The sequence below is a fragment of the Lathyrus oleraceus genome, chromosome 4 (assembly GCF_024323335.1).
Source record: "Lathyrus oleraceus cultivar Zhongwan6 chromosome 4, CAAS_Psat_ZW6_1.0, whole genome shotgun sequence".
NCBI lineage: Eukaryota > Viridiplantae > Streptophyta > Magnoliopsida > Fabales > Fabaceae > Lathyrus > Lathyrus oleraceus.
This window is the reverse complement of record NC_066582.1, coordinates 483,192,855-483,263,591: the sequence shown is the minus strand read 5'-3', so window position 1 is coordinate 483,263,591 and position 70,737 is coordinate 483,192,855. Positions and strand designations below refer to the sequence as shown.

At 40.3% G+C, this 70,737-nt stretch overlaps 4 protein-coding genes and 1 long non-coding RNA gene across 12 annotated transcripts; 1 reads left to right on the top strand and 4 right to left on the bottom strand.

Moving 5' to 3' along the window:
* Window positions 1–22,468: 22,468 nt before the first annotated feature.
* Window positions 22,469–23,299, bottom strand: LOC127138105 (uncharacterized). Its single transcript, XM_051064504.1, has one exon. It carries the CDS (start codon window positions 23,297–23,299, stop codon window positions 22,469–22,471), a length of 831 nt encoding a protein of 276 aa, XP_050920461.1.
* A 279-nt stretch (window positions 23,300–23,578) lies between these two features.
* LOC127138104 (uncharacterized) lies at window positions 23,579–24,736 on the bottom strand. Its single transcript, XM_051064503.1, has one exon. The coding sequence runs from the start codon at window positions 24,734–24,736 to the stop codon at window positions 23,579–23,581; it is 1,158 nt and encodes a 385-aa protein (XP_050920460.1).
* Window positions 24,737–28,258: 3,522 nt separating this feature from the next.
* Window positions 28,259–31,971, bottom strand: LOC127076395 (uncharacterized). The gene is made up of 2 exons (XM_051018033.1): window positions 28,435–31,971; window positions 28,259–28,386 (listed from the first exon to the last, which is right to left on the bottom strand). The coding sequence occupies exon 1, from the start codon at window positions 31,757–31,759 to the stop codon at window positions 28,553–28,555; it is 3,207 nt and encodes a 1,068-aa protein (XP_050873990.1). The 5' UTR covers window positions 31,760–31,971; the 3' UTR covers window positions 28,259–28,386; window positions 28,435–28,552.
* Window positions 31,972–32,124: 153 nt separating this feature from the next.
* LOC127076396 (uncharacterized) lies at window positions 32,125–54,200 on the bottom strand. 8 transcript variants are annotated; one of them, XM_051018039.1, is made up of 4 exons: window positions 54,052–54,200; window positions 52,619–52,684; window positions 36,320–36,385; window positions 32,125–34,759 (listed from the first exon to the last, which is right to left on the bottom strand). In XM_051018039.1, exon 4 carries the CDS (start codon window positions 34,539–34,541, stop codon window positions 32,265–32,267), a length of 2,277 nt encoding a protein of 758 aa, XP_050873996.1. In that variant the 5' UTR covers window positions 34,542–34,759; window positions 36,320–36,385; window positions 52,619–52,684; window positions 54,052–54,200; the 3' UTR covers window positions 32,125–32,264. The 8 variants fall into 8 exon arrangements, 7 of the variants coding, with proteins under 7 accessions (XP_050873996.1, XP_050873993.1, XP_050873995.1 ...); XR_007786810.1 differs by lacking the exon at window positions 32,125–34,759 and adding an exon at window positions 37,752–51,058 and having other exon boundaries at window positions 35,206–36,385; XM_051018036.1 differs by having other exon boundaries at window positions 32,125–36,385.
* A 17-nt stretch (window positions 54,201–54,217) lies between these two features.
* LOC127076398 (uncharacterized) lies at window positions 54,218–55,175 on the top strand. Its single transcript, XR_007786811.1, has 2 exons — window positions 54,218–54,367; window positions 54,474–55,175. It is a non-coding gene; the product is annotated as an uncharacterized LOC127076398 (long non-coding RNA).
* Window positions 55,176–70,737: the final 15,562 nt, after the last annotated feature.

Here is a 70,737-nt window from a genome sequence, read left to right as displayed (position 1 = left end):
GGGAAGATATTCACGATCATCTGCAGGGGATTTTAAGGGAATGCCCCGAGGGTATCTGTTCTGAATAGACGATCCAAAGCACTTAAAATTTACAGCAATTTTAAATGTTTATTAAGCATGTACCTGTAAAGCCCTTATGTGTCATGATGCAATGTTTATCAAAAATTCGGACGTCATTTTTGCAAACAAAACAGTAAAATGAAAATGAAAACAGAGATATACTAAATAACATGATTTTATTGACTGAATGGCCTATGAATAGGCATTTACATCAGGAAGCAATCCCTGGAAAGAGGTAATCGCACAATAGATAAAAACATAAATTAATCTAATGGCAATATGAAATGGATTTCTATTGGGTTCCAATTCTGCTATGACTTGCCCGTCTTCAAGATCCTCCAGATGATCAACCTTCTGAGAAGGTGATTGGACTGTTTCCTACCCTTCGAAAATTTCCAGTCATCGACATGAGATGAGATTCAGAACTAACTCAGAACGCAGTCATTCGCTTAATCCCTAACTTTTGCCTGGATCGCCCTTTTCGGGTTTTCAATCCACCGGGATACCCATTTTTGCCTAAGTTGCCTTTTCAGGTTTTCAACTTACCGGGTGTACGATCTTTTCATTTTTAATCCCTAATTTTTGCCCGAACCTTTTCATTTTCTTGGTTCGTCGGGATGCCCATTTTTTTGCCTGGACTATTCTTTTTACTGTCCAGCGGGTCTATTTTATGCGAAGTATTTTTTAACTGCGTCTGAGTTCACAGGGGAAGTGAAGTTTTCACCATCCATAGTTGCAAGCATTAAGGCCCCACCATCAAAAACATTGGTGACGATATACGGTCCATCATAGTTAGGAGTCCACTTGCCCCTGTGATCGGTCTGAGGAGGAAGGATCCTTTTCAACACTAAATCTTCGACTTGGAAACAACGAGGATGCACCTTCTGATCAAAAGCTCTCTTCATCCGACTCTGATACAACTGCCCATGATAAATGGCTGCCATTCGCTTCTCTTCGATAAGACTCAACTCATTGAACCTTTTCCGAATCCATTCAGCTTCATCTAGCTTGACATCCAACAAGACTCTTAGGGAAGGAATCTCCACTTCAACAGGTAGGACTGCTTCCATACCATACACAAGGGAGTAAGGGGTTTCCCCGGTCGATGTACGTACTGAAGTGCGGTACCCATGCAAGGTGAAAGGTAGCATCTCATGCCAATCTCTGTACGTGACGACCATCTTCTGCACAATCTTCTTTATGTTCTTATTTGCCGCCTCAACAGCGTCGTTCATCTTAGGGCGGTAAGGGGAAGAATTGTGATGCTGAATGTTGAAGTTCTGACACAATTCCTTCATCATTTTGTTGTTGAGATTAGAACCATTATCAGTAATGATTCTTTCGGGAATCCCGTAGCGACAAATGATTTCTTTCTTGATGAAACGGGCAACCACATGTCTGGTGACATTCACGAACGACGCTGCCTCGACCCACTTGGTGAAATAGTCGATGGCAACAAGGATGAAGCGATGCCCATTGGAAGCAGTCGGCTCAATCTTTCCAATCATGTCAATTGCCCCACATGGCAAACGGCCACGGCGAAGACATCACATTCAGAGGATTCGGCGGTACATGCACCTTATCAGCATAAATCTGGCATTTATGACACTTCCGAGCATACTTGAAACAATCTGATTCCATGGTCATCCAATAATAACCCGCTCTCAACAATTTCTTAGCCATTGCATGTCCGCCGACATGAGTACCGAAGGAACCTTCATGAACTTCCTGTATTAATATGTCCGCCTCGTGTCTGTCCACACATATGAGCAAAACCATGTCGAAGTTCCTCTTATACAACATATCGTCTTTGTTCAAGAAGAAACTGCCTGTCAATCTTCTCAAAGTCTTTCTGTCATTGTTGGATGCCCCTGCAGGGTACTCTTGATTCTTCAGAAAGCACTTGATATCGTGATACCAAGGCTTATCATCGACTACCAGTTCAGCAGCAAACACATACGCGGCCCTGTCGAGGCGCATCACATCGATCCTGGGAGCATGGTTCCAACGAATTACCTTGATCATGGAGGATAGAGTAGCAAGTGCGTCTGCCATCTGGTTCTCATCACGAGGTATATGATACAATTTTACTATTGTGAAGAAAGTCAACAGTCTTCTCGTGTAATCTCTGTAGGGGACCAGAGTGGGCTGGAGAGTATTCCAATCACCATTCACTTGATTAATCACCAGAGCTGAATCTCCGAAGATGTCCAGAGTCTTGATTCTCAGATCAATTGCTTGCTCAATACCCAAGATACAGGCCTCGTACTCAGCTTCGTTATTTGTGCACTCAAAAGTCAAACGAGCGGTGAAAGGTATGTGGGCACCTTTCGGAGTAGTAATAACAGCGCCAATTCCACTTCCTCTAGCATTGACAGCCCCATCAAACAACAAAGTCCACTTTTCGTTTGGATCAGGTCCCTCCTCAACAACTGGCTCTTCACAGTCTTTTATCTTGAGCAACATGATGTCTTCATCAGGGAATTCAAACTTCATCGGTTCATAATCATCAATCGGTTGCTCGGCAAGGTAGTCTGACAGAATACTCCCTTTGATGGCCTTCTGTGACGTATACTGGATATCATACTCTGTTAAAATCATCTGCCAACGGGCAACACGTCCGGTGAGAGTCGGCTTCTCAAAGATGTACTTCACTGGATCCATCTTAGAAATCAACAAGGTAGTATGGTTCAACATATACTGCCTCAGTCGGCGAGCAGCCCAGGCCAAAGCACAGTAAGTTTTCTCAAGCTGCGAATATTTGATTTCACAGTCGGTAAACTTTTTGCTAAGGTAGTATATGGCATACTCTTTTCGACCAGACTCGTCATGCTGTCCCAATACACACCCCATCGAGTTCTCAGTCACTGATAGGTACATTATCAGAGGTCTCCCAGGAACTGGAGGTATAAGGATCGGAGGTTTCTGTAGATACTCTTTTATCTTCTCGAAAGCCCTTTGACAATCTTCATTCCACCTGATAGCCTGATCTTTCCTCAGCAATTTGAAAATTGGCTCACACGTGGTTGTTAGGTGAGAGATGAACCTTGCAATGTAGTTCAACCTCCCTAAGAAACTACGGACTTGCTTCTCCGTTCTTGGCTCTGACATTTCCTGTATTGCTTTCACTTTGTCAGGATCCACCTCAATCCCTTTTCCGCTAGCAATAAAACCCATCAATTTTCCCGATCTCACCCCGAAAGTGCACTTGTTCGGATTAAGTCTCAGTTTGAATTTCCTCAAACGCTCAAACAGTTTCTGCAAATTCACCAAATGTTCTTCTTTTGTCTGAGATTTGGCAATCATATCATCCACATAAACCTCGATTTCATGATGAATCATATCATGGAACAGAGTTACCATAGCTCGTTGATATGTTGCTCCGGCATTTTTCAGACCAAACGGCATCACCTTGTAGCAAAAGGTGCCCCATGGGGTTATGAAAGTTGTCTTTTCCATGTCTTCTGGTGCCATCTTGATTTGGTTATAGCCAGAAAAGCCATCCATGAAGGAGAATACCGAGAACTGAGCTGTATTATCCACCAAAACGTCGATGTGAGGTAATGGGAAATCATCTTTAGGGCTAGCTCTGTTCAGATCCCGGTAGTCGACACACATCCGTACCTTTCCATCCTTCTTAGGTACTGGGACGATGTTTGCAACCCATGGCGGATAATTGGTGACTGCTAGAAACCCTGCATCCAACTGCTTTTGCACTTCTTCCTTTATCTTGACAGCCATCTCTGGTCTTGTTCTTCTGAGCTTCTGCTTGACCGGAGGACAACCTTCTTTGAGAGGCAAGCGGTGTACCACGATGTCTGTGTCCAGCCCAGGCATGTCCTGATAAGACCAGGCGAAGATGTCAACGTATTCTTGCAGCAATTCAATCAGCCCTTTCTTCACATTATCTCCCAAAGCAGCCCCTATTTTGATTTCTCTCTTGGCGTCTTCGGTGCCGAGATTAATCACTTCAGCAGAATCTTGATGCGGTTGAATAACCCTTTCCTCTTGTTTCAATAACCTGGTAAGTTCTTCAGGGAGTTCACAATCTTCATCATCCTCTTCTTCAGCTTGAAAGATTGGATTTTCAAAGTCGAAGCGAGCCATAGCAGAACCATTATCAATAGGATCCGGTGATGTGCATCTGCATGAGTGATGGTATGTGCTTATGAGTGTGAACAAGAAGTGAAAACTAAACAAAACATTGCCATTTTTTTATTTTGAAAAACTGCAAAAATAGAAAGACAGGGAACGAAATATTTGAATGCAAAAATACGTCCTTATTTATGATAAAAAAATGCAAGTGTCACATAGATGGGCCCTACAATGAGTCATTACGCCCTGGGCGGAACGTAAGACTTGGATATGCATGAATAAACAAAGAAAATTACTCTTCAAGAAGAGTGACTTGGATAATCTCCTCAGAAGACCAATTGTTGAGAACTTCACCCGGGATCCTCGGACGCACCCAGTTGTCAATGTCACAATCCATATCCCCATCTTCTTCGTCGACTGCAGAGACTTGACCATACTGAATGATGCCAGCACTGGAGAAAGTGATCGGCCCCTGAAGAGTCTGAGGCATTGAAGTACACACATCCGAAACATCGGAATCAAGTTCAGTTACATCATGGATTACAGAATCAGTAGGAACAACATCTGCGAATTCATCAGTAGCGTCTTCAAACCCTTCTTTCTCAACCCCTTCCACAAAATCTTGGACAGACAAATCTTCAACCTGGAGGATACCTTTGTCGAGCAAGGCCTGGATACCCTGCTGTAGCTTCAAACAACCTCCACTCTGAGTAGCACAATCCAAACAACCCTTCCCACAACCGGGGAAAACATCGGCCTTCAGCAAGCATCCTTTGACATCCGACAATGGAGTCTTCAGCTTCAACACATCCTTAATGGACTTGGCTTCTCCCTCTACCAAATTAACGTTCGCACCACCATGCTGGGGCATGGGATTGTTGACGACATTCGGAGCTGGTGCAAGGTCGATGGCCTTTGAATCTATGAGGTCTTGAACTACGTGCTTAAAAGCTTTGCAGTTCTCAATATTGTGGTCAGGTGCCCCAGAGTGGAAGCTACACCTAGCGTTGGCGTCGTAACCCACCGGAAGTCTACCAACAGGAGGAGCCAGAGTGCGCAGTTGCACAAGTTGTAGCTGTTGAAGACTAGAAAGTAACTGGGCGTACGACATTGGAAGGGTGTCGAAACGCCGGTCCATCATCCTTTGCCTCTGTTGATAAGCGGGTCTGTTACCCGGTTGTTGCTGCTATTGATACTGAGCTGGTTGACGTTGTGATTGTTGTTGTTGTAGTGGTGCTGCAGCTGGAATGGTCACCCCTGCGGCAGTACCTGTTATGCAAGACATGCTAATGAATATGCAAATGCAATGACATGTTTATCAATTCCAAAGGTATTCTACCCCCTTGATTCCAGTCTCACATTTGATAAACAGTGTAAGAAGAAAACCCCGACTAGAATCAAGAAGAAGATTTAAACCCCCTTGAAAAGGATAAACATGTGTTAAGTGATGTGAATGCAAATGATGTGATGATGTGAATGCAATGCAGTGGCATGTCAATCAGGATTGCTGTATCTGCTTGAACATTTGTCAGGTTGTACTGTCTGGAGAGAAATTAAGAGCACACCAAACAAAGGTCATGGGATGGATCATGTTATCCTTAATATCAACCACCCATTTTGGTGGATTATGGTTTACACCTTATCAATACCCGAGTTTCATTGATATTAAGGATACCTGATCGGATCAACCATGAATCAAGGGTTTGTCGCAAGTCACGAGCATGGAGTTTAGGTTAAGAACCACCCAAAAGGAGTGTACTAAGGTTTAAACCTGCCAAACATGTTCTACAAAAGGTTCCCATAGTCATAATCCCATCTTTCGGATATTATCAGAGGAACGACTACTCGTATTCCAACAATATTCTCAAGAGAGACTCTTATGAGTGTAGTATCGCGTAACAATCGTATCAAATCTTACACTTGAACGACTTTCGCACTACGTCCTACGAATAGGCCAAGATGGGTTTGGTAAACTAAGGTCCCTGGCTTCTTAGGTCTATATTGGAACAAGTAATGTCTAACCACAACTTACTTATGTGACATTATTGATCTCAACATGACCTCCACCAAGTGAATGGGCTTGCAAGTCAACTCGCTAAGGAATACTCCACACAAGTTGACAGGACTATGCCATTCTCCTATCTTAAGTGCACTCGAGTTCGGGTATATAACTCATCTCACAAAGATCACCAAGCAGCCATAGCCAGCCAACAGATACAACAATGATATGTACACAATGCAATAAGGTAAAGCAGGTAAATAAATAACTGTACAAAAGCATGAACACCCAATAAACAAACAAACTACAAAAGCTATGAGGGACTCGCTTAGGGAAGATGGACCAGCAAGAGGTCAACTTCTTAAAGATCCCCAGTGGAGTCGCCAGTTGTCGCAACCTGAAAAATACAGTGCGCGAAAAAACAACCGGCGAAAGAAAATGACAGAAGAGTCGCCACTGTGCGTTATTTATCCCAAGGGAGGGAAAGGAAACGCTCGAAGTAAACCTGAAAAAGGAAAGGACAAGACGGGGTCTCGCAACCAAATCTTGGGTTCGGGAGTCGGTTACGCGAAGGGAAGGTATTAGCACCCCTACGCATCCGTAGTACTCTACGGGATCCATTTTTGTAGTTCTTGTCTAAAGGGTGTGGGTTTATCTTGTGCTGTTTGCCAAAAAAAAAAAGGGTTAAATGAAAATGACTCGCGCGGATGTCGCATCCACTGCATACGTATCTCATCTGAATATGAGAATCAGAGTCTTCGTAGCTCGGCTGACCTATGGGTTGGGGGGATGTATGCTCGCTAAGACATCGCGTCGTATGCCTACGTATCTCATCTGGAATGAGAATCAGAGCAAGTCGTAGTTCGGCTAATTACGGGGTTGTGGATTGGGTTTTGGACGAACGACGTTACTACGCAATCTACCGGATGCTCGACCTTTGGAGACTTACTCGCCTGTAGTAGAAGGAGTAAACGTGTTGCTTTGGGTTTTAGGGTTTGGGATGCTCGAGGGCAAAAAGGCAGTCCTTGACGAAGGAACCGCGCTACATGCGGGGATATGAATACAAAACACAAAACATGTATCTCAAAGTAAAATGCCACCAAGGGGCTCAAACATTGCCTCCTATCGAGGTCTTCCAGCTAAGAAAGCGATAAAGTATGAGAAAGGGAAAAAATTACCACACGGATAAAGATCCGAAGCTATAGCAGTTAAAGGGGCAAGAAACCCTGAAATGTCTCCAGCTGGACCGTCAAAGGAAATCAGTCAACACGAATAATCAGAATAAAACTCCAGGGGGTATCCCACAAATAAAGTGGGAAACCACGCGAGTGTCTCTGCGAAAGCCATGTGAGCCCTCACAAAACTCGACAAAGGGTTAGAGCAGCAGGATGAAATCAAGAGAAAACAATGCCATGGAAACACAAGACAGGTTAGAATAAACAAAATAGGGTAACCCAGAGTTGCCCCTAAATCAAAATGTAACCACATGAATAATTCCATTAAAATTCACAAAAGGCTCACAAAAAAAGTATCAAATTCACCCATAATACCTCATACATTTAGAGCATTCAAATAAAAGGCATAAAGATGATGGATATAAGGCAAACCTGATTGGAGAGCTTGATTGAAATTGAGTTGCACCCGTGAGGTTTACAAGTTGAGTTCCCTTCAGGGTTTGGAGGTTGCTCTGAACTCTGTTGGCTTTTCTCTCACTATCTTTTTCCTCAGGGTTTTGTTCCAAGGAAACCTCAGAGTGTTTTGCTTCTCTTCCTTCTTTCTCCAGTGAATCTCCCAGTGTAACTCCCCTACTAAAACTTTAGTATTTATAGACTGATTTTCGTGGGTAGTGGGCTCAAATGAGGGAGACCCAAGTCCAAAATAATTTGTTATATTTTATTTATTTATTTTATTTAATTAATTAATTAATTAATTTTTTTTTGTTTTTTTTTTTTTGTTTTTTTTTTTTTGTTTTTTTTTTTAAGGAAAAATGAAGGGTAAATTTTGGGGTATTACAGTTACCCAAATCAATATAGTATGTGTTTTCACAATTGCTTGATCAACAATACTAATTGTAAAGGGAACCTCCACATGAGTGGTGGATTCTCAAGTCAGCTTGTTCGGGATTAAACTCCCTATAAGCCTTCTTGACTATACCACATCCTATCTTATTTATGTACACTCAAGTCCGGGTTAGGACTTACCTCACCACACAATGGATCACCCAAAATAAAGGTCCAAACAAACAAGGAAAACAACTAATAATAACAACACAAATATAATCAAAATAGGTTTAACCCTCTTTCAATATGTCCCCAGTAAAGTCGCCATTTCTGTCGGGGTGAGAATCGGATATCAAGCTATTTTATTAACTTGAATCATAAAACATTAAATGTTCACCACCGAACTTTAATTTATCCAAGGGAAAGGGAAAAGATCGAATAAAACCCTAATTGTGCAATGTAAAAACAATGCGAAGAGATCTAAAGTTCGGGGGTTGGTTATACTAAGGGAAGGTATTAGCATCCTCAGTATCTATAGTATCCTATAGGAACCTTTTGAAAGTATTTGTGTTATGTTATTATTTGTTTGCTATTATTTGGAAATGTTTTATTGGGAAGGACCTAAAGGTTTTATTAAGTTTGCTCGCCAAAACTTCGCGGTCATGTGCCTACGTATCCTTATAAGGATGGAATCAAAGCAACCGTAGTTCACCTAACTAAGGGTGAAAGAACACTTGGTAGTGATCAAGGTTCCAAAGGGGAAGTAAGTGTTCATAACAAACATACTTACAAGAGTTACCAAGTAACTCTTACTTGAATCTAAGTTGAAAGTGAGAATGACTCTAACAAGGTCAAAGGGAAACTAGGGATTGCTAAACTACCTATGACATTAAGTCAATAAAGAGGTCTTTCCCTTGGATTTAGGTAAATAGATATACAAAATATAAGCAAGATGAAGAAGATGTTCAAGCATGACATCAACAAATATAAGCACATGATAAAGAAAGATGTTCAAGCATGACATCAACAAAGATAAACAAATGGTAAATAAGATGTTCAAGCATGACATCAACAAGAACAAACAAGGATGAAGAAGATGTTCAAACATGGCATCCACAAAGATAATCAAATGAAGAAGATGTTCATACATGACATCAACAAGAACAAACAAGGATGAAAAAGATGTTCAAACATGACACTCACAAAGATAATCAAAAGAAGAAGATGTTCATACATGACATCAACAAATATAAGCACATGATAAAGAAGATGTTCAAGCATGACATCAACAAAGATATGAAAGCATGATCATAATAATATCAAGCATGGCATGTATATACATATGTACAACATGTAAACATGAACAAAGGTACAACAACAGCAATCAAAGATGTATAAAGTTACATGAATATGAATGACATGGATATATCATCATGAAGAAACAAAGATGAATAACATAACAATTCATGAACATGTATATGGATGTCATAATAAGTATGAATGAACATGTGTATGCATGAAGTAAGACATGGTTTAGACATAAAATCAACTTGATCATGAAAACAATTTAAGGTATTAAATACATGCATGTTAAGGTTCAATATGATCACAAACAAAGGTTCAACATTATACAAAAAGTTTGAACATGTAAGCATACAAGTCATACAAAGACATGTTACTACAAGTTTAAAGCATTTGTAAACACATAAACAAACACAAACACAATGGCATAAATGCATACAAAGATTCAAAAAGACATGAAAGGATGACATGTGAATCACGGATCAATGGCAAAATAAACACACAAAAGTGCATGGCATAGTAACAAAGTTCAAAGCAAAAAAACATGTAAACATACATTAAAGTAAGTCAAAATTAGGTCAAAACCAATAGGCATATATTAACAACACCAAACAAAGTTCATATATGATTCAAAACATTCATACAAGTCATGGTGATCAAGAAAAATTAAAGTATCAATTAAAGAAAGTCATTTGAAACCATAAAACAATCCTAAAAAGGTACCAACTTTAGACAAGTATAAGTATGTGAAAAATAAATAAATTCCGGAATTTCTTTTCACCATAATAAAGTAGACAAAATTATGAACACATAGCAAAAAGAGTGGCTCAAAAAGGTTTAGGGATCATCAAGTTATGAGTCTTTGAAGTTATAAAAAATAACAAAAATAAATAGGTAAAAAACAATGAATAAAAATGGGTCTGAGCAAGCAAGATTCAAACCCCAGACCTCTTGCACACATAAAGCCTTAACACACACACTTTAACCGTTGGGGCGGTGATACATCCATTAACTTATTTACAAACATTAATATATATAATAAAACGATTCCAGAAACTGGAAAATGACACCAATTCATCATCTTCTTCCTCGTGTTCTTGCATATTTTTATTAATTTTTTCTCAAAACCTTAAACAATCATAACTCTCTCAATTTTCCATGAAATTAAAAACCGTAAGAACCTAAATTGCTCTATTTTTTGCAAGGAATCTAATAGTGTCATTATCTCATCCTAAAACTCAATGTATAAAGCGTGACAAGGCAAAAACCAGAACTGCACTTTTAATTTCCAAACAATAAAATCTCAATGCATGAGCATGGTATAATGCATACAGTAGCAAACATACAACAAACACACTATGTACTACATTGTAACTTCAATAAATATTTAAGAATGATGCATGAACAAGAGTTTTCAAGTGTAAGTGCACTTACCTATTGGAGAAAGTCCAATGCTTTTTCTTAGCTACTACAGAGATAAAAGAGAGATTCTACCAGCCTTGTTGGTCCTTGAGAATAGTGTTTGAACAATGAGAATGGCCAGAAACAACTTGTATTATCTCACACAAATGTTCTTGCAAAGTGAAGGAGTGAAATGGTGAATGATAAAGTAGATGTTACAGAACTTGTTCAAGTGATTAAACAAGCTCTAAATGATGTCTAGAGATGATTTATGGTGTTTGTTTGGAAGATACATGTGGAGAATAAGTTTGGTTAGAGAACTTGCAAAAATAGTGTGTTTTTGCAAATTCTAATGGAATGGGAGTTTGATGAAGTGTTGAGGGATTGTTTTTGTTTCCTTTGAGGCTTAAGGGATCCCTCTATTTATAGGAAAAGAGTGAGTATTGGAACTGATTAGAAACAAAAGTTGTGAAGTTATGGTTTTGGTTGAGAATGAAAGAGAAGTTTGCATGAATAGTTAAGTTTCAAAGAGTTTGTCATATCTCCCTAGCCTCTACAAGATTGCTTCTGATCTCTTAAGATTATTTGTGATCTTTAGGGATAAGTTTCAAGGGTGAAAGAGTGAGTTGTTGGCATAAAGCTCGCTTTATCAAAGTAGTAATGTGACCTTTTGCAAATTCACCCATAAATGGTATAATGCAATGGACAAAACCTCAACTCCTTGTGCAATGCACTTAGGATTCATATAAACATCTGATTATGGGGAGATTTATACACAAGAGGACCTGCAATCAAGAGATCTTCACATTTGAAATGGTTTTCCTCCAAAAATTCATCATGAACATGACTTAAAATTCAAGTTTGGAACCTCAACTTCCCATTTTCGAAACTCACAGCTCATGCATGGGAAAAAATGTACTTGTACTTTTTAAAAATCCCCAAACATGCTCTATAACTTTCATGTTTTGAGTTTTTTCTGAATCAAAGTGGATCATGATGAAAACTGGCTGTAAAGTTTATCACTTTTTAGGGATCAAAGCTGTCTTGAAAATTTTCTAAGTGTTTCAACTTGAGACACCAACTTTATGTCCTCATAACTCAAAATCCTTGCACTTTTATGGAATCAACCCTCTAGGACAAAGTTGAAGTATGGAACAAGAGCTTTCATTTGAGCTTTGTAGCAAATAAAATGGCTGCTCGGATTGGAAGTTATGGTCTGAGAAAGTAGTGCACTTGAACATGAAATTTGGGTACTTAGTGAAATTTTCAATGTTTTCAAGATTGCCCTTTTTGCAAGTAACCTCATTTATCTTGATTTTTCTTGATCAAATTCATCAATTAAGCATATACTCATGAAATTTAACTTGAGAGGTTCATATTTGATCATAAATCTCAAAAGTCAAAGGTTTGACTTTGTAGTGCATTGATTGTGTATCAGATAAATTTCAATTTCTTGATCTTCAATGAATTCAAACTCTTGAGCCAATTGAACACCATGGATGGGCCCTAAGATGTACTTTAGTGTGTTGATGGATGTCTCAAGGCTTGAGATCATGTCTTGATCAAAATTCTCAGATGAAATTGAATGTTGTTGAGAAACCCTAATTAGTGAACCAGATGAAAGTGATGCTTGATGCACTTCATATTATGACATAATACCCTTATTTATTGATGGAGAGAGATCTATTGAGTGCATGAGAACTTCATTTATTGATGACCAATCCAAAACTTTGAATGATCAATCCTTTGAGCTCTTTGAGGGAAACCCTAATTCACATATGAAACAAACCAGGCATATCTTGATCTTGAGGTTAGCTATGCATGAATGATGTCTATGATGAAAATGATTATGAAATCTAGGGGTAAAATTTGGGGTGTTACAGTTGCCCCTATTTAAATAACTTTTCTAGATGGCATGAGTGATGATAATACTCATGAAATCAAGGTGAAAGGTATTTAAATATAGAAATAACCAGAAATTTTGCCCTTAGATGCAATGACATGCTATGCTATGGACAAACAAACTCTCTTTTTGGTATATATTTTTTTGATCTGCTGGGGATATGATGCAAAAATGCAATGAATTCTAGCATGATGATTTATGATGAATGATGAATATGATATGTAAGAAATGATGGAGATAAAGTATAATGTCAGTGACCATGAGCAACAACTCACTGGGGATAACATGTACTGGGAAAAAACAAATTGGGGAATATTCAAAGCAGTTGATCACCAGATTCAGGCATGACCGGATGACACTGAGAATAACAAGAAATAAACAAACTGGAAAGAAGTGATTGATCACCAGGTTCAGGCATGACCGGGTGACACTAAAAAATAGCAAGCTGTAGGTATTTAAAGTGATTGATCAACAGGTTCAAGCATGACCGATTGACACTAAAAAATAGCAAACTGGAAGTATTAAAAGTGATTGATCAACAGGTTCAAGCATGACCAGTTAACACTTAGAAATATCCTCATTGGAGTTTTCAAACAAGATAAAACATCCAATCTTCTGGAAATTCCCTACAATAAAGAGTTCAAACGTGACCTTCGGGAACCATCAGGAAGAATACAGGGTAATTAAACTCTTCTGTATGTGCCAAATGAGATTCGATTTTATACCGCAAGCAAAGGTATCACGACCATCTTCTAACGGATTTAATGCCAGCAATAACTGGACATTAACAATGATGTCAAAAATAATTGGACTTTCAAAGTAGAATGCCAGTAACAACTGGACTTCAAGGGGAATATTGGGGTTAACCAATTTGACTTTCACATGGGACACCAATAACTTACTGGAAATAAAACATTGGTCATGTTCAAACTTCAAGGTACCAACAACAATTGGATTTTCAACTGGAGTGCCAGTGATAGTTGGACTTTTAGAGTTTGAAGAACGACAACTAAGAACAATGATTTAGATTAAATGTCAAATGCACATGATTGAGCATGATGTGAATGATCATGATATGAAAATGCTGACTCTGGAGAGACAAAGAGTTTTGTGGAGACTTAGTGGGGAATACATCCCCAACACCAGTAACTTAAATAAGTATCACAAGATGGACACTAGGGAGATCCTCAAACTTGAGAGTTTCACACAATCGAAGGATTTATCCAAGAGTGCTTGTCAGTTTAGACTTCAATGGGGATTTCTATATTGACAGTGTAAAAATGCTTCTGCAACCTTGAGACTTATTGGGGAGACAAAACATTTCCCTTTCAATGTTTCCATATGTCAAAGAAAAATTATGTTTTTCAAAGTTTTTTTCAAAACATTTTCTTTTCAAAACCTTTTCATTTTCAAAAATCATTATTAACAAACAAATAACGTTTTGCATAACAAGGAAAGGTAAGAGAAGTACAAATGACAAAATTGAAAGGAAAAGTCTATTTTTTTATTCAAGAATGGTAGCTTGCAAATGGCAAAAGCTCCATGGAGTATTACATTTCGAAGATGGCAATAGGGAAAGGTTTACATTAAATCCAATAACCACTAATATCCCTAATGACTAAGATTTTCCCAAAACTTTGCTTCTGACGAGAGCAACTGGATTGATTTTCGACTTTGATTCTTTAGTAATGGTAAATAATCTGATACAGTCAAATGCCTTTTGTCCCTAATTTTTGCCTGGACCGCCCTTTCGGGTTTTCAGTCCACCGGGACGCTCTTTTTTGCCTAAGCCGCCCTTTCGGGTTTTCAACTTAGCGAGCTTTCATTTTTTTATTTTTACCCCTAACTTTTGCCTGGATCTCCTTCATAGGTTATGATCCACCGGGATACCCATTTTTTTTTACTTAGTCGCCTTTTTAGGTTTTCAACTTAGCGGGTTTTATTTAGGCATAATATTTTTTGACCGCATCAGAGTTCACAAGGTGTGCAAGCTCTTCACCATCCATAGTTGTGAGAATCAAGGAACCTCCGGAGAATGCTTTCTTCACAACATATGGGCCTTCATAGTTGGGACTCCACTTTCCACGCATATCCTTGTGTACTAGCAAGATCTTCTTGAGTACGAGATCTCCTTCTTTGAATTCACGAAGACGGACTTTTTTGTCAAACGCCCTCTTGATCCTCTTCTGGTACAACTGGCCATGGCACATAGCAGACATTCTCTTCTCATCAATGAGGTTCAATTGGTCATATCTATTCTGGATCCATTCAGCTTCCTCTAGCTTGGTCTCCATCAAGACTCTCAAAGATGGTATCTCTACTTCAATTGGGAGAACTGCATCCATCCCATATACTAGAGAGAAAGGGGTTGCCCCTGTTGAAGTACGAACTGAGGTTATGTATCCATGCAAAGCAAAGGGTAACATTTCATGCCAATCTTTGTAAGTTTTCACCATCTTTTACAGGATTTTCTTGATATTCTTATTTACGGCTTCAACAGCTCCATTCATCTTCGGACGATATGGAGAAGAGTTGTGATGTTCAATCTTGAAGGTCCCACACAACTCTTTCATTGTTTTGTTGTTCAAATTTGTCCCACTATCCGTGATAATTCTGCTTGGAACTCCATAGCGACAGATAATCTAGTTCTTAATGAAGCGGGCAACCACTTGTTTCGTCACGTTGGCATATGACGTAGCTTCTACCCATTTAGTGAAGTAGTCAATTGCAACCAAGATGAAATGGTGACCATTGGAAGCTTTAGGCTCAATTGCCCCAATCATGTCAATGCCCCACATTACGAAAGGCCAAGGTGATGATAAAACATTCAACATTGTAGGAGGCACGTGCACCTTGTCAGCATAGATTTGACATTTGTGACATTTTCTAGCATAGTTGAAACAATCAGATTCCATTGTCAACCAATAATAACCAACTCTCAAGATCTTCCTAGACATGGAATGTCCATTGGCGTGAGTTCCAAATGATCCTTCATGAATCTCTTTGATCAACAGGTCTGCTTCGTGTCTGTCCACGCATCTGAGCAGAACCATGTCATAGTTTCTTTTATATAGCACCTCGTTGCTAAGGAAGAATTTGGATGTCAACCTCCTTAAAGTCTTCTTATCTTGGGTTGTTGCATTCATTGGGTATTCTTGATTTTGTAAGTAGTTCTTGATATCATAGAACCAAGGTTTCTCGTCAATTTCTTCTTCAACCAATAGACAATAGGCTGGTGCAATTTTCCTCTCAATTGTGATAAGTGGTGCCTCATTGAGAAATCTGACTTGGAACATAGAGGCTAACATATCCAAAGCATCTGCTATCTGATTTTCTGCTCTCGGAACATGATGGAAGGTGATTTCATCAAAGTACTTTATCAATTCCATAATATGGGCACGATATGGGATTAACTTCTCATCACGAGTTTCCCATTCTCCTTTGACTTGGTAGATCACCAAGGCTGAGTCTCCATATACTTTAAGGATCTTGATTCGGGTGTCAATTGCAGCTTCAATACCCAAGATACATGCCTCATACTCTGCAATGTTGTTGGTACATTCAAAACATAATCTTGCTGTGAAAGGAGTACATCCACCATTGGGATTCATCAACACGGCTCCCACACCATGCCCCATGCAATTGGAGGAACCATCAAAAATCATCTTCCAACAGGAACCTGGCTCGGGACCTTCATCTGGGCTTGGAGTTTCACAATCTTTCACCAACATAATGTCTTCATCTGGGAAATCAAACTTCAAGGGCTCATAGTCTTCGACAGGATGATTAGCGAGGTAGTCAGACAAAACACTTCCTTTGATATATTTCTGGGTTATGTACTGGATGTCGTATTCAGATAACAACATGTGCCAACGGGCAAGTCTTCCAGTCAAAGCAGGCTTCTCAAAGAGATACTTTATTGGATCCATTTTGGAGATCAACAAAGTAGTGTGACAAATCATATACTTCCTAAGACGTCTGGCAGCCCATGCTAAAGCATAACAAGTTTTTTCTAAGAGTGAATATCTGCTTTCACAATCAGTAAACTTCTTGCTCAAGTAGTAAATGGCATGTTCTTTCTTTCCAGTTTCATCATGTTGACCTAGTACGCAACCCATGGATCCTTCGAGCACATTTAAGTACAGGAAGAGAGGCTTCCCTGGAATGGGTGGAATCAAGATAGGAGGTTCTTGCAGATAACCTTTAATCTTCTCAAAAGCTTGCTGACAATCAGAATTCCATTCAATTGCTTGATCCTTTCGGAGCAATTTGAATATAGGCTCACATGTAGCAGTCATGTTGGAAATAAACCTGGAAATGTAGTTCAATCTTCCAAGAAAACCTCTAACTTGCTTTTCAGTTTGTGGAGCCAGCATTTCTTGTATCACTCTGACCTTATCTGGATCTACTTCAATTCCTCGTTGACTAACAATGAAACCAAGTAACTTCCTTGATCGGACCCCAAATGTACACTTAGCTGGATTCAGACGCAATCTAAATTTTCTGAGGCGCTCAAATAGTTTCATCAAATGGTCCAAATGATCCTCCTCACTCTGTGATTTGGCAATCATATCTTCCACATAGACCTCAATCTCCTTATGCATCATGTCATGAAAGAGGGTGACCATCGCCCTTTGATAGGTTGCCCCTGTGTTCTTGAGACCAAAAGGCATAACCTTGTAGCAGTAAGTTCCCCATGGTGTGATGAAGGTGGTCTTTTCCATGTCATCGGGATCCATCTTGATCTGATTATATCCTGAAAACCCATCCATGAAGGAGAAAACTGTTGGTGTAAGCCCTAGAGGCCAATACATTTTGGTACTTGTATCGAATAATAAAAGGCATTCTCTTTATTATGGTTGATTAATAAAGTCCCTGGAATAGATAGTCCGTTTAATGTATTAAGTGTGACTTAATCATGAGAACACATTAAACATAAGGACATTATTCCTAAAGTATCCGTAGTCGAGCTTTAGTGTGAAGTGGGATAACATTAAAGCATTAAGACTATTATGTTTGTAGACTGATGATCACATCTCATGGATCATGGATAAAGAGTTATCAAGTCTTAAACATAGGTATGAATATTAGGAGTAATATTTATACCGGATTGACCCGCTATGAGAATACTATATAGAACGTTATGCAAAGTGTCATAAGTTATTCTCATGGTGATAATAGTGTATTCCACTCTTCGACCTGAAACCACTATGGATCCTAGGTGTGGAGTCGAGTGCTTTATTGCTGATCCAACGTTGTCCGTAACTGGATAACCATAAAGACAGTTGATGGGTACTCCACGAAGCATGCTGAGGGACATGAGTGACCTAGATGGAATTTGCCCATCCTGCATAACAGGATAAATGTCTATGGGCCCAATATTGAACTGGACAAGGATGACACGGTCTATGCCTTGTATTCAATATAGACATAAGGGCAAAAGGGTAATTATACACATAAGTATTATCACAGAAGGAATTGTCAGATCACATGACATTTTCGTGTCTTGGGTAGCAGTGATGTGTTGCTAGATACCGCTCACTGTTTATTATGTTAAATGCGTGATTTAATATAATTGCCAACGTCACGAAAACCTACAGGGTCACACACAAAGGACGGATTGATGAGAGATAGAGTAACTAAGGAATACCGTAAGGTACGGTGCCCTTAAGTGGATTATAGAACATCGTAAGGTACGATGTACTTGAGTAGAATACGAAATATGGTAAGGTACCATGGGCTTAAGTGATTTTGGGCATAATATAAGATATGGGCCAAAATACACTTAAGTGGGCTTTTAGCTTGAAGCCCACACAAGTGGTTCTATAAATAGAACCCTTGTGCAGAAGCACAAATAGCGGTTGCATTCTTTTCGTTTTCTCTCTCTCTCTCTCTCTCTCTCTCTCTCTTACTCAAAGCCTTCATTCGTACCAGCTAGCACTGAGATTGAAGGAAACCGTTCGTGTGGACTGAGTAGAGACGTTGTCATCGTTCAACGTTCGTGATCGTTTAGTGGATCTGCATCAAAGGGTTTGATCGTCACAAGAGATCTGCATCAAAGGGTTTTGATCGTCAGAAGAGATCTTCACCAAAGGTTTCAACCGTCATAAGAGGTAAATATTCTATCACTGATCGTGACCATTCGTAAGGATCTCTAAAGGAGAAATTTTTAATTTCCGCTGCGCTTTGGGTCGCAATTCTCCTTCAAAAACAGTAAACCTAGCAGTGTTATCAACCAAGGTGTCAATATGTGGGAGAGGGAAATCGTCCTTCGGACTAGCTTTATTCAAATCCCTATAGTCCACCCACATTCTGACCTTGCCATCCTTTTTAGGTACTGGCACAATGTTAGCTACCCATTGAGGGTACTTTGCAACTGCAAGGAAGCCAGCATCAAACTGTCTTTTGACCTCTTCTCGAATCTTCAAAGCCATGTCTGGTCTTGTTCTTCGGAGTTTTTGTTTTACTGGTGGACAATCTGGTCGGAGTGATAATTTGTGAACAACAATATTTGTGTCTAAACCGGGCATATCTTGATATGACCATGCAAACACATCCACATATTCTTGTAAAAGCTTGACCAATCTTTCTTTGATGTCTACCCCAAGTGTTGCACCAATCTTGACCTCTTTCTTTGCTTCCTCGGTGCCAAGGTTGATTGTGTCTACCTGCTCTTGATATGGTTGGATATCTGTGTACTCGTACTCAATCAATCTTGCCAGTTCGTCGGGAACATCACAATCTTCCTCACCCTCTTCTTCAGCTTGGTAGATTGGTGAATCAAAGTTAAGAGTGAAAGTAGAGTCATTGGATTCAACATGGTTTTCTTTTATTCTGCATGTTTAAATCATTTGGTTTTTATTAAAAGTAAAAAAAAATAAAGGAATGCAAGAGGAAAATGATTTTCATTTTAATGGTTTTGAAAGATTGCCATTTTTCTTTAAAAGTGAAAGAGAAAAAAGAAGTAAATGAACAAACAGGAATTTAACAAAACGCCTTCATTGATATAATCCTGGAAATGCAAAGGTGGCCCTACAAAATAGTCCAATAGCTTTGGGCATAGCTATGGAATTTTGAAAACACCAAAGAAAAACAATAAATTACTTTGACAAAGGAAACATCTCAGTGATTTCAATTGCCTTCCAATTGTTCAAAGCCACATCAGATTGGTACACCAGGTTGCTCAAATATTCATCTTCAAGATATTCATCAATAGCATTAACTTGATATCCAGTGCTGACGAACACTTCTTGGATAGTCTTCGGACGTCCTTCGATGGAGGTTAATGCTTCCTTCTTGACATTGGTTGGTTTGTAACCCAACCCATAACGGTTTAGCTTTAGTTTGACATCAATAACATCTCCCCAACCTTTGGGACTTCCTTCCTCAATGGTTGATCTTGCTTTCTTCCATGATTCAAAAGATGGAATACCCTTCTCCTTTGGTTCTTCGACTTCCATAAGGACAACGTTGGCTATTTCAAGAGCTTGGAAAGAAGTTTCCAAAACATCCTCATCAGCCTCAATGTAACTGAACGAAGAGAGGTGGCTTACCATAAGATCTTCCTCACCAGACACAATCACCAACTTATCACCAATAACAAATTTCATTTTTTGGTGCAAGGTGGAAGTCACGGCCCCAGCGGCATGAATCCACGGTCTTCCAAGCAAACAACTATAATTTGGGTTGATGTCCATAACCTGAAAAGTAATTTCAAATACATGTGGACCAATTAATATTGGAAGCTTCACCGCCCCTATGACAGTCCTCCTCAATCCATCGAATGCCTTGACAATTAATGCGCTTGGCCTCATCTCAGTCCCTTGATATGCCAACTTAGCGAGCGTCCTCTTAGGTAAAATATTCAGAGAGGAGTCAGTGTCCACAAGGACTCTTGCTAGGGTATCTTCTTGGCATTTCACAGATATGTGCAAAGCACAGTTATGGTCTTGGCCTTCCTTCGTCAAATCTTCTCTACTGAAGCTGAGATGGTTGCATGCTGTAATGTTGGCAATGACCCCATCAAATTGATCAATAGTAATGTCGTGAGTGACATGAGCCTGAGCTAACAATTTCTGTAAGGCACTCCTATGAGCTAGAGAACTCATGAGAAGAGACAAAATGGATATCTTTGAAAGAGTTTGATGCAGCTGATCAATAATCTTGTAATCACTCTTCTTGATAATCCTCAGAAATTCAGCGTCTTCATCTGTTGGGATCACCTCTTTGCCTTCGTCGGTAACAGTAGTGGTGGTTTCTTTTGGTGGAATTGGCGGAGCCAAGTTGAACTGAGGGGTATAAATGCGACCACTGCGAGTCATTCTACTTCCCACTACTATATCAGTGCTTGCAATATTTAGACCTTCTTTCTGACCTACTTTCTCAGACCTTTGGTTAACCACAGTTGTATCATACTTCCAAGGAACTACTTTAGTATTCTCAAAAGGAAAAGAGCTAGGCCTTTGGACAACCACTGGATTAGGCATATTGAAGATTGATTCAACTGATTCTGGGATGTTGAAAATTGGCTGAATAACAATAGAATCTAGAACGTTGAATATTGGCTCTGGAATGTTGAAGATTGGTGTTGTAGTACTTAACTCAGGTATATTGAAGATGGGTTTAATCACTGCTACCTCATTCTTTTTCATACGACCGCTTACTTGCAACACACCTTGGTTAATCAATTCTTGAATATCCTTTCGGACCATTTCACATCTTTAGGACCAATAGTACATTCTTCACAACTCTTATGGCAATTTTTCAATAAACCTGCCTCCACTAACTTTGCATGAAAATCTCTAAGCGGAGTCTTGATTTTGGTTGCATCCAGAATTAGACCTTCATCAGGCTCATCATCAATAGCATTTACAGACCCATGGGCAGGCAAAGGATTGTTTTTGACATTTGGACTGGTATCCCCAAATGAAAGAATCTTTTTCTCAATCAATTCCCTCACAATATGTTTTAAGGCATAACAACCTTCCAAATCATGCCCTGGGGCACCTTCATGGAACAGACAATGTGCATTGGGATTGTAATATGGTGGGAGAGGATCTGGTGGAGGTCCCAAAGGTCTCGAAACAACTAACCCTTTCTTCAACAATGACGGATATAATTCAGTGTAAGACATAGGAATCTGAGGAATAAGAGGTTTTCCACCTTGTCTTCTATTCTGAAATGGAGCATTTTGGCGCGGAGCTGGAGTATTTTGTTGATAAGCTGGAGCGTTGGGCGCTTGTTGATAAGTTGGAACGTTGGGTGTTGTTTGAAAGATCGGAACTTCTTGAGTCGACTGATGCACTGGGACTTGCTGATTGAAAGTTGGTGTAATAGCTGCTACATACGACTGTTGAGAAAATTGTGGTTGTTGAACATAATGTTGTTGAGCAAAATATTGTTGCTTTTTCCAAGGCTGATTCTTTCTTCTACTACCCATCACTGCATTTGTTTCTTCTTCCTTTTTTTATAGAAACTACTAGAGAATTTCTTGGTATTGTTGTTATTGTTGGAATTACTAGCTGCAATAATCATCTTGCCATTTTTTAAGCCAATTTCCACTTTGATACCCACGGCCACCAAGTCAGAAAAACTTGCAGTATCGCTTCCCACCATCCTTTCAAAAAATTCTGGTCGCACTGTGTCGACGAACCAATCTGCCAATTCTTTTTCTGTTAATGGAGGTTCCACTTGAGATGCAGTCTCTCTCTACCTTTGTGCATATTCTTTAAAGGATTCAGAATCCTTTTGGGACATGCTCAACAATTGCCTTCTATCGGGAGCTAGATCCATGTTGTACTTGTATTGTTTGATGAAAGCATCAGACAAATCTTGGAAACAACGGATGCGAGTCTGATCAAGGGTCAAGTACCATTTGGAAGAGGCACCTTTCAAACTGTCTTGGAAAAAGTGGATCATGAGTTTGTCATTGTCCATGTGAGCTGCCATCTTTCTATAATACATGATGAGATGACTTTTGGGACAAGTAGCTCCTTCATATTGATCAAGGTTGGGTGTCTTGAATTTTGCGGGGATCACCAATCCAGATACAAGGCACATTTCTCTGGCAGCAGCACCAAAGATCTGATCACCTTCCATTGCTCTTAGCCTTTTCTCAATGGTTTCAAAATTTTCTCTCAGCTTTTCATGTCTTTCATCACCTTCTTCAGACATATCAGGTATATCATACACTTGATGATGATCATCGAAGTACGGTTGAACTCGAGTGTGCATGGCAGTGGGTGCAAAAGTAGGAATCACTTGATTAACTTCAGTAGTTAATGGAACTGTGTGTTGAGTGGACTGTCCTTGAGGAGGAGGCACAAAACCAAAAGGAAGACCAAAGGGAGGCCAAGTTGCTGGAGTAGTAATTGTTGGCTGAGGAGTAATCACCGGATTGAAGATCTCAGAAACAATTGTGGGTTGAGTATCCATCTTTGCATGTATTATTTGCAACATCTCCATGATTTGACCTATATTCCCATGTAGATCTGTAAGCTCTTCATTGACTCTTTCCATCTCTTGCTCTTGCTCGGCCATTCTACGTCGGGCTTGAGCTCTGGTGTTGTACTGGTGTGAGGGTCTCAGTGTGGAAACTATTGGAGAAGAAATGACGGAGATGAGTTTTCATTTTGATAAAAAATGCAAGTGTGATGACATGTGCATGAATGCAATGAAAATGCAAAATTTTAAAAGTTTCAAGGAACTTAAGAGATAATTGCAAACATCAAAAGGCAAATAAAATTGACCAAAAGAAAATCATTTCATTAATCAAAGGGAGGAGTTCTAAACAAAGCTAAATAAAAGCTAAGTAAAGTCTTAAGGAGATTCCCTTAGTAGCCTTAAGTTGAGTTTCTTAATTTGTTCTTCCATCTCAGCCTTCTCGAGCACAAGCTTGTCCACGATCAACTTCCGAGGAGTATTTGATTGAACGCCATAGGGAAATAAATCCTCTTGCACCTTCCTCGTCTTGTTGGAGAGCTCTTCTTCATTCTTCATCTTCAACTGCCTTTGAAGTTCTTCATCCTCATTTTTGATGATTTGATACTTGTTCTTCCAAGCGTCCCTTTCTCGATGCGCTTTGGTCAAAGAAATCTTCAACTTCTTTGCATCAGTCATGAAGATATAGGTAGGTTCTTTGTCAGCTAAAGGCAAAGGCTCTTGGCGAGGATAAGGCATTTTCAAGTTGATGGCCCTATCTTGCACCCATTTAAGATAAGGTTCTAAGGAGACACAGTTTGTCTTCCCTAAGACTTTCTTTTCTAACTTATGAACATGGCGCCAAGCGTGCACAATCTTCTCTTTGAGCGCTTTGCAATCTTCATATTCCTTAAAGAACAAACCCTCCAAGTGAATATTCTTTGGCTTATCTCTCATTGGATAATCGAGTTGACGCCGAGCTAGGATTGGGTTGTAACTGATGCCTCCTTTTGTACCAAGGAGAGGTACATTAGAAAATCCTCCACAACTATCAATGATACTAACTCCATCATAGTCACGACTATACCAAACAATATCTGAATGTGTGAGCGACATAATCTTCTGTGACCATAAAAGACCATCCTTAAGATCCCAAAAAGCATGAGACCTAGGCAAGTGAGAAATAAACCACTTGTACAACATAGGCACACAACATGTAATCATTCCTCCACTGTAAGAATTCCTCATATGAACAGAATGATAGGCATCAGCAACCAAAGTAGGAACTGGATTTCCTATTAAGAAGTTCTTGATGGCATCCATGGCAGCGAAGTCATCAAAACTAGGAAATAGGAACAATCCATAAATAAGTAGAGCAAAAACAGCCTCAAAAGCATCCACACTCCTCATTCTAGCAAAATACTGAGCTTTGTTCATTAGAAACTTAGCTGTCAAACCAAGCATTTTTCCTTTTGTGGTCATGTGATCCCTGATCTCTGAGATTTTCAAGTGAGTAGCCTTTGCAATGTCTTGATCTTTGGGATCTTCCTCTGTCATACGGTGAACTGACTTTATGTGTTTTGCTTTGGAAAGCAAATGTCGCGGATAGCAAGAGTCGCCACCGACTTTTCTTTTATCCAATAAGGACAGGTGGAAAAGAACAGGAAAGACCTTAATTAGATTTTGGGTTCGGGAGGTACATTATACAAAGGGAAGGTGTTAGCACCCTTTGTATCCATGGTTATCCATGGGCTCTTAATTGCTTGATCACTTATGTTTATCTGGAAAAAAGTGTTTGTGAATTGTTAAAAAAATGTTTTGAAAAAAAGAGTTTAACTTTGTAATGATTCTTGTACGAATGTATACAAAGTACTTATCTCATTTAATTTTGAAAGCGGTTTAGAAAAATATAACTTGGCAATGATTCTAGTACGAATGTATACCAAGTGGCGATTTTCTAGTAATTGCAAAGTGTGAGGTATGAAAAATGTTTTAGGTTGTGAGCCAGCAATTAAGAGTTATACCTACCCAAGGTCTTTATGGGCATTTCCTATCCTTATGAGGGTAAAACTGTCCTTACTATTGAGAAGTAAGTAGTTTCCTCCTTTGGATGTAAAAGGGACATCGTAGGGTCATCGATTGGTCATTGAGGGCAACATTTGTAAGGATACCTTAGCATTCGAAGGGACGATCATCATTTAACCGTAGGCTACACCGAAGGGTCATCGAGGGACAAAATCATATATTCGAAGGCAACATCCGAGGGACTATGATTTATTTTATAGGGACATGATGATTTAATCGAAAGGTATTTGCTAAGTGTATCCCCACGTTCGCGGGACATGACCGTAATACCATAATACCGTAAGGCAACAAAGAGAGGTCCAAGATCACATGTTCAAAGGCAATATTTTATAATCAATTAGGTAATTAGGATGAATCTCCACATTAAAATCAATTAAGTAATTAGGACGAATCTCCACATTAAAATCAATTAAATAATTAGGACGAATCTCCACATTAAAATCAATTAAGTAATTAGGATGAATCTCCACAAGGGTATCCCACAAATAAAGTGGAATACCTAGCAAGCTACCTTTTCCGGGAGTATGTGAACCCTTACAAAATTCAGCAAACAGGTCAGAATACCAAATCAGGGTGCAATCGAGAATTACACCACAAAAGAAATCACAACAGTAATAGGGTCAGATGAACAATGCATGGCTATGATAAAACATGTCAGATGAGCAACAATCAGAACAGAAAAGTCAGCGACTGTCACGTTCGCTCCTGCCTCGCCTAGCGAAGGCTTCGCGAATACTCGCTACATGCTCGCTTAGCGATGTGCTAGCGAGCGGCTGCGGATTCTGGTTTTGATAACAGTACAATTTCAGCAAGCTTCACACCCTATGGCATCCATTACAGAGATTACATGGTTAAACATTCAAGATATTCATGCATACTTAAATTCACATGCAAAACTTAAGATATTTTTATAAATTCAATCATAATGCCATATGCAAATTAAGAACATAAAGCGGTAAGAGTAATGCAAACCTGTTTGCAATTGAATTGCAACCTTGAATTGGCAAGTCGGGTTGAGTTGGGCGGAGGTAACCTTGATGCAGATGAGTTTCCTTCAGGGCTTCTTTTAGGGTTGCTCCGAATTCTCTGGGTTAGCCTCCAGGGTTTGTTGTGCCTTCTCTTTCTCTCTGTTTTTCGTCCCCTTTTCCTGACTGAAGTGCTGGTATTTATAATGCTTTTTTGTGACCTAATGGGCTCAGAATGAAGCCCAGAATTTTCTGGTATTCGCAAGCTTCGCTAGGCGAGTGGTGCAGCGAAGGGTTCACTAGGCGAAGGAATTGCTCGCCTAGCGAGCAAGCCAGTTTAGGCCATTTTCTGGATTTAGCCATCTGTGTGCTGGGTCTTTGTTCTTTTAAGGTCAATGCCTTGAAAAATAAGTTGGGGTGCCTTAAAAATGCCATGTAATATTAACGGGCAAATTTTGGGTTATGACAGCTGCCCCTGTTCAATATTCTTGAACCGAGAGAGTTAGAATGGTATGTACGTCATTCGTGGTCTGGAGGTGGAAGATTATTGAACACTTAAAATGCCCCAAAAATTTGCACTTGTCAATTAGTCTTGATTGAGATGGGCTCAGAGCTTCCATCCAGAAGGTTTGATGATGAGAGCTTCAGAGTGCGTCGTACATTAGACGATATCTGAAGACATGGGTGTCACACCGGGTCGTACGCTAGACCGTATAGTGAGTCATCCATTAGGCTGTCGACTTCGCTGGGGAGTCAGAGTGTGTCATGCGCTGCTGGGGATAAAGGATCAGAATGGATCATACGCCAGATCGTATATGAATAGCAGAATGAGTTGTCCATTAGGCGGGCGACTTCACTAGGGATGAATGATCAGAATGGATCGTACACTAGATCGTATCTGAGTTGCAGAATGAGTCGTCCATCAGGCTATACCTGAGAATGAAAGGGGAGTCGTACGCTAGACCACGTTTCAGAATGTACCGCACGCTAGGTAGTATCTGAGGAATAAAGATCAGAAGGGATCATACGCTAGATCGTATCTGAGGGGATGAACCTCCAAATGGGTTGTACGCTAGACCGTTTTGGAACAGTTGGAGGAACCATACGTTAGGCTGAATCAGAATGAACCGTACGTTAGGCCATGTCTGACAATATTTGTATACATTGTATTTGCAATAAATGTCTGGGATGGGCTTAAAGATGCCACGCCATTAGGAGGATATCAGAGTGCTTGTCGGAATGGATGTTCATGTGGATTATATCTGAAAGACGTAAATGTAATCGATAAAGATGTCCGTCTGAATGGATCTTTATTTTGACCGTATCCAGAGGATAATTAACCTGAAAAATAAAGGTAACTTCATGCCATGTCATGATGCATGAGATGTCTTATGCTTCTAAGATAAATGCGAACAATGTATGCATGTGTATGCTGTGAAATGATGTAATGAATGAATTATGCGTCTGAAAAGTTCTTCCAGGGGAAAATAAATCCCAATATTCTGGTTGGAGATACTTGTATTGCTGACCCTTTCCTAGCTGGGGGTAAAGGATTTCTGTCTGATGGTGGAAATATCTAACAGAGCCTGGCTGGGGATGGAAGAGATGACCAATCTGTCTGGTGATGCCGACCTCTTCTGGGGAATAACTGGTTTTGCTGGGGAAAGGATTTGTAACCGGACTTATTGGAAAGCATGGTTAGACCTTCTCCTCGATCCTGAAGTCTTTTAGTAATCGCTATTGTTATTTTATGCATGTATTTTTGATAAACATCGATCATATTCAAATTGCATATATTAATTCAAACTAAATCAATGGACGTTTACGCAAACAAAACAGAGGAAGTAAAACAACAGCATTTTTTCGAAATAAAATTGTATTGATTTTGAAAGAAGGCCTATAAACAGGCAATTTGAGTACAAGGAGACAGAAATCCTAGTAAGAGGAAATTGTCAAGAAAACAAAGAGAAAGCTATGCAGAAAAAGTCCTATTGATCCTAATTCCACTACTGTCATTATGTCTTCAAGCCTCTCATCTCCTGCGGTCGGATAAAAGTGATTAGCTTGTTCAATCCTTTGAACTTGGGTGAAGCTGGCCGAGAACGGGACATAGTCATACGCTTTAATCCCCAATTTTTGCCTGGACCGCCTTTTCAGGTTTTCAGTCCACCAGGATACCCTTTTTTGCCCAAGCCGCCTTTTCAGGTTTTCGACTTGCCGGGTGTACATTTTTATATGTTTATCCCTAATTTTTGCCCGAACCTTTTTGGTTCGCCGGGATGCCCTTACTTTTGCCTAGATACATCGACCTAGCGGGTCTCTTTTATGCGTAGTATTTTTTAACTATGTCCACGTTCACAGGATGCGGGAAATCTTCGCCATCCATGGTAGCAAGCATCATGGCTCCACCAGAGAATACCTTCTTAACTACAAATGGCCCTTCGTATGTGGGAGTCCATTTGCCTCTGGGATCACCTTGTGGTAGAATGATACGCTTGATCACCAAGTCGCCAATTTGATACACCTGTCTCTTGACTTTTTTGTTAAATGCCTGGGTCATGCGTTTCTGATATATCTGCCCATGACAAACAGCCGCAAGTCTCTTCTCATCAATCAAATTTATCTGATCGAGTCGAGTCTGAATCCACTCATCTTCCTCTAAGCCCGCCTCTTTCATGATTCTTAGAGAGGGAATCTGAACTTCCACTGGTAAAACGGCTTCCATTCCGTAGACTAAAGCGAACGGAGTTGCCCCTGTCGAAGTGCGCACTGACGTGCGATAACCATGGAGAGCAAATGGTAACATCTCATGCCAGTCTTTATACGTTACTGTCATCTTTTGTATGATCTTTTTGATATTCTTATTAGCAGCCTCCACGGCGCCATTCATCTTTGGCCGGTAGGGAGAAGAGTTATGGTGTTTTATTTTGAACTGCGTGCAGAGTTCAGTAATCATCTTGTTGTTCAAATTAGTACCATTGTCAGTGATAATTCTTTCAGGGATGCCATACCGACAAATGAGGTTATTCTTGATGAACCGTGCCACCACATTCTTGGTAACAGAAGCAAATGAGGCCGCCTCTACCCACTTCGTAAAGTAGTCAATAGCAACAAGGATGAAACGATGTCCATTAGAAGCGGTAGGTTTAATCTCTCCAATCATATCAATGCCCCACATTGCAAAGGGCCAAGGGGATGTCAACACGTTTAATGGAGCAGGAGGCACATGTACTTTATCCGCATAGATCTGGCACTTGTGACAGGTTCTGGAGTGACGGTGGCAATCAGCTTCCATGGTAGACCAATAATATCCTGATCTCAGAATCTTCTTGGCCATCGTATGTCCACTAGAATGAGTCCCAAAAATACCGTCATGCATGTCTTCCATAATCTTTTTTGCTTCCTTTTTATCCACACAGCGAAGCAAAGTCGAATCATGGTTACGCTTGTATAATATTCCATTACTCAAAAAGAATTTAGCGGAGAACTTCCTCAGAAATTTTCTGTCATTGATGGATGCCCCTTCAGGGTATTCCTGAGTTTCTAAATATCTTTTTACTTCGTGGAACCAAGGTTTCTCCTCTACTCCCTCAGTATTGAGTTCATAACAATATGCTGGTTCATCTAATCGTTCAATGGTGATCATGGGAGCTTCGTCATCCCATCTGACTCTGAACATAGATGACATGGTAGCTAATGCGTCTGCCAACTGGTTCTCTTCTCGTGGAATATGTTCGAATGTAATCCCTTCGAAGTATGGGATTAACGTTAACACCCGCTCTCGATAAGGGATGGGATTCAGATGTTTAGTGTCCCATTCTCCTTTGATCTGACTGATTACTAATGTTGAGTCTCCGTACACACTCAAAAACTTGATTCTTAGGTCTATAGCAGCTCTGAGTCCCAAAATACATGCTTCATACTCAGCCATATTGTTGGTACAATCGAAACATAGTCTAGCAGTGAAAGGCGTATGGCAACCCTTGGGGGAAATGATAACAACACCAACTCCATTGCCCAATGCATTAGAAGATCCATCAAAAACCATAGTCCATCGGGATCCCAGTTCGGGTCCTTCATCCGGTCCAGGTTCTTCATAATCAGTGACAAGCATGACATCCTCATCTGGGAACTCAAAATTCATAGATTGGTAATCATCCACCGCTTGATGAGCCAAATGATCAGCTAGCACGCTTCCTTTGATTGCTTTCTGAGTAGTGTATTGGATATCATACTCTGTTAAAATCATCTGCCATCTTGTTATTCTTCCGGAGAGAGCAGGTTTCTCAAATATATATTTGATAGGATCCATCTTAGAAATCAATAAAGTGGTATGATTCAACATATACTGTCTTAGTCGGCGAGCAGCCCAGGCCAAAGCATAACAAGTTCTCTCGAGCAGTGAGTATCTTGTTTCACAGTCGGTGAACTTTTTGCTAAGGTAGTATATGGCGTGCTCTTTTCGACCAGACTCGTCATGCTGCCCCAACACGCACCCCATTGAATTTTCTAACACGGTCAAATACATGATTAGAGGTCTTCCTTCAACTGGTGGTATCAGAATTGGAGGTTCCTGGAGATACTTCTTGATTTTATCAAAAGCTTCTTGACATTCGTCATTCCATACCATCTCTTGATTTTTCCTCAGTAGTTTGAAGATGGGTTTGCAGGTAGCAGTCAAATGGGAGATAAATCGGGCAATGTAATTCAAACGTCCCAAGAAACCTCTGACTTCTTTATCTGTACGGGGGACTGGCATTTCTTGAATAGCTCTCACCTTATCCGGGTCAACCTCAATTCCTTTACCACTGACAATAAAGCCCAAGAGTTTACCGGATCTTACTCCAAAGGTGCATTTGTTCGGGTTCAATCTCAACTTGTATTTCTTCAACCTCTCAAACAGTTTGTATAAATGATCGAGATGTTCTTCTTCAGTATGAGATCTGGCTATCATGTCATCCACATATACCTCTATTTCGTGATGGATCATATCATGGAACAAAACCACCATGGCACGTTGGTAAGTTGCCCCGGCATTCTTTAGACCGAATGGCATTACTTTGTAACAGAAAGTGCCCCATTGCGTCACGAACGTAGTTTTCTCCATGTCCTCAGGTGCCATCTTAATCTGGTTATAACCTGAGAATCCATCCATGAATGAGAATACCTTGTGTTGAGCGGTGTTATCTACCAGAACATCAATGTGCGGGAGTGGAAAGTCGTCTTTGGGACTCGCTTTATTCAAATCTCTGTAATCTACACACATTCGCACCTTGCCATCCTTCTTTGGCACTGGTACCACATTAGCAACCCATTGAGGATAAGAAGTAACAGCCAGAAAACCTGCATCAAATTGTTTCATAACCTCGGCTTTGATTTTCTCAGACATTTCAGGACGCATGCGACGAACCTTTTGCTTAACAGGACGACAATCTTCCTTCATTGGCAGACGATGCACTACTATATCAGTATCCAGTCCTGGCATGTCTTCATAAGACCAAGCGAAAATCTCTAAATAGTCATGTAACATCTGAATCAATCTTCCTTTGACACTGTTCTCCAAGCCTGCTCCTATTTTGACTTCTTTCTTGTCTACCTCGGTACCCAGATTTACAATTTCAATTGATTCCTCATGCGGCTGTATAGTCTTTTCTTCTTGCAGTAATAGTCTGGTAAGTTCTCCAGGGACTTCACAATCCTCCTCACTTCCATCCTCGGCTTGGTAGATCGGATTTTCAAAGTCATAATGAATAGTAGTAGAACTATTATCAACAGGATCCAGAGTGGGTATGGATCTGCAATTTATTACGTGAGTGTGCGTAAGAAAACATAGCTTGTTTGGAAGGTGACAGGAAAGATAAAGAGCGCAATATTTGAATGCAAAAAGTCCATTGATTTATTGAATGTAAATATGCTTATGAAATGACAAACCCTTAACAAATTAGCTATTGTGCCCCGGGCATAGACACAATGCTTTAAGAAGTTCAATTGTAAACATTAAAAAAAAATTGCAACACTAAAATAGACAATAACAATTACTCCTGACTAAAGGAAATCGGGATAGTGTCTTCAGCCTTCCAATTATTGAGTCCGTCACCAATTGTTGGGAAGATCCAGCTATCCAGGTCGCAATCGCTGTCAGCATCTTCTATAGCATTAATCTGATCCTTGACTACCTTCTCAGAGCTAAATCCCAGGCCAAATCTATCAGACTTGTACGGTACATTGATCAGTTGACCCCAGCCAGTACGACCACCATCTTCAACCACGGCTTGAGCATCTTTCAGAGAAATCATAGTAGGAGGAGCACGAACAACCTTGGGCACACAGGAAGTTGGCTTAAGGACAGGATTAGTCGGAGGAACTACTTCAAATGACTGAGACGGAGTCTCAAAGAATTCACCATCCATCTCGACATATCTGAAGGTATGCACACTACTGACAATATACTCTTCTTCCCCACACACAGTGACGATCTTACCCTCTATTGGATACCTCAGCTTTTGATGGAGAGACGAAGCTACATCACTTGCCCCATGAATCCAAGGGCGTCCCAGCAAGCAGGAATAGGCAGGACGAATGTTCATTATGTGAAAGATAGTGTTGAAGACTTGAGGTCCTATCTTGATAGGGAGGACCACTTCACCGTGGACAACGCTCTTTGCACCATCGTAAGCACGCACCACAGAGTCACTAGGTTTCAGTTCAATGCCTTTACAGTCCAGTTTATCGAGCACAACTTTCGGTAGCACATTCAAAGAAGAGCCATTATCGATCAGCACATGAGACAAGGTGATTCCTTTACACTCAATGGAGATATGCAGAGCTTTATTGTGATTCTTTCCTGCTGGTTTCAGGTCAGCATCGGAAAAGCCTAGGCCATTGTCGACTGCCAAGTGAGCAACATAATTTTCGAACTGATCGACAGATGTTTCCTGAGGTACATGAGCAGTCTTCAAGAATTTTATCAAGGCATTGGCGTGAGATTCAGAAGATAACAACAAGGATAACATCGAGATCTTAGACGGGGTATGCCCCAACTGTTCTACCACATCAAAATCACTCTTGCGGATGATTTTCAGCACTTCTTCCATTTCTTGTTTGGCAACATCTTTGGTAGTAACTTCGACCGGTGTCTCTGACTGAGAAGGGTTGACTGGTTCCTTTCCTCGCGGTTCCGGGATGGGAGGTGAGATTTCTGGAGAAAAGACCCTTCCACTTCGAGTAATTCTACTAGTCCCAACAATGTCAACGTCATTAGGATTAGCAGGATTATCATCTTGCTTCACGCCATGGATGTAAACATCACCTCCATAATTCCAAGGAATGGCTTTGCTTGAGGAATACGGTACTGGGCCAGGTGCGGTAATGATTAGGGGAGCTACCTTGGGCTCAACAGTAATCTTCACCGGCACTCTAGTAGCGGTAATCTTCACTGGAACTTTGGACCTAGCGATCACAAATATTTCTTCAATAGAGCTTTCCACCTTAGGAATCTTTTCAAAGAGAATTGTACGCTCGTCCATCAGCCGTTGAATACCATTTCTCAACTTCAAACAATCATTTGGTCGGAGTATACAGAGATCACAATTTTCAGCACAACCTGGAAATAAACCAGTTTGCAATAACTTCTTCTTGATGGTCAGGAGTGGAGATGCTAAGTCAGCTACATTAGAAATGTGAGAATTGTCATCCACAGCATTAACAGTCTTGTCATGGTTAGGCATAGGTGCAGTGATGACATTAGGAGTCTCTGGAGGATCAAATTCAATTTCTCCCGCGTCGATCATATCCTGAATCTTATTCTTCAATGACCAACAATCGTTTGTATCATGCCCGGGGCTATCGGAGTGATATGCACACCTGGCATTAGGATTATAACGAGGAGAAGTAGTGTTGGGATTCGTAGGAGGATCTATGAGGGTAATCAACTTCGCTTTCAGCATACCCTGCAGTGCCTGTGCTAAAGTCATATTGATCTTGGTAAACTTCCTTCTTGGCCTGTCTTGTCTGTGCTGAAAGTTTTGAGATGGCGGTGCTGCAATCGTAACTGCTCCAATGGTATGGTCACGATTCTTCTTGCTACGACCCCTTTGACTGTACACAACATTTGATTCGTTCCTAGCCTGATAGGACCTTTTGGTGCTTGCAGAGGTAGCCGTCTGTATCTTTCCACTTTGAATACCACTTTCAACACGTTCACCTGTCAATATAAGTTCAGTGAAACCCGATGAAGAACTTCCCAGTAGATGGCGGTAGAATGGGCCAGTCAGTGTACTTATGAACATGTCCACTAATTCTCGATCAGTCATAGGGGGTTTGACTCTGCCAGCCAAATCTCTCCATTTTTGAGCATATTCTTTGAAGCCTTCTTCCTGGGTTGATGTAACTCACAAGATTCTTGTCTTTCTTCTGCTCGAGCAAGAGAGCCTTCAACTCCTCCTGTCCCTTGGATAAGCTCAGGATCATCTTCTGGAATTGAGCATTTTGAGCCTGGAGATCTTTGACAGTTTGTTCGAGGGCTATTTTTCTGTTTGCAATGGAAGACCATGAGAACATTGATCTTTTAGAATACCTGTTATGCAATGTTATGTTATGCTATGTGTCGCATTACGCGAAAAACCGGCGGGAAAACGAAACAACAGAGCCGCCACCGTGCGTTATTTATCCCAAAAGAGGGAAAGGAAACGCTCGAAGTAAACCTGGAAAAGACATGGTCTCGCGACCAAAGAGAATGGGATCGGGAGTCGGTTATGCGAAGGGAAGGTATTAGCACCCCTACGCATCCGTCGTACTCGACGGGATCCACGCACAAAAGGAAGGAATATGGTTGCTAAAACACTGCTCATAAACAATCATCTACACAGGCTGAAAGAGACACAAGAAAACAAACAAGACTGACTCGGCAGGATATCGCATCCTGGGCCTACTTAGTCTATCAAGCATAGACATCAGAGTCAAAGTAGTTCGAACTGGGGGAAAACATGCTCGCTAGGATGTCGCATCCTATGCATACGTATCTCCTTGGACGAAGGAGAATCAGAGCATTCGTAGCTCGGCTAACACGCACACGAAACCACACAGGCAAGGGCAAACATGGAACCCGAATGCCAATCGCTGGACTTACATCGGCTTCCGAACCAAAACGCACCCACATTGGAAACCAGATGCCACTGGATGGACTTATACCGGATTCCAAGCACACAACAAGAGGATACGGAATGCCAATCGCTGGGCTTACATCCATCTCCTAACACACACAAAGACAAAACAAAAAGGGCGCCCGGAGAGATCAGCTCATCTCCTGCCTACGTACCTCATCTGGTATGAGGATCAGGGCGACGTAGTTCCCCTACGGAGGGACACAGGACTAGCCTAACCAGATAACAGAGGGAGACACAACTAGGGAGACTACGACTCGAGCCTAGATGTTATCATGCAAAATCGTCCCTAAGTTAAGGTTTCTAGCTAACTTGCACAGGGAGCAAGCTATCCTAAACATGACTTGCACAGGAAGCAAGCCAAACTAAACCTAACTTGCACAGGAAGCAAGCTAAAGCAAACACACAAGCACAAATAGCACACACTATATGCAATCAATGGGCTCAATCAAGGTTAGGTTTTAGTCGAGGGGTCATATCAACCTCAACAAACAAACCACTGTAACAGGGTAATGTTAGCTCTTAACCCTAACATTGAGAGTTAGGGTGAAGCTGATGAAAGGTGAGTGAAGATGAGACTTCACAGCTCTTATCCCTGGCCTGGGAGAGCTTAAGACAAGAATGTGTGGGTTCAGAAGGTGGGAACCCTCCTACACATATGACTGACACAATGTACAATGATCTTGGGCTAGTATCTGCAATGCATCAACACAGTAGTGTGAGCAAAGCAGATGACACACAGAATAGCAGAGGATGGATTGCACATCCCTGGTATCTGCCAATGCCTCTTCACTTAGGAGGTCTTTGAATATGTACAAGGACAAAGGTAAACAAACACAAACATTGCCTCTTAAGGAGGACTTCAGACAGGTGCCTGGCCAGGTAACAAGCCAGGTCTTCCAGACTACATGGAGAAGAGATCAATATACCTCAGTGCTCAAGCTAGCAAGCAAAGCACAATCAAGTTCACAAGGGAACTATAGCAACTAAGGTACCTGAAATCAATCCAATATGATCAGTACTCAGCTCAAACAAAAAGCCAACAGACAATTACAAGTCCATAACACAAACAGATAACAATTATCAGTGCACAAAAAATGCAAGCCATAAGGAACAAACTCAAGTTTCAAAACCTACAAAACAAAACCAAAGTTAGTCCTAAACAATCAACAAGCCAACTCCAATTGGATAAGCATCATCAAGCATAAGCACATGTGCTTTTAACCTGAAACAAAACTCAAATGTGAGAGCACAAACCACTAGTACAAGACTAGGGTCAAAGAGGAACAAAAATCCAAAACGGAAGCTCAAACTCCACATGAAATTCATTTACTCAAGTAATAACATGTCCTAAAATTAAGGGAGCATGCAAGATTGAATTATTTCTAAGCCTAGGGGTAGAATCGTCATTTCACCAGTCATGGATTAATATTGAATTAAATTTCTATTCTATGTAAGTTCTAATTAAAGCAATTAAATCTTAAACTAATCTAGTATTTCTAATTATTTAAAAATCTAAACTTAATATTGCTAATTAATTTCTAAAAATCTATTTAGACTAATCCTAGAATTATTTCTAATTATCTAATTATTCTAATTACCTAAACTACTCCTAATATCAATTAATTCTAATAACATTTCCAATTAATTCTAAACTATCTAATTATTCTAACATTTCTAATTATCATAATTCTAAACTAATCATAAAGATATTCAGAACCAATATCCAAAATTAACACACAAATAACATTCTACAAATTATGTAAAAACACCATCTAAAAATTATGAACTAAATTCTAGAGTTACTCCTAAAATATCTAAACTATCTTCTAATCCCTAAACCACACCTTAATTAACTATATCCTAATTAACTAGACCACACCTATCAACTACACTGTAATCTAATTGATATCACTTATACACTACCGCACAAATCCAGCAACAGGCTGAAGGAAACAAACAACCGAAACAAAAAAAAGAAAAAGAAAAGAAAAGTGCTTAATGGATAAGTAGCAACACGTTTTCAACCACCACGACTCCGTTTCACCACGAACCTAGGTTCCATCCCCGTTCTGCCGCGCCGGAGTTCTTCACCGACGGCAGCGGAACTCCTACAAACACGACCTCCACACGGCCAAACTCACTGCGATTCCCTTAATCCAAATCCACTGTTGATCCAACCTAATCTCTATTCGAAAATGCAAACCGAAGCAAAAGTTCTCACGAACCCTAGATTGAATATTCCCAAATCCGGTCCTCATACGGAGGTAATCGAGCTTGCAAGTTTGGGAGAATCATTCACTGGATCCATATTTGCACAATGGTAATCAACGCGAGTCAAATCGGTGGAGTTTCACATACCTTCGTTGTCGACGGTGACGCACGCGGCGGACGGCGTTTGGATACTGATGCGGTACAAAACAATCGCTTATCTACTCTCCTATTCTTCTTCTACTCCAATCTTCCTCGCCGTTCCCTGGTACTTTGAATCGTGGCGCTTACGTATCTTGACTTGTAATCGTGGAAGGCGCGGTTCGATTGTTGGATTCGAGAAGATTCACTGAAGCAAGGGACACCATGGATTGAGGACGGAATCAAGGTCCAGCAAGAAACAACCAATGAATTCGCCGGCAAAGACGACCGGCGCAACGACGATGTTAATGGAAGTTCGTCTCAGGTATTCTCTTGGTGTCTTCCCTCTTTCTTCGCCTTATTTTTCTTCTTCTACTTCTTTTCGATTTTCCTCTTATGCTCTTCTCGTGTTGATGGATTCTGTTGGCCAGGTGTGGGTAGTGAAGTTCGTTAGATGATGTAGAGAGTGAAGAAATTGGGGTGGTGATTAGTGAGATTGTGAAAGGGTGTCGAGAGAGTTGAAGAAAGAGATCGAAGAGACTCTTTTTGCAGGTTTTGTGTGTGATTGTTACAGGGTGATGGCGAGGGAACTGAAACTCAGTAGTGATTCCATTGAAGAGTTGGTTGAAGGTTTGTTAGAGATGCGATGAGGATTGGAGAAGAAAGTGGAGGAAGAGGGAGTTCTGGAAGTTTGGTTAGAGATACGATGAGGTTGAAGAAGAAGAAGCTGGAAGATGAGAAGAAGATTGATTTTATAGGGTGATGATATTGATTTTTCTGTTATGGATTGGTTATTATGCAGGTTGTAGGGCGAAATTGGTTTGTTGCAGAGTACTCATGATGCTCTTCCATTTTGCTGCATTTTTTATTTCGCTTTGCTTCAGTTGGTGTATGCTGCAACTTCAAATTGCGTTGCCGTTTTGGACTGCCGTGACTTGCGTTTCAATTTGGCTTGTTTAAGTTGCAGCTTCCGTGGCTCACACTTGTTTTCACGCTTTTCCCACTGTAGCTTGCCTCTGCTGCACATTCGGTTCTTTTTGTTTTATTAAAAAAAGATAAAAGAGATGGTGAATCGGACACGGTGTGTTAGATAAAGGGGTTAGGATTGTTTAAATGGATAACTATTTAATGTGGATTAATTGGATTTTGTGAGATAAAAAAAATGGATATGGGTTAACCAAATGGATACAAAAGGATTAATGAACTTGGATTAAAATTGGATAAATTGGGGATATTAATCAATGAAATGAAATTGGATTGGAAAAATCAAATTGGATAAGATTTTGGTTTATGTGGTTTATGGATTCAAAAAGTTGGATAATTGGTTAAAACAATCAAATGGTTAAATGGATATAAAAATGGATCATGGTTAAATTGGATTGTGTTAAAATCAAACTAAATGGATTATGGATTATGATTTGGATAATAAAATGGAATTATTTGGAAAATGGTTAATGGGCTAAAATTATGGGCTTAACAAAAAGAAATGAATGGGCTTAATGCGACCACGATTAAATTTCCACAACCAAATCAACTCTTCAGTAATCAACCAGGATCATCCAACCCAACTGGACTTTCCAAGATTAATTCGAGAAAAGAACGAAATGATTTCTTCTTCCAGACAAGTGTTTGTAATGACAAATGACCTTCTTTGGGACATGAAGGAAGCGTCTCAAACCATCTCTCCACTTCCTAGCCCTCAGTTGACTTACAGTTGGCTTTCTAGGGTTTCAGATAAAATTCAGCTTGACTGTTGAGCTTTGATCAACCAATCTTTGGCCAAACCACTCCAAAATGATCACATAATCATATGAACTTGATAAACCAACCCTAGGGCTTTGCTTCAATAGGAAATGCACTTGCTTGCTTGATTGACTGATTCTCCTGATCATCTTGACCTAGTTTTGTCCGATGACTTGCACTTGGGCAAAAGACAATGCAATGCTATGCAGTGGACTATGTTATGTTAATGACCTAATATGAAAATGTATGTACACAAGGTAGGTGCAAATTTGAGGTGCTACAGCTGCCCCTATTCAATCAACTGGGAACCCGAACGGATGAGAGCAACGGCTGTCAGACTTTCAGGGTAAACAGGGATTGAATACCAAGAACCGTAGAATTTGCACACTGCTGGGATTCACCAATGGAAACGTCCACTGGGATCTGATATTTATTACTGGGTATTTTTTTTGGTTTTTTCTTCTCAAAGGATACGGCCACATCCAGACATCACAACGACGATGAATGGGAATAGAAATCACAACTAGATGCCAACAGACAACTAGGAAAAACTCAACGTTTATCGGAACCAACGGAGAGGTAACCGGACATTAATGAATGATTGGAAGAGATACAACCATACGTCAACGGACGAAATGGGAAAAACTCAACGTTTACCGAAACCAACGAAGAGGTAACTCAACTGGGGGACGACCAGGAAAAACTCGACGTTTATCGAAACCAACGGAGAGGTAACCAACTGGGGACGACCAGGAAAAACTCGACGTTTATCGAAACCAACGGAGAGGTAACCAACTGGGGACGACCAGGAAAAACTCGACGTTTATCGAAACCAACGGAGAGGTAACCAACTGGGGACGACCAGGAAAAACTCGACGTTTATCGAAACCAACGGAGAGGTAACCAACTGGGGACGACCAGGAAAAACTCGACGTTTACCAAAACCAACGGAGAGGTAACCAACTGGGGAAGGGTACAACTAGACGTCATAGGACGAATAGGAAAAACTCGATGTTTATCGACACCAACGGAGAAGGAGAATCAACTGGGGACGACCAGAAAAACTCGACCAGACGTCAACGGACGAAAGGGAGACTCAACCGGAAACCAAATAGGACGTTCAACGACGACTCTACGGGGAATTCTGGCTGGGAATCGACCAGACATTAATGAATGACTGGGAATGGGGTATACAATCAGACGTCAACGGACGAATGAGAAAAACTCGACGTTTATCGAAACCAACGGAGAGGTAAATCCGCATGGGGAAGGGTACAACTAGACGTCATAGGACGAATAGGAAAAACTCGACGTTTATCGACACCAACGGAGAGGAGGATTCTTCTGGGGATAATGAACACAACCAAATCATCGACGAATGATCGGGAAAAACTCGACGTTTATCGACACCAACGGAGAGGAGGATACTTCACTCGGGAAGGAGGACGACGTTACGAACATCGAAAGATGATGTTTACAGACATCAAAAGAAGACCAGACACTTACGCATGACTGGGAAAGCACCGAAAGATGGTGTTTACCGACACCAAAGAAAACCAGACACTTACGCATGACTGGGAAATCACCGAAAGATGGTGTTTACCGATACCAAAGAAAAATAACACACACGGGTGTCGACAGGATACTGACATCTGCAAGATGACAGGGCAAGGCTGAACACTTGCAGGGGGTCTCACCGGGGAGAAACAGGCTTTCCTTTCACCAACGGATGAGGAAATAAACCTCTGTGGGGATTGTCACCACCAAATGTTGACTGGAGCAACTGTAGCAAACGTGCCGTACAGGTTGAACAAAGATCCGCTTCTGCCGGGGATACGGTCTGATGGGTTTCGAACACATGAATGCATATGTTTGAATTTTCCTGTGGCGTAATGCTCCATATAAAATGGAAATGCTACGCATTTTGAGGATGCAATGATTACTACATGCAACAATGCAAAACTGGCTGGGGAGCCGAGCGATCAGATACTCCAACTCTGTGGGGAGACTCTGCCTGAAGAAATGCTCTGCGAGGAGACTCTTGTTGGGGAATGATAAAGCGACCTCGCTGGGGAAGACTCAACCAACCCTTAGACAGGATAAACCTTGCTTATGAGGAATAACTGCTACTCCGCTGGGGACGACCCATCCAATCCACATGTAGGATAAACTCAGCTAGGGATGCAAATATCAATCTGCTACGAAAACTTGTCCAACCCACAAGTAGGATGAACTCTGTTGGAGAAATATTTCTTTAAACCCGCTCCACTCGGGGAATTTGCTGAGGAAAAAACAACACCAATCTCTACTCAGGAGATCTGCTAGGGAAATCCACCCTGCTGGGGATAACACACCTCTCTGCTGAGGAAGAGCAAAACTCTGGTGTGGGAAACCACCATACCAGACCCTGTGCTGGGGGAGAAACATCCACAACTCTGTCGAGGATGAGCGCTCACGTCCACGTTGGGGATAACATCTGCCAGGCACTCAGCGGGGAACCTCAACTGGGGAAATATTCGCTGGGGAATACACCCACTGGGGGAATCTGCAACACAAGCCTGCTGGGGATAGGAAATCCTTAGATCTGCTGGGGAAAGAAGGTACTATCCACAGACATCTCTGCAGGGGAACATAGCTCTGACAGCTCTCAAACTGGTTTGGGCTGGGGAAACGTCCTCCACCCTGAGAAACATTCTGCCCCTGACACTCCCACTGGGGGACGTGACAACCTTCAGGCTCGCTGAGGAGACACCGATCTCGGATCTGTCGGGGAGATCACACTCTCAACCCACTGGAGAGATACGGCTCGTTTGACATGGGATGCCGGTCGACTTGTTCGAACACTGGTATTCAACATCCACCCACAGTGTCGACTTTCCACTTTTAATAATCTCCCAGACTCATCTGGACTTTTCTGCTCCATCATCTTGTATTCCCAACTCCTTCGTACTCCACGGAGATCGAACTCCTGGGATTCACACATACTTTCCAATCATCAGACTTTGAAGAGTCTTCTTGATTATCCTTCCAGGATCGTCGTCGTAATCCTTCATCGTCTTTTCACCGTTCATCTATCCCTTGCCCCTGATCAGGTTCTGCAGGGATCTCTTGTCAAAAGGGTTCATATTACCACCGGCAAGTGAATGAAGATATCTAACAGTACCTGCACAAGAGATCGTCAGATAAAAGCGTACCCCAGGCGTTCCAATATTTCAACACTTAGGTCACTCAAACTTTCGAATAAGATTTCCAGATTTCAATCTCATAAGCATGCATCGAAAGGGATCTCTATGTTTCAAAAATGCAAATATTCTTATCAAAATAACGGATGTTTTCGTAATCAAAACGGTAATGACACAAAAACAAAATTTATTTGACTGAACACACACTTTATTGACTGAAACAAAAGGTGGCTCAAAACTGAGCGACGCACAGGAAGCAAACCCTGGAAAGAGGTGATTGCATACAAAAAGGAAAAATCTATCCTAATGGCAATGTGAAACCGTGATCTCATCGGGTTCCAACTCGGTCACACCTCATATGTCCTCAAGACTTTCTGCACTTTCTGTTTGCTGAACAAGACGCTTCCGATCGATCTCTGTCGGAGATTATCCAAATGTATCTTCCAATGTTTCAAACGATCATGCTGGACGCAGTTGTTCGTTCAATCCCTCTTTTGCCTGGACCGCCCTTTCGGGTTTCAGTCCACCGGGATACCCTTTTTTGCCCAAGTCGCCCTTGCGGGGTTTTCAACTTGCCAGGTGTACAAATTCTTTTCATTTTATATCCCTAATTTTTGCCCGAACCTCTCTCTTTTTTCTTTGGTTCGCCGGGATGCCCTTTTTTGCATGGACTCTTTTATTCTTTTTTGTCCAGCGGGTCTCTTTCACGAAGTATTTTTTTAACTGCGTCCGCATTCACAGGGAATGGAAAATCCTCATCATCCGTGGTCGTCAACAACAAGGTCTGGTCTGGGAAAACTGACCGTCAACAACAAGGTCTGGTCTGGGAAAACTGACCACGAATGGATATTCATAACTGTTTATCCACCTGCCCCACGATCGTCTTGAGGAGGAAGGACCCTTTTCAACACCACATCTCTTCCATGCTACCCACGAGGTCACACTTCTCGGTTAACAACACGCTTCATTTACTGGGTACCACTGCCCCATGACAAGTAACTGTCAGTCCTCTGCCTCAGTCAGGCTCAACGCGTTATACCGAGTCCTCATCCACTCGCCCTTTGCTAACTCCTCATCCATCCGGACTCTCCACAATGAGATCTAGCCTCCAGCAGGCAATATCACTTCCATCCCATACTGAATGAGGAAGGCGTTGCCCCAGTAGATGCACGTACCGAAGTACGACACTCAGGATACCAACTTTGTACTCAGCCACCACCATTGGTGCGTTCAAATGTTATCGGGTAAGCACTAGCTCATTCACTTTAAACTCTCCCCATCAGACATCAGAATCCGTTCGGATTCAGGGTCAGACCCCTCCTCCGGGATCGGTCACTCTCAATCTTTCGATTTGAGTACCTCGAGATGTCCTCATTAGGGACCTCAGACTTCCTTGGTTGACAATCATCAGTGGGTTGTTGGGCGAGATAACCATACAATACCCTCCTCTTGATTGCTTTCTAGGAGGTACTTTGAACACCATGTCCCATCAACCTCCTTTGCCCTCTCGCAACCCGTCCGGTCAATACTAGCTTATCAAGCACATACTTGATCAGATCCATTTTGGACATCCACAAAGTGATATGAATCAGCATGCACTGTCTCAGTCGGCGAGCAGCCTATGCCAAAGTACATCAAGTTTTTTCGAACAGTGAGTGTATTGTTTCACAGTCGATAATCTTTTTGCTTAGGTAAATTGCGTGCTCTTTTCGACACGACTAGTCATGCTGACCCAATACACACCTCATAGACCCCTCGAGGGCTGTCAAATACCTGATTAACAATCATCCCCATGGGAAGCATCAAAATCAGAGGTTCCTTTATCTTTTTTTTTTCGCGCCCTTTGGCAATCATCATCCTACCTGACCGTTTGACCTCTTTCTTTTTTTTATTCGTTTTCGGTCCAAGTGTTTTTTTTTTTTTTTTTTGCAGGATCAACCTCGATTCCTCTTATCTGCTCCCAACAAGCCTCGGTAGCTTGATGGACAGCACTCCATAACTGCACTGATTCGGACTCAACAGTATGAGTTATCTCAACCGGTCAAACAACTTGCCCCGGTCTACCGGATGCCCCTGTTCTGCTTGGGACTTTGCCATCATGTCATCAACATGGCATTCGCTTTCACGATGAATCATATCATGAAACAAAGTCGCCCTAGACCTGTGATACTTGGCACCGGCCTTCTCGATACTGAACGACATCACCTTATAACCAGAAGGTGCCCCTTGTGTGATGGACATGGTTTACTTCATATCATCTGGCAGCAATCCAATTTGGTCTTGGCCGAGAAGCCATCCATGAAGATAAACACTGAGACCCGAGCTATATAATCAACCGATACCTCGTTGTAACGTACCAGGAATTCATCTTTCAGATTAGCTCTGCTCGCATCTTGGTGGTCCGTACACATTCTCATCCTTCAGCACCGGTTTCCGCTTCACTGGAGGACAGTCTTCTCTCCATGGTAGCTTGTGCACCCACAACATTGGTATCCTACCTTGGTGTATCTAGATACAACCAGGCACACATATCAACCTGCTCTTTCAACAGGGCTACCATCCTGTTCTTGACTTGCCTCTGAAGCAGCCTCAATATTCACTTTCTGACCTCGACGGTGCTTGGAGCAACAATTCTGAACACTCCTCATGCGGTTGAATCACCTTCTCCTCTTGTTTCAACAACCTAGCTAATTCCAGCAGATCACAATCTTCTTCGCCTTCTTCTTTGGCATGATAGATCGGATTGTCGAAGTCATACAGAGATGTAACCAAATTGTTATCGATGAGATCAGAAGGGTAATCACTTTTGAGGTTGGACCGAGACAAATTCAAAAGGAAATAGAACGAAAAACATTGCCATTTATTTGTTTTTTAAAACTGCAAAATTAAATGAAAAACAGGGAACACCGCTTTTAACTACAAAAACATCCATTTATTACTGATGCAAAATGTTGCAAAATGAAACACATGAGGTGGCTCTTACAATGGACCATTACGTTTCGGGCAAAACGTATGGCTTTCGTGCAAACAAAATTAAAAACCAGAAATACTACACTTCCGGATGAGTGACAGTAATGCTTTTGGAGACCTTCCAGTTTCCTGGTACGCAAGACTTTATCCACAACTCGAGCTCGCGGTCACAGTCGATCTCTTCACTCACTGAACAAGCATGATCAGGATCCAGCATTCCTGCACTGACAAAGGGGTACAGTGGACGACATCCTCTGTTTGGTCTAGACGACTCTTGATCTGGCTGATAACCGACCCCAAACATGTCTGCTTTTACCACTATGTCAATGATCCTTCCCCAGCCTTGGGCCTCTTTGTTCTTCACCACTTCCAGAGCTTGTTTATAAGAAGAAATGGACAGCTTCTTCTCTTTCTCAGCAACAAGAGCATTCTCCACCTGGATGGTTTCAACTGCCAGACTGGGTGCTCTACATCTTACATCGTCCATTTCTACTTTCTTCATCTTCTGGGTCGTGTCTTTCATCAATACACACCCTTCTGTGGTGACGGTCGCACAACAAATATCAACAACAGGGAAAGCTCCATCCTGCATCAGAGATTTTGGGACCACAGACATTGGAACCTTTAACTGATTCTCCTCAGCCACTTCCATTCCTCTCTTGTTCTTTTTCACCATCTTTACCTTTACGGGACCCTGCCTGGGTACGGGGTTGACATCCTCATTCATTATCTGTGCCAAGCTGATAGTCTTGGAGTCCACCATATCTTGGACGATATGCTTAAAAGCTCTACAACCCTCAATGTTGTGTCCGGGTGCCCCAGAGTGAAACTCGCACTTGGCACTCTCATCATAGTTTGCAGGCCTCCGCTGCTGTTCTATAGGAATCAAAATCCTCGGCCGAACTAATCCCAGATCCCTCAACCTCTTGAACAGAAGGGTATAAGTCACGGGTGGCTCCTCAAACTGACGATCCTCCTTCTTCTTCTTCACCTGGCTCTTAGCTCTCGGTGCCTTCTGTTGAGGTGGCAGTTGTTGCTGTTGAGCAGGTGGATTACTGACAGGAGTGGTTACAGTGGCAGCATAAGGGTGATAACAATCTTTACTACGTTCTTTCTTTGCTGGCACACCAACTGGCTCAACCTCCTTCTTGAATGGACCACTGTCGGAGGGTTTCTTTGCTATAGTACCAGAAGGTTTGTTCACTTCGGAGGACGGAGCCTTCCCCTGAACTTTCTCCACTATCAGCCACTTCTCAATCTTTTCCAATCTCTCAGACATGGCTTTCTGCCCCAAGGCAAGCCCTTGCACAACACTGAACAAGTCCCTCATCATCTCTTTTAGTTCAAGGATGTCGGCGTTGGGAAGATCCATCAGCTTGGATTTGCTGACCCCAGCAAATTATCTGAACAGACGAGCTATGCGCCCCGGTTGAACACTGAAACCTACAAAATAGCAAATGGGTTAGTATGACTCGCACATGCGATGTCTGTCCATACTAGGAATATTCTGTCCTTTGATTCCGGTTTCATCGAGACAGATAAAATTTTATCAACAACATTCTGACATCTGGATGTCTCTCACCCTTAGTCTCAATTAAAAAGTAATGGACCCTGAACACGGACAGACATGAGTTGAATGCAGATGAATGTGAAATGATATGATGCAAATGCATGAATGCAGGCCACCGTGCCACCAAGTCATCTGTAGACCCATTAAGTCTCTGAACCAATCACAGTTATCTGAAGGACTAGGTCACCATAAATCCAACTTGGGGAGTTCCGAAATAAACGGAACCGGAGATTACATCAATATCATCACAGGAACATCCACTGAACGGACGACAACCGGATCCTCTGAACAAGTACTCCCAACTCAACCCGGGGCTCCGAAATAAACGGAATCCGCTGATAAACCACGGACAGAACTCTGGCGTCCTAGAAATAAATGTCCACAATTCACAGTCACCATCAGTACTAAGAGTCACCAACAAGTCACCAACAAATCAGCAACTGTACCTGTAATGATCATTCCCTCCCCACTCACGGGTGTCATCTAGGCCAGGGTAAGGTCGAGAGAAACGCAGCATAAATAACCTTTCGCAGAATATCATCATATACACACCCGAAGTATGTAACGATAATATCCCACCAGGGTCTGAACTGCTCGTGATATCAATGTTCCGCTAAGTGGCGCATACCACTCGCTTCCCATGAATCACTCTATTCCTAGGGTACCTAGATTTCACTCATAGTCTGGGTATTGGGCCTTTTACCTTGAGTAACTCCCACCCCAAACAGAGAGACACAGCACAACCAGCAGATGAATATGAATGAATGCAAACATTAATGCAAACAATAAATGCAAACGATAAATGCACATATATACAAATGGATGCAATAAATAATAGCACAAAGCAACCAAAACCCTAACCTAGAGAACGCTAGGAGAGACTCGCTTAGGGAAGATGGACCAGCAAGAGGTCAACTTCTCTAGAATCCCCAGCAGAGTCGCCAGCTGTCGCATTACGCGAAAAACCGGCGGGAAAACGAAACAACAGAGCCGCCACCGTGCGTTATTTATCCCAAAAGAGGGAAAGGAAACGCTCGAAGTAAACCTGGAAAAGACATGGTCTCGCGACCAAAGAGAATGGGATCGGGAGTCGGTTATGCGAAGGGAATGTATTAGCACCCCTACGCATCCGTCGTACTCGACGGGATCCACGCACAAAAGGAAGGAATATGGTTGCTAAAACACTGCTCATAAACAATCATCTACACAGGCTGAAAGAGACACAAGAAAACAAACAAGACTGACTCGGCAGGATATCGCATCCTGGGCCTACTTAGTCTATCAAGCATAGACATCAGAGTCAAAGTAGTTCGGACTGGGGGAAAACATGCTCGCTAGGATGTCGCATCCTATGCATACGTATCTCCTTGGACGAAGGAGAATCAGAGCATTCGTAGCTCGGCTAACACGCACACGAAACCACACAGGCAAGATCCAGCTATCCAGGTCGCAATCGCTGTCAGCATCTTCTATAGCATTAATCTGATCCTTGACTACCTTCTCAGAGCTAAATCCCAGGCCAAATCTATCAGACTTGTACGGTACATTGATCAGTTGACCCCAGCCAGTACGACCACCATCTTCAACCACGGCTTGAGCATCTTTCAGAGAAATCATAGTAGGAGGAGCACGAACAACCTTGGGCACACAGGAAGTTGGCTTAAGGACAGGATTAGTCGGAGGAACTACTTCAAATGACTGAGACGGAGTCTCAAAGAATTCACCATCCATCTCGACATATCTAAAGGTATGCACACTACTGACAATATACTCTTCTTCCCCACACACAGTGACGATCTTACCCTCTATTGGATACCTCAGCTTTTGATGGAGAGACGAAGCTACATCACTTGCCCCATGAATCCAAGGGCGTCCCAGCAAGCAGGAATAGGCAGGACGAATGTTCATTATGTGAAAGATAGTGTTGAAGACTTGAGGTCCTATCTTGATAGGGAGGACCACTTCACCGTGGACAACGCTCTTTGCACCATCGTAAGCACGCACCACAGCGTCACTAGGTTTCAATTCAATGCCTTTACAGTCCAGTTTATCGAGCACAACTTTCGGTAGCACATTCAAAGAAGAGCCATTATCGATCAGCACATGAGACAAGGTGATTCCTTTACACTCAATGGAGATATGCAGAGCTTTATTGTGATTCTTTCCTGCTGGTTTCAGGTCAGCATCGGAAAAGCCTAGGCCATTGTCGACTGCCAAGTGAGCAACATAATTTTCGAACTGATCGACAGATGTTTCCTGAGGTACATGAGCAGTCTTCAAGAATTTTATCAAGGCATTGGCGTGAGATTCAGAAGATAACAACAAGGATAACATCGAGATCTTAGACGGGGTATGCCCCAACTGTTCTACCACATCAAAATCACTCTTGCGGATGATTTTCAGCACTTCTTCCATTTCTTGTTTGGCAACATCTTTGGTAGTAACTTCGACCGGTGTCTCTGACTGAGAAGGGTTGACTGGTTCCTTTCCTCGCGGTTCCGGGATGGGAGGTGAGATTTCTGGAGAAAAGACCCTTCCACTTCGAGTAATTCTACTAGTCCCAACAATGTCAACGTCATTAGGATTAGCAGGATTATCATCTTGCTTCACGCCATGGATGTAAACATCACCTCCATAATTCCAAGGAATGGCTTTGCTTGAGGAATACGGTACTGGGCCAGGTGCGGTAATGATTAGGGGAGCTACCTTGGGCTCAACAGTAATCTTCACCGGCACTCTAGTAGCGGTAATCTTCACTGGAACTTTGGACCTAGCGATCACAGATATTTCTTTAATAGAGCTTTCCACCTTAGGAATCTTTTCAAAGAGAATTGTACGCTCGTCCATCAGCCGTTGAATACCATTTCTCAACTTCAAACAATCATTTGGTCGGAGTATACAGAGATCACAATTTTCAGCACAACCTGGAAATAAACCAGTTTGCAATAACTTCTTCTTGATGGTCAGGAGTGGAGATGCTAAGTCAGCTACATTAGAAATGTGAGAATTGTCATCCACAGCATTAACAGTCTTGTCATGGTTAGGCATAGGTGCAGTGATGACATTAGGAGTCTCTGGAGGATCAAATTCAATTTCTCCCGCGTCGATCATATCCTGAATCTTATTCTTCAATGACCAACAATCGTTTGTATCATGCCCGGGGCTATCGGAGTGATATGCACACCTGGCATTAGGATTATAACGAGGAGAAGTAGTGTTGGGATTCGTAGGAGGATCTATGAGGGTAATCAACTTCGCTTTCAGCATACCCTGCAGTGCCTGTGCTAAAGTCATATTGATCTTGGTAAACTTCCTTCTTGGCCTGTCTTGTCTGTGCTGAAAGTTTTGAGATGGCGGTGCTGCAATCGTAACTGCTCCAATGGTATGGTCACGATTCTTCTTGCTACGACCCCTTTGACTGTACACAGCATTTGATTCGTTCCTAGCCTGATAGGACCTTTTGGTGCTTGCAGAGGTAGCCGTCTGTATCTTTCCACTTTGAATACCACTTTCAACACGTTCACCTGTCAATATAAGTTCAGTGAAACCCGATGAAGAACTTCCCAGTAGATGGCTGTAGAATGGGCCAGTCAGTGTACTTATGAACATGTCCACTAATTCTCGATCAGTCATAAGGGGTTTGACTCTGCCAGCCAAATCTCTCCATTTTTGAGCATATTCTTTGAAGCCTTCTTCCTGGGTTGATGTAACTCACAGGATTCTTGTCTTTCTTCTGCTCGAGCAAGAGAGCCTTCAACTCCTCCTGTCCCTTGGATAAGCTCAGGATCATCTCCTGGAATTGAGCATTTTGAGCCTGGAGATCTTTGACAGTTTGTTCGAGGGCTATTTTTCTGTTTGCAATGGAAGACCATGAGAACATTGATCTTTTAGAATACCTGTTATGCAATGTTATGTTATGCTATGTGTCGCATTACGCGAAAAACCGGCGGGAAAACGAAACAACAGAGCCGCCACCGTGCGTTATTTATCCCAAAAGAGGGAAAGGAAACGCTCGAAGTAAACCTGGAAAATACATGGTCTCGCGACCAAAGAGAATGGGATCGGGAGTCGGTTATGCGAAGGGAAGGTATTAGCACCCCTACGCATCCGTCGTACTCGACGGGATCCACGCACAAAAGGAAGGAATATGGTTGCTAAAACATTGCTCATAAACAATCATCTACACAGGCTGAAAGAGACACAAGAAAACAAACAAGACTGACTCGGCAGGATATCGCATCCTGGGCCTACTTAGTCTATCAAGCATAGACATCAGAGTCAAAGTAGTTCGAACTGGGGGAAAACATGCTCGCTAGGATGTCGCATCCTATGCATACGTATCTCCTTGGACGAAGGAGAATCAGAGCATTCATAGCTCGGCTAACACGCACACGAAACCACACAGGCAAGGGCAAACATGGAACCCGAATGCCAATCGCTGGACTTACATCGGCTTCCGAACCAAAACGCACCCACATTGGAAACCAGATGCCACTGGATGGACTTATACCGGATTCCAAGCACACAACAAGAGGATACGGAATGCCAATCGCTGGGCTTACATCCATCTCCTAACACACACAAAGACAAAACAAAAAGGGCGCCCGGAGAGATCAGCTCATCTCCTGCCTACGTACCTCATCTGGTATGAGAATCAGGGCGACGTAGTTCCCCTACGGAGGGACACAGGACTAGCCTAACCAGATAACAGAGGGAGACACAACTAGGGAGACTACGACTCGAGCCTAGATGTTATCATGCAAAATCATCCCTAAGTTAAGGTTTCTAGCTAACTTGCACAGGGAGCAAGCTATCCTAAACATGACTTGCACAGGAAGCAAGCCAAACTAAACCTAACTTGCACAGGAAGCAAGCTAAAGCAAACACACAAGCACAAATAGCACACACTATATGCAATCAATGGGCTCAATCAAGGTTAGGTTTTAGTCGAGGGGTCATATCAACCTCAACAAACAAACCACTGTAACAGGGTAATGTTAGCTCTTAACCCTAACATTGAGAGTTAGGGTGAAGCTGATGAAAGGTGAGTGAAGATGAGACTTCACAGCTCTTATCCCTGGACTGGGAGAGCTTAAGACAAGAATGTGTGGGTTCAGAAGGTGGGAACCCTCCTACACATATGACTGACACAATGTACAATGATCTTGGGCTAGTATCTGCAATGCATCAACACAGTAGTGTGAGCAAAGCAGATGACACACAGAATAGCAGGGGATGGATTGCACATCCCTGGTATCTGCCAATGCCTCTTCACTTAGGAGGTCTTTGAATATGTATAAGGACAAAGGTAAACAAACACAAACATTGCCTCTTAAGGAGGACTTCAGACAGGTGCCTGGCCAGGTAACAAGCCAGGTCTTCCAGACTACATGGAGAAGAGATCAATATACCTCAGTGCTCAAGCTAGCAAGCAAAGCACAATCAAGTTCACAAGGGAACTATAGCAACTAAGGTACCTGAAATCAATCCAATATGATCAGTACTCAGCTCAAACAAAAAGCCAACAGACAATTACAAGTCCATAACACAAACAGATAACAATTATCAGTGCACAAAAAATGCAAGCCATAAGGCACAAACTCAAGTTTCAAAACCTACAAAACAAAACCAAAGTTAGTCCTAAACAATCAACAAGCCAACTCCAATTGGATAAGCATCATCAAGCATAAGCACATGTGCTTTTAACCTGAAACAAAACTCAAATGTGAGAGCACAAACCACTAGTACAAGACTAGGGTCAAAGAGGAACAAAAATCCAAAACGGAAGCTCAAACTCCACATGAAATTCATTTACTCAAGTAATAACATGTCCTAAAATTAAGGGAGCATGCAAGATTGAATTATTTCTAAGCCTAGGGGTAGAATCGTCATTTCACCAGTCATGGATTAATATTGAATTAAATTTCTATTCTATGTAAGTTCTAATTAAAGCAATTAAATCTTAAACTAATCTAGTATTTCTAATTATTTAAAAATCTAAACTTAATATTGCTAATTAATTTCTAAAAATCTATTTAGACTAATCCTAGAATTATTTCTAATTATCTAATTATTCTAATTACCTAAACTACTCCTAATATCAATTAATTCTAATAACATTTCCAATTAATTCTAAACTATCTAATTATTCTAACATTTCTAATTATCATAATTCTAAACTAATCATAAAGATATTCAGAACCAATATCCAAAATTAACACACAAATAACATTCTACAAATTATGTAAAAACACCATCTAAAAATTATGAACTAAATTCTAGAGTTACTCCTAAAATATCTAAACTATCTTCTAATCCCTAAACCACACCTTAATTAACTATATCCTAATTAACTAGACCACACCTATCAACTACACTGTAATCTAATTGATATCACTTATACACTACCGCACAAATCCAGCAACAGGCTGAAGGAAACAAACAACCGAAACAAAAAAAAAGAAAAAGAAAAGAAAAGTGCTTAATGGATAAGTAGCAACACGTTTTCAACCACCACGACTCCGTTTCACCACGAACCTAGGTTCCATCCCCGTTCTGCCGCGCCGGAGTTCTTCACCGACGGCAGCGGAACTCCTACAAACACGACCTCCACACGGCCAAACTCACTGCGATTCCCTTAATCCAAATCCACTGTTGATCCAACCTAATCTCTATTCGAAAATGCAAACCGAAGCAAAAGTTCTCACGAACCCTAGATTGAATATTCCCAAATCCGGTCCTCATACGGAGGTAATCGAGCTTGCAAGTTTGGGAGAATCATTCACTGGATCCATATTTGCACAATGGTAATCAACGCGAGTCAAATCGGTGGAGTTTCACATACCTTCGTTGTCGACGGTGACGCACGCGGCGGACGGCGTTTGGATACTGATGCGGTACAAAACAATCGCTTATCTACTCTCCTATTCTTCTTCTACTCCAATCTTCCTCGCCGTTCCCTGGTACTTTGAATCGTGGCGCTTACGTATCTTGACTTGTAATCGTGGAAGGCGCGGTACGATTGTTGGATTCGAGAAGATTCACTGAAGCAAGGGACACCATGGATTGAGGACGGAATCAAGGTCCAGCAAGAAACAACCAATGAATTCGCCGGCAAAGACGACCGGCGCAACGACGATGTTAATGGAAGTTCGTCTCAGGTATTCTCTTGGTGTCTTCCCTCTTTCTTCGCCTTATTTTTCTTCTTCTACTTCTTTTCGATTTTCCTCTTATGCTCTTCTCGTGTCGATGGATTCTGTTGGCCAGGTGTGGGTAGTGAAGTTCGTTAGATGATGTAGAGAGTGAAGAAATTGGGGTGGTGATTAGTGAGATTGTGAAAGGGTGTCGAGAGAGTTGAAGAAAGAGATCGAAGAGACTCTTTTTGCAGGTTTTGTGTGTGATTGTTACAGGGTGATGGCGAGGGAACTGAAACTCAGTAGTGATTCCATTGAAGAGTTGGTTGAAGGTTTGTTAGAGATGCGATGAGGATTGGAGAAGAAAGTGGAGGAAGAGGGAGTTCTGGAAGTTTGGTTAGAGATACGATGAGGTTGAAGAAGAAGAAGCTGGAAGATGAGAAGAAGATTGATTTTATAGGGTGATGATATTGATTTTTCTGTTATGGATTGGTTATTATGCAGGTTGTAGGGCGAAATTGGTTTGTTGCAGAGTACTCATGATGCTCTTCCATTTTGCTGCATTTTTTATTTCGCTTTGCTTCAGTTGGTGTATGCTGCAACTTCAAATTGCGTTGCCGTTTTGGACTGCCGTGACTTGCGTTTCAATTTGGCTTGTTTAAGTTGCAGCTTCCGTGGCTCACACTTGTTTTCACGCTTTTCCCACTGTAGCTTGCCTCTGCTGCACATTCGGTTCTTTTTGTTTTATTAAAAAAAGATAAAAGAGATGGTGAATCGGACACGGTGTGTTAGATAAAGGGGTTAGGATTATTTAAATGGATAACTGTTTAATGTGGATTAATTGGATTTTGTGAGATAAAAAAAATGGATATGGGTTAACCAAATGGATACAAAAGGATTAATGAACTTGGATTAAAATTGGATAAATTGGGGATATTAATCAATGAAATGAAATTGGATTGGAAAAATCAAATTGGATAAGATTTTGGTTTATGTGGTTTATGGATTCAAAAAGTTGGATAATTGGTTAAAACAATCAAATGGTTAAATGGATATAAAAATGGATCATGGTTAAATTGGATTGTGTTAAAATCAAACTAAATGGATTATGGATTATGATTTGGATAATAAAATGGAATTATTTGGAAAATGGTTAATGGGCTAAAATTATGGGCTTAACAAAAAGAAATGAATGGGCTTAATGCGACCACGATTAAATTTCCACAACCAAATCAACTCTTCAGTAATCAACCAGGATCATCCAACCCAACTGGACTTTCCAAGATTAATTCGAGAAAAGAACGAAATGATTTCTTCTTCCAGACAAGTGTTTGTAATGACAAATGACCTTCTTTGGGACATGAAGGAAGCGTCTCAAACCATCTCTCCACTTCCTAGCCCTCAGTTGACTTACAGTTGGCTTTCTAGGGTTTCAGATAAAATTCAGCTTGACTGTTGAGCTTTGATCAACCAATCTTTGGCCAAACCACTCCAAAATGATCACATAATCATATGAACTTGATAAACCAACCCTAGGGCTTTGCTTCAATAGGAAATGCACTTGCTTGCTTGATTGACTGATTCTCCTGATCATCTTGACCTAGTTTTGTCTGATGACTTGCACTTGGGCAAAAGACAATGCAATGCTATGCAGTGGACTATGTTATGTTAATGACCTAATATGAAAATGTATGTACACAAGGTAGGTGCAAATTTGAGGTGCTACACTATGCAATGTATGAAATGTTTTCAAGGACTTTTGGAATTTAACTTTGCGTAAACCATCAAAAAGAGAGAAACTTTTATTAATAATTTCTTTAATCAATGTTCATTACAAAAAGAATAATAAAAATACAATGAAAGCTCAAGTCTCCCAGGGGCGGCTTCTTTTTGGGCGAAGATATGCATTGAGTCTTCGTTCCTCATTAAGCTGGCTGGTAAGTTCTAACACTTTCTTCCTTTCAGCACAAAACTGGGCTTCGAAGGTATCCCTTTCCTCTCTCAACTGGATCCAGGACCTCTTCAATTCTTCAACATCAGTAGGCATATCTGGATAAGAGATGATCTGAGGAGTACCTCCTTCAACTTTTGGTCCAACAATCAATGGTCCGACTGCAAGATATGGCATGACAAGTTCACGGGCTCTTGCGCGTACCCATCTGAGATAAGGTTCCATAGGAATAGAGTTTTTCTGTCCTAAAGTATTTCTTTTCACCATGCCCTAAGCTCGTACAAACCTTTGACGGAGACCTTGAGAATCGTTGTCATAGTCAAACGCAATGCCTTGGATAACCATTTCATGTGGGCCCTCTCTTCGAGCACAACCAAACTGACGTAGAGCTAAGGCCGGGTTATAAGTAATACCTCCTCTTATCCCCAGGAGTGGTACGTTAGGGAATTCACCACAACGGTCAATGAGGATAACATCTTCTTTGAGATGAGGACACCAACGGATGTCTGAATGGGAGAGCGACATTATCCTTTGAGACCATTTCAGATTTTTCTCATTCTTCAAGACTGATTGAGGAAGGTGCGAAATAAACCACCTAGACAATAAAGGTACGCAGCACATGAGGGTCCCTTGCCTCTTCACAGTACGGGTGTGGAGGGAATGCAAAATGTCTCCGAGCAAGGTAGGCACAGGGTTATGAGTGAGAAATATCTTAATAGCATTCATGTCTATGAATTGGTCTGGGTTAGGGAATAACGCCAAACCATAAATTAGTAATGCTAGGACATCTTCGAAAGCATGGACATCCATAACTTTTAAGAATTCTCGGGCCTTATTTATCAGAAATTTGGCAAGTAAACCCTTAACTCCACTTCTTGTTACCCAATTGGTTTCAATGTCGGACTTTGTCATGTGTAAAGCTGCGGCAACTTCTTCAGACTTCGGAATCTTTTCTAAACCACTGAAAGGTGTTTGATCAAGGATAGGTATCCCAAGCAGCCTGGAGAATTCCTCTAACGTGGGCACCAGCTGATAATCCGGGAAAGTGAAGCAATGATGTTTAGGGTCGAAGAACTGGAATAGGACTCTCATCATATCTTCTTTGAAACCAGTGGTAACCAAATTGAGGAGAGAACCATGTTTCTTGATGAACTGAGCATGATCGGGAAGTTCTGACACTAAATTCTTCAGTTGAGGAGAGATTGCGACAAAATTGATCCGGATAGTCTTCCTGGAAGCCATAACCTGTTTAGCAGAGCAAAGCTAAATCCCTAAGTCCTCGAAATGGTTAGTATAATGTCATGATGTTATGATGTTATGATGTTATGATGTTATGATGTTAAATAAGCAACAAGCACAAACAAGTCACACCACAATCATTCTTAGGTTTTCAGGCTTGCATGAGTTCCATAGGTAAGTACCCTCCCCACTGAAGTTTGGTTGGTTCAACCTGTCCTAGAATAGTAACCGGGTTCTAAAAGGATCTCCAATCATTGACCTTCCTTTAAGTCCATTTCAGTGCAACACCAAGTGGTTGACCGAAGCTTCCCTAAAGTCCAATCTCAAATAGTGTAGTATCGAGTCTCAACCAACCCCAGTCGGAACCGAAGTCAGTTATCTCACTACTTTCTAATGGCTAGGATGAGTCAATTAGGGTTCTAAAGGTCTGGCTAATGCTTTGATGACACCACGCGGAAGCCAAATTTTTCCTCAAGTAAACATGAGGAACATCAGGACATCCAAAGTGTCACATTAACCATAGCCATCATTTTGACCATTCCAGTATACGCCGGATAGTCGCGATGATCTTTTGCTACTTACCTAAGGTACACTAGATCCGGGTGTAGGATCTTTCACTCAAGCATAAAATACCCAAGCAATCCCTTAAAAGTAAATCAGACAAGAAGTGATCTTGTTTTTTTTTTTTTTTTTAAGGTAACCTCTCTTTGTTTTCCCCAGCAGAATCGCCAGTTCTGTCATACGGTGAACTGACTTTATGTGTTTTGCTTTGGAAAGCAAATGTCGCGTATAGCAAGAGTCGCCACCTACTTTTCCTTTATCCAATAAGGACAGGTGGAAAAGAACAGGAAAGACCTTAATTAGATTTTGGGTTTGGGAGGTACATTATACAAAGGGAAGGTGTTAGCACCCTTTGTATCCATGGTTATCCATGGGCTCTTAATTGCTTGATCACTTATGTTTATCTGGAAAAAAGTGTTTGTGAATTGTTAAAAAAATGTTTTGAAAAAAAGAGTTTAACTTTGTAATGATTCTTGTACGAATGTATACAAAATACTTATCTCATTTAATTTTGAAAGCGGTTTAGAAAAATATAACTTGGCAATGATTCTAGTATGAATGTATACCAAGTGACGATTTTCTAGTAATTGCAAAGTGTGAGGTATGAAAAATGTTTTAGGTTGTGAGCCAGCAATTAAGAGTTATACCTACCCAAGGTCTTTATGGGCATTTCCTATCCTTATGAGGGTAAAACTGTCCTTACTATTGAGAAGTAAGTAGTTTCCTCCTTTGGATGTAAAAGGGACATCGTAGGGTCATCGATTGGTCATTGAGGGCAACATTTGTAAGGATACCTTAGCATTCGAAGGGACGATCATCATTTAACCGTAGGCTACACCGAAGGGTCATCGAGGGACAAAATCATATATTCGAAGGCAACATCCGAGGGACTATGATTTATTTTATAGGGACATGATGATTTAATCGAAAGGTCTTTGCTAAGTGTATCCCCACGTTCGCGGGACATGACCGTAATACCATAATACCGTAAGGCAACAAAGAGAGGTCCAAGATCACATGTTCAAATGCAATATTTTATAATCAATTAGGTAATTAGGTTGAATCTCCACATTAAAATCAATTAAGTAATTAGGACGAATCTCCACATTAAAATCAATTAAATAATTAGGACGAATCTCCACATTAAAATCAATTAAGTAATTAGGATGAATCTCCACAAGGGTATCCCACAAATAAAGTGGAATACCTAGCAAGCTACCTTTTCCGGGAGTATGTGAACCCTTACAAAATTCAGCAAACAGGTCAGAATACCAAATCAGGGTGCAATCGAGAATTACACCACAAAAGAAATCACAACAGTAATAGGGTCAGATGAACAATGCATGGCTATGATAAAACATGTCAGATGAGCAACAATCAGAACAGAAAAGTCAGCGACTGTCACGTTCGCTCCTGCCTCGCCTAGCGAAGGCTTAGCGAATACTCGCTACATGCTCGCTTAGCGATGTGCTAGCGAGCGGCTGCGGATTCTGGTTTTGATAACAGTACAATTTCAGCAAGCTTCACACCCTATGACATCCATTACAGAGATTACATGGTTAAACATTCAAGATATTCATGCATACTTAAATTCACATGCAAAACTTAAGATATTTTTATAAATTCAATCATAATGCCATATGCAAATTAAGAACATAAAGCGGTAAGAGTAATGTAAACCTTTTTGCAATTGAATTGTAACCTTGAATTGGCAAGTCGGGTTGAGTTGGGCGGAGGTAACCTTGATGCAGATGAGTTTCCTTCAGGGCTTCTTTTAGGGTTGCTCCGAATTCTCTGGGTTAGCCTCCAGGGTTTGTTGTGCCTTCTCTCTCTCTCTGTTTTTCGTCCCCTTTTCCTGACTGAAGTGCTGGTATTTATAATGCTTTTTTGTGACCTAATGGGCTCAGAATGAAGCCCAGAATTTTCTGGTATTCGCAAGCTTCGCTAGGCGAGTGGTGCAGCGAAGGGTTCGCTAGGCGAAGGAATTGCTCGCCTAGCGAGCAAGCCAGTTTAGGCCATTTTCTGGATTTAGCCATCTGTGTGCTGGGTCTTTGTTCTTTTAAGGTCAATGCCTTGAAAAATAAGTTGGGGTGCCTTAAAAACGCCATGTAATATTAACGGGCAAATTTTGGGGTATGACATCCTCCAAACCAGAAAATGGAGCTTGACTAGAAATAGGAACACCAATCAAATGAGAGTATTCTTCAAGTGTTGGCATAAGCTGATAGTCGGGGAAAGTGAAACAGTGATACACAGGATCATAAAACTGAATCAAAGTAAAAAGAAGTCCATCTGCCATGTTGATCTTCAAAAGAGAGAGCAAATGTCCATATCTTTTGCTGAAAGCCTCTGTGTCAACAACCAAAGATCCAAATCTCATTAGGTATTCTAACTTAGGACTCTTGAAAGTGTACTTTTGAGTCTTTTTCCTTCCAAAATCCATGATAAACCTAATGTTTACAACAAAAGTTCCTAAGCTCCTTGAAAACTTTGTTAAAAAAATGATGTTTATGATGCATGGCTGCATGAATGCTCAAACACACAAACAAAGGTCACACACAAATAGGGTTCAAAGGTTCGACGTTGCGAGCATGAGGCCATGGGTCTAACCATCCCAAATGTACTATGGGTTTATTTTGTACCTGTACAACGGGTTCTATAAAGGTTCCTAAAAATCATTGACCCATCTTTCGGATATTATCAACACACCAATTACTCTGGAGTTAATAATATTCTCAAGAGAATCTAATTTGAGTGTAGTATCACGTATCAACTATTTTAGATTTACACCTTCATAGTCATCGCACTACATCCTCAAGACCAAGTGGGGTAAAGGGGGTTACTAAGGTCCTCAGCTTCTCAGGTTACCCAAATCAATATAGTATGTGTTTTCACAATTGCTTGATCAACAATACTAATTGTAAAGGGAACCTCCACATGAGTGGTGGATTCTCAAGTCAGCTTGTTCGGGATTAAACTCCCTATAAGCCTTCTTGACTATACCACATCCTATCTTATTTATGTACACTCAAGTCCGGGTTAGGACTTACCTCACCACACAATGGATCACCCAAAACAAAGGTCCAAACAAACAAGGAAAACAACTAATAATAACAACACAAATATAATCAAAATATGTTTAACCCTCTTTCAATGTGTCCCCAGTGAAGTCGCCATTTTTGTCGCGGTGAGAATCGGATATCAAGCTATTGTATTAACTTGAATCACAAAACATTAAATGTTCACCACCGAACTTTAATTTATCCAAGGGAAAGGGAAAAGATCGAATAAAACCCTAATTGTGCAATGTAAAAACAATGCGAAGAGATCTAAAGTTCGGGGGTTGGTTATACTAAGGGAAGGTATTAGCATCCTCAATATCTATAGTATCCTATAGGAACCTTTTGAAAGTATTTGTGTTATGTTATTATTTGTTTGCTATTATTTGGAAATCTTTTATTGGGAAGGACCTAAAGGTTTTATTAAGTTTGCTCGCCAAAACTTCGCGGTCATGTGCCTACGTATCCTTATAAGGATGGAATCAGAGCAACCGTAGTTCACCTAACTAAGGGTGAAAGAACACTTGGTAGTGATCAAGGTTCCAAAGGGGAAGTAAGTGTTCATAACAAACATACTTACAAGAGTTACCAAGTAACTCTTACTTGAATCTAAGTTGAAAGTGAGAATGACTCTAACAAGGTCAAAGGGAAACTAGGGATTGCTAAACTACCTATGACATTAAGTCAATAAAGAGGTCTTTCCCTTGGATTTAGGTAAATAGATAAACAAAATATAAGCAAGATGAAGAAGATATTCAAGCATGACATCAACAAATATAAACACATGATAAAGAAAGATGTTCAAGCATGACATCAACAAAGATAAACAAATGGTAAATAAGATGTTCAAGCATGACATCAACAAGAACAAACAAGGATGAAGAAGATGTTCAAACATGGCATCCACAAAGATAATCAAATGAAGAAGATGTTCATACATGACATCAACAAGAACAAACAAGGATGAAGAAGATGTTCAAACATGACATTCACAAAGATAATCAAAAGAAGAAGATGTTCATACATGACATCAACAAATATAAGCACATGATAAAGAAGATGTTCAAGCATGACATCAACAAAGATATGAAAGCATGATCATAATAATATCAAGCATGGCATGTATATACATATGTACAACATGTAAACATGAACAAAGGTACAACAACATCAATCAAAGATGTATAAAGTTACATGAATATGAATGACATGGATATATCATCATGAAGAAACAAAGATGAATGACATAACAATTCATGAACATGTATATGGATGTCATAATAAGTATGAATGAACATGTGTATGCATGAAGTAAGACATGGTTTAGACATAAAATCAACTTGATCATGAAAACAATTTAAGGTATTAAATACATGCATGTTAAGGTTCAATATGATCACAAACAAAGGTTCAACATTATACAAAAAGTTTGAACATGTAAGCATACAAGTCATACAAAGACATGTTACTACAAGTTTAAAGCATTTGTAAACACATAAACAAACACAAACACAATGGCATAAATGCACACAAAGATTCAAAAAGACATGAAAGGATGACATGTGAATCATGGATCAATGGCAAAATAAACACACAAAAGTTCATGGCATAGTAACAAAGTTCAAAGCAAAAAAACATGTAAACATACATTAAAGTAAGTCAAAATTAGGTCAAAACCAATAGGCATATATTAACAACACCAAACAAAGTTCATATATGATTCAAAATATTCATACAAGTCATGGTGATCAAGAAAAATTAAAGTATCAATCAAAGAAAGTCATTTGAAACCATAAAACAATCCTAAAAAGGTACCAACTTTAGACAAGTATAAGTATGTGAAAAATAAATAAATTATGGAATTTCTTTTCATCATAATAAAGTAGACAAAACTATGAACACATAGCAAAAAGAGTGGCTCAAAAAGGCTTAGGGATCATCAAGTTATGAAAAATAACAAAAATAAATAGGCAAAAAACAATGAATAAAACTGGGTCTGGGGCAAACAAGATTTGAACCCCAAACCTCTTGCACCCACAAAGCCTTAACACACACACTCTAACCGCTGGGGCGGTGATACATCCTTTAACTTATTAACAAACATTAATATATATAATAAAACGATTCCAGAAACTGGAAAATGACACCAATTCATCATCTTCTTCCTCGTGTTCTTGCATATTTTTATTAATTTTTTCTCAAAACTTCAAACAATCATAACTCTCTCAATTTTCCATGAAATTAAAAACCGTAACAACCTAAATTGCTCTATTTTTCGCAAGGAATCTAATGGTGTCATCATCTCATCCTAAAACTCAATATAAAAAGCGTGACAAGGCAAAAACCAGAACTGCACTTTTAATTTCCAAACAATAAAATCTCAATGCATGAGCATGGTATAATGCATACAATAGTAAATATACAACAAACACACTATGTACTACATTGTAACTTCAATAAATATTTATGAATGATGCATGAACAAGAGTTTTCAAGTGTAAGTGCACTTACCTATTGGAGAAAGTCCAATGCTTTTTCTTAGCTACTACAGAGATAAAAGAGAGATTCTACCAGCCTTGTTGGTCCTTGAGGATAGTGTTTGAACAATGAGAATGGCCAGAAACAACTTGTATTATCTCACACAAATGTTCTTGCAAAGTGAAGGAGTGAAACGGTGAATGATAAAGTAGATGTTATATAACTTGTTCAAGTGATTAAACAAGCTCTAAATGATGTCTAGAGATGATTTGTGGTGTTTGTTTGGAAGATACATGTGGAGAATAAGTTTGGTTAGAGAACTTGCAAAAATAATGTGTTTTTGCAAATTCTAATGGAATGGGAGTTTGATGAAGTGTTGAGGGATTGTTGTGGTGTCTTTTGAGGCTTAAGGGATCCCTCTATTTATAGGAAAAGAGTGAGGATTGGAACTGATTAGAAACAAAAGTTGTGAAGTTATGGTTTTGGTTGAGAATGAAAGAGAAGTTTGCATGAATAGTTAAGTTTCAAAGAGTTTGTCATATCTCCCTAGCCTCTACAAGATTGCTTCTGATCTCTTAAGATTATTTGTGATCTTTAGGGACAAGTTTCAAGGGTGAAAGAGTGAGTTGTTGGCATAAAGCTTGCTTTATCAAAGTAGTAATGTGACCTTTTGCAAATTCACCCATAAATGGTATAATGCAATGGACAAAACCTCAACTCCTTGTGCAATGCACTTAGGATTCATATAAACATCTGATTATGGGGAGATTTATACACAAGAGGACCTGCAATCAAGAGATCTTCACATTTGAAATGGTTTCCTCTAAAAATTCATCATGAACATGACTTGAAGTTCAAGTTTGGAACCCCAACTTCCCATTTTCGAAACTCACAGCTCATGCATGGGAAAAAATGTACTTGTACTTTTTAAAAATCCCCAAACATGCTCTACAACTTTCATGTTTTGAGTTTTTTCTGAATCAAAGTGGATCATGATGAAAACTGGCTGTAAAGTTTATCACTTTTTAGGGATCAAAGTTGTCTTGAAAATTTTCTAAGTATTTCAACTTGAGACACCAACTTTATGTCCTCATAACTCAAAATCATTGCACTTTTATGGAATCAACCCTCTATGACAAAGTTGAAGTATGGAACAAGAGCTTTCATTTGAGCTTTGTAGCAAATAAAATGGTTGCTCGGATTGGAAGTTATGGTCTGAGAAACTAGTGCACGTGAACATGATATTTGGGTACTTAGTGAAATTTTCAATGTTTTCAAGATTGCCCTTTTTGCAAGTAACCTCATTTATCTTGATTTTTCTTGATCAAATTCATCAATTAAGCATATACTCATGAAATTTAACTTGAGAGGTTCATATTTGATCATAAATCTCAAAAGTCAAAGGTTTGACTTTGTAGTGCATTGATTGTGTATCAGATAAATTTCAATTTCTTGATCTTCAATGAATTCAAACTCTTGAGCCAATTGAACATCATGGATGGGCCCTAAGATGTACTTTAGTGTGTTGAGTGATGTCTCAAGGCTTGAGATCATGTCTTGATCAAAATTCTCAGATGAAATTGAATGTTGTTGAGAAACCCTAATTAGTGAACTAGATGAAAATGAAGCTTGATGCACTTCATATTAGGACATAATACCCTTATTTGTTGATGGAGAGAGATCTATTGAGTGCATGAGAACTTCATTTATTGATGACCAATCCAAAACTTTGAATGATCAATCCTTTGAGCTCTTTGAGGGAAACCCTAATTTACATATGAAACAAACCAGGCATATCTTGATCTTGAGGTTAGCTATGCATGAATGATGTCTATGATGAAAATGATTATGAAATCTAGGGGTAAAATTTGGGGTGTTACAGTTGCCCCTATTTAAGTAACTTTTCCAGATGGCATGAGTGATGATAATACTCATGAAATCAAGGTGAAAGGTATTTAAATATAGAAATAACCAGAAATTTTGCCCTTAGATGCAATGACATGCTATGCTATGGACAAACAAACTCTCTTTTTGGTATATGTTTTTTTGATCTGCTGGGGATATGATGCAAAAATGCAATGAATTCTAGCATGATGATTTATGATGAATGATGAATATGATATGTAAGAAATGATGGAGATAAAGTATAATGTCAGTGACCATGAGCAACAACTCACTGGGGATAACATGTACTGGGAAAAAACAAATTGGTGAATATTCAAAGCAGTTGATCACCAGATTCAGGCATGACCGGATGACACTGAGAATAACAAGAAATAAACAAACTGGAAAGAAGTGATTGATCACCAGGTTCAGGCATGACCGGGTAACACTAAAAAATAGCAAGCTGTAGGTATTTAAAGAGATTGATCAACAGGTTCAAGCATGACCGATTGACACTAAAAAATAGCAAACTGGAAGTATTAAAAGTGATTGATCAACAGGTTCAAGCATGACCAGTTGACACTTAGAAATATCCTCATTGGAGTTTTCAAACAAGATAAAACATCCAATCTTCTAGAAATTCCCTACAATAAAGAGTTCAAACGTGACCTTCGGGAACCATCAGGAAGAATACAGGGTAATTAAACTCTTCTGTATGTGCCAAATCAGATTCAATTTTATACCGCAAGCAAAGGTATCACGACCATCTTCTAACGAATTTAATGCCAGCAATAACTGGACTTAAACAATGATGTCAACAATAATTGGACTTTCAAAGTAGAATGCCAGTAACAACTGGACTTCAAGGGGAATATTGGGGTTAACCAATTTGACTTTCACAGGGGACACCAATAACTTACTGGAAATAAAACATTGGTCATGTTCAAACTTCAAGGTACCAACAACAATTGGATTTTCAACTGGAGTGCCAGTGATAGTTGGACTTTTAGAGTTTGAAGAACGACAACTAAGAACAATGATTTAGATTAAATGTCAAATGCACATGATTGAGCATGATGTGAATGATCATGATATGAAAATGCTGACTCTGGAGAGACAAAGAGTTTTGTGGAGACTTAGTAAGGAATACATCCCCAACACCAGTAACTTAAATAAGTATCACAAGATGGACACTAGGGAGATCCTCAAACTCGAGAGTTTCACACAATCGAAGGATTTATCCAAGAGTGCTTGTCAGTTTAGACTTCAATGGGGATTTCTATATTGATAGTGTAAAAATGCTTCTGCAACCTTGAGACTTATTAGGGAGACAAAACATTTCCCTTTCAATGTTTCCATATGTCAAAGAAAAATTATGTTTTTCAAAGTTTTTTTCAAAACATTTTCTTTTCAAAACCTTTTCATTTTCAAAAATCATTATTAACAAACAAATAACGTTTTGCATAACAAGGAAAGGTAAGAGAAGTACAAATGACAAAATTGAAAGGAAAAGTCTGTTTTTTTATTCAAGAATGGTAGCTTGCAAATGGCAAAAGCTCCATGGAGTATTACATTTCGAAGATGGCAATAGGGAAAGGTTTACATTGAATCCAATAACCACTACTATCCCTAATGACTAAGATTTTCCCAAAACTTTGCTTCTGACGAGAGCAACTGGATTGATTTTCGACTTTGATTCTTTAGTAATGGTAAATAATCTGATACAGTCAAATGCCTTTTGTCCCTAATTTTTTCCTGGACCGCCCTTTCGGGTTTTCAGTCCACCGGGACGCTCTTTTTTGCCTAAGCCGCTCTTTCGGGTTTTCAACTTAGCGAGCTTTCATTTTTTTATTTTTACCCCTAACTTTTGCCTGGATCTCCTTCATAGGTTATGATCCACCGGGATACCCATTTTTTTGCCTTAGTCGCCTTTTTAGGTTTTCGACTTAGCGGGTTTTATTTAGGCATAATATTTTTTGACCGCATCAGAGTTCACAGGGTGTGCAAGCTCTTCACCATCCATAGTTGTGAGAATCAAGGAACCTCTGGAGAATGCTTTCTTCACAACTGTAACACCTCAAAATTTGCCCTCCTCTCTTGGGACTAGCTAACATATTGCATTGCATTTTTTTTAGGTCATTAGACATTAGCAGGTTGCATATCATGTGGTAACATTGTGCAAGTCATCTTCCTAAGTCTTGGTCAGAAGATGAAGAGGTCATGATGCAAGCCTAGGGTTTCATTGGATTGATCATTAGCCATCTGAGGATTGGGCTACAAATTAGGGTTTTGATTCTCAAGGAGATTGGTCTTGATCTTGGTTGCAATGATACATCATCATCATCATGGTCTTGTTATCATCCAGAAGATTCAAGAGGTTGATCAGATATCTTGAGATTAGGGTTTTGACCACTGGTCAACCCTAATCAGTTGCATTGGGCCAATCAGGGCATGGCAAGGAGATGGGGTCTACAATGAATATGGGGATCATCATGTGATTATTTTGAGCTTATGGAAGCTAAGGGTTCATCATTGAGCCATTTCATCAGGATTTTGAGGCTCAACTTGATCAATGCACAGCCAAATTCATCTATCAATTAGAAAAGTCAACTGTGGTCAACTGTGCTTGATTTTATGGATTTGGAGGTGGGAGAGAGTTGGATACCCTTCATTCATGTTTAAACAAGTTTCATTTGACATTTCAAACATCAAGAATGAAGAAAATAAAGTCAGGAGAAAACTTTCCAAAAATGGAAAGTGACTTGTAATGAAAGTTTCCAAAAATGGAAAGTTTTTCACCTCAAAATTACATGTCCAAAAATGCTTCAAATGAAATTTTGTTCAACATGAAAGTTGTAGATCTTGCTCTCACCTTTCCAAAAAGTTCAAGAACTTGAATTTCTCATGAATGGTTGGCAAGTTATGGTCCAATCATTTTCCAAAAATGCCTAAATTCAAAGTGCCATAACTTTCACATGGAATGGCCAATTTGGGTGACCTTTCTTTGAGCAAACCCCATTTCACATGTACTTTCATGATGCATGGTCAAAATTCATCAAAAACAAGCATGGCAAAATGGCATTTTTCAAGTGGACTATTTAGCATTTTTGGTGTGGCATAGTGAAATCTCAAAATACAAGGCCTATGCACATGGAGCCAGTTCTAACACTTCACAAATGCCAAATGAAATTTGCTCCAACTGTCATTTGCTGTCATACATTGCCAATTTGCAAAAGGACTTTTTGGCCATTGCACTTAAAAATTCATTAACACTAATTCACTTGATTTTTGGTAATTGTGATTAGCAAAGTGGATTAAGCTTGGTATATAATATTAATCATAACAGAAAATGCTAATTTACATTTCATTCTCCAAGATCTAACAAACTTTTTCATCAAAAACCTCTCAAATTCTTCAAAGCTCCTTCAACTTTTTTTCACAATTTTCATCACAATTCTTCATCAATCTTGTTCATTCTTCTTGGATTCATCTTCTATCATCATCATAGAGGAACTATTTCATACATCCAAGGCCAAAACTAGCAAGAATCGTGACTGTTGGAAGCAAGGTCATCAATGGAGTTTTGATAATTCTCGCAGCTGGAGCATCCTTGAGCTGAGGAATCTTTTCCAATCATCTTCCTCATCAATAAACTACATCTGTTTTGCATAATTGGAGCCAGAAACATCCAAATCACGATCTGCAATCTCCAAGAGGTATTTCTTCCAACTCTCCATTGCTTGAATTGAGACATGGCTTTTGTAGAGCTTTCAACATAGATCATCATGATATTTGTGGTTTTGAATTTGGTTAAGTGTAGAGAGAGAAATCGTGAGTTAAAGTTTGATGCTCGATTCTTTTTTTTATCGATCCCGTTAGCACAGTTAGAATTAGGAAGAATCAATGGCATATTCATGATCTAGGTTGAGAGACGGTTCCAATGGTGTATGATTTGTGCATTTTGGTTGAGAATTCGTGCATGCGATTTTCTGGAATTTGCTGTTGGTGAGGACGATGAAAACGCTTCCAATTGCTCGTTTGATCTTGTTTTTGCCTGGCCTTGGTTCAAATGTTGTTTACCGCCACTTACTGGCCAATCAGAAGGCGCCAGCGTTTAAATGCCAACGACGTCGTTTTGCGCTCGTTGCAAATAATTACAACCGTGCCATTATTCCATTATTTTCATTATTTCTTTTTCTTTTTCATTTTCCATTTCAATTTCATCACACAACTTAGAAAATTCATAACTGATTCATTTCTTGTCCAAATTTTGTGAGGTTTTTTTCACCATGCTCCTTATGATGTGTAGATTTTAATGGTGATTTTTGTGATTTTTGTGCACGTGTGAAAATTAAAAATGCCTAGGGTTTGATTGAATGTGTTCATTTTGTACATGCCATGCCATATCATTCATGAAATGATGATGCTTCCAAAGAAATTGATGAAATTTTTTGTGCTTATTCTTGACTCTTTGCTGGTGATTTTGATATGTGGTTTGCAATTTTTGGATCCCTGGTTGATGAGATATGAATTTTTGAATAGAGGTGTGACAATTTGTGTCACACCAAGCTTGATGAACTTCATGATTTTATTTTCCTTTATTAGGGATGTTGAATTGAACCAACTTTTTGCATGATTGAGCATATGGATGTTGAGAATACATGTGAATTTTTCTGGATTTATTGATGGCATTTCCTATTTGATTGGGATTTTTCCCTCTGTTTGGTAATTTTGTGATTTTTTGTGACACATGTTGGCATTTGATTTGTGAAATTCTGGTCATTGATTGGATGAATGTGAAATTTGGTATGAGCATTGTAGACACATTATAGCACATCATGATTTTGATCCCATTCATTTATCATATTTTATTTCTGTTTTATGATTATTGGAAGTGAATGCTTGTTTTGAGGCCTTGTGTTGGCTTGCTTGAACTTGTCTGAACTTTATGAATTTAATTTCCATACTTCCATTGATCCAAATGAGCTGAAAATTGATATGCTACTCATTGAATGTGTTTTGTTTAGGTTGGAATTTTTGTGGAATTTATTGAGCTGTTTTGATATTGATTTGATGGTGATCATTCTGTTTGCTCTAATATGTTTCCAAAATGCATAGTTTGGCATGTTTTGTTCATGAAATGGATTTGGTGCATAGTTTTGGTGTGAGACCAATTGGATTCTCTTTTTGCTTGATAAATATTGGTTTTGATTGATTTTCACTTG

What these genes read in the sequence shown, in the direction of transcription:
- LOC127138105 (XM_051064504.1), bottom strand. Translation starts at nt 23,299, where the DNA reads ATGGCCGAGCAAGAGCAAGAGATGGAAAGAGTCAATGAAGAGCTTACA.
- LOC127138104 (XM_051064503.1), bottom strand. Translation starts at nt 24,736, where the DNA reads ATGACAGAGGAAGATCCCAAAGATCAAGACATTGCAAAGGCTACTCAC.
- LOC127076396 (XM_051018034.1), bottom strand. Translation starts at nt 50,840, where the DNA reads ATGACTGATCGAGAATTAGTGGACATGTTCATAAGTACACTGACTGGC.
- LOC127076395 (XM_051018033.1), bottom strand. Translation starts at nt 31,759, where the DNA reads ATGTTACATGACTATTTAGAGATTTTCGCTTGGTCTTATGAAGACATG.